The sequence below is a fragment of the Triticum aestivum genome, chromosome 1B (genome assembly GCF_018294505.1).
Source record: "Triticum aestivum cultivar Chinese Spring chromosome 1B, IWGSC CS RefSeq v2.1, whole genome shotgun sequence".
Taxonomy (NCBI): Eukaryota; Viridiplantae; Streptophyta; class Magnoliopsida; order Poales; family Poaceae; genus Triticum; species Triticum aestivum.
In genome coordinates, this window is record NC_057795.1 from 483,093,100 (window position 1) to 483,165,188 (window position 72,089).

The 72,089-nt window shown below is 44.4% G+C and overlaps 2 protein-coding genes and 2 long non-coding RNA genes across 6 annotated transcripts; 1 reads left to right on the plus strand and 3 right to left on the minus strand.

Moving 5' to 3' along the window:
* Positions 1-11,766: 11,766 nt before the first annotated feature.
* LOC123079058 (uncharacterized) lies at positions 11,767-14,710 on the minus strand. Its single transcript, XM_044501732.1, has 5 exons — positions 14,613-14,710; positions 13,362-13,683; positions 13,227-13,287; positions 12,329-12,400; positions 11,767-12,040 (listed from the first exon to the last, which is right to left on the minus strand). The coding sequence occupies exons 1-5, from the start codon at positions 14,708-14,710 to the stop codon at positions 11,958-11,960; spliced, it is 636 nt and encodes a 211-aa protein (XP_044357667.1). The 3' UTR covers positions 11,767-11,957.
* Positions 14,711-26,450: 11,740 nt separating this feature from the next.
* Positions 26,451-27,672, plus strand: LOC123133425 (uncharacterized). Its single transcript, XM_044552917.1, has one exon. It carries the CDS (start codon positions 26,538-26,540, stop codon positions 26,868-26,870), a length of 333 nt encoding a protein of 110 aa, XP_044408852.1. The 5' UTR covers positions 26,451-26,537; the 3' UTR covers positions 26,871-27,672.
* Positions 27,673-36,755: 9,083 nt separating this feature from the next.
* On the minus strand, positions 36,756-37,219 carry LOC123093018 (uncharacterized). The gene is made up of 2 exons (XR_006444976.1): positions 37,059-37,219; positions 36,756-36,952 (listed from the first exon to the last, which is right to left on the minus strand). It is a non-coding gene; the product is annotated as an uncharacterized lncRNA (long non-coding RNA).
* A 13,653-nt stretch (positions 37,220-50,872) lies between these two features.
* On the minus strand, positions 50,873-52,638 carry LOC123093025 (uncharacterized). Of its 3 annotated transcripts, none has more exons than XR_006444981.1 (7): positions 52,450-52,638; positions 52,218-52,315; positions 52,082-52,142; positions 51,946-52,006; positions 51,737-51,788; positions 51,106-51,604; positions 50,873-50,935 (listed from the first exon to the last, which is right to left on the minus strand). It is a non-coding gene; the product is annotated as an uncharacterized lncRNA (long non-coding RNA). The 3 variants fall into 3 exon arrangements; XR_006444992.1 differs by having other exon boundaries at positions 51,729-51,788; XR_006444997.1 differs by having other exon boundaries at positions 52,218-52,327.
* Between the last annotated feature and the right edge of the window lie 19,451 nt (positions 52,639-72,089).

The following is a 72,089-nucleotide window of genomic DNA, read 5'->3' on the forward strand; positions in this document are numbered from 1 at the left end:
ACTGCTCGTCCACGAGTTGTCGCCTCACTACACGTATAAGATGGAGGAAAAAAAGGTGGCAATTGTCAGACAGCAAACTCGTTGCCGCGCTTAGCAAAAACAAATGCAAAAAGGGATCATTCTGTTCCAAAAATATAGACAAAACAAAAAACTAAAATTAAAGTCGAACCTCCTCCTAGCAGATACGGGATCGGTCCTAGACCTCTTGCCAGGAACCCTGCCCAACATCCTCTGGAGCCCTCCCCCTCTTTGATGGCAACACCCCCTCGCCTCTCGCAGCCGTATGTTCTTTGACTTTCTCCGGTGGGGGGACATCTGGTGCATCCTTGCGCTTGTTACCACCTGCACGAACTTCAGCATGTTCATCATCATCGGCGTCCTGTTGCACGTTCTCCATGTCATCGTCGTCATCCTTGCTGAGACCAGCGTCTCCATCTAGTTCATCTTGTGTGTCAGCAAGCTCTTGGGAACTGTTGTAGTCATACCGGCCACGGCAATCAGTTGGCCGATGTGTCCATTCTGGGACAAATGTAGTGAACTGCCTCGCAACCGCGTCGCTGTCAGAGCCACTAAGGGACGTCCACCCCTCAACCAACTTCCCGAGCAGGCCGGTCATTCCGGATGCAAACTGCCCAATTAGATGCTCAACAGGTGCCCTCGCCTGTGCACGAAACAAGAAGCAACAATAACCACCCATATTACAGTCACTTGCGCGACATCAAAAATAATCCAAGGCAACCATAGATATAGATCTTTTGATTACCTCAGTAGGGGCAAGACGGAGCTGAGTGCACGTCCATCCACTTTCCAAAGTTTTGAGGCCCCCCAAACACATTGTAGTCTATAGTGTGCTTGGCCATCAGTTGGAACAAACAAAAAAAATAGCTAGGATGTAAGAGAGAGAATGATGAACACTGACTAGCAGTTCATGTGTTGCAAAATGCAACAAAAAAAGAAGACGCAAATATAAGTTTCAGCACGAATGACAGAGTTGTCATGTGGAGTGAGACATGGATACCATACGCAGACAGCCATGGCTAACAAAGGTAGTCATCTCTTGTGAACCACAGACGGTTGCCGCATGACGATTTTTTCATATGTTATGCTGCAAAAATTTGTAAGCATGCTGTGTAGAGAAAGAAACCAGAACTAACCTGCAGTTTTCCATATTTGGTATCAGTTACCTTGTCTGCAGCAAGCACAACCTTGACAACATCGATAGTCCACGCAGAAACAACAAACTTGTGTGTAGGAGGCGGGCCTCCTATCCCAGTGAAATCCACAATGGACAGATCAAGACAGTCGACGTACATGAGCTGATGTACAACAATTTTAAAAAGAAAGAAATATCAGTTGCCATCATGGTACTTTGCGAAAAAACGGGATAATCTATGTTCCCATGATACAAGTTGAAGTGCATGAAAAATAGAAAAAAAAGAAGTTGCCATCTGTATGTCGTAGTTGCCATCATAGTGTGATGGCAGTTGCCATATTGCCATGATGGCAGTTGCCATATTGCCATTATGGCAGTTGCCATATTGTTATGATCAGGTTGCCATGCATGAATAAAATGTGTTAAAAAGAGTGTTCACAAAAAGGACTGGTAAAAAAATACCATTAAATGCAGTCGACAACCCTTCTGGTACATCTTGCTTGAGAATGCATCGTGCAGGAAGTCGGCAATAAACTTACACCAATTCATGTTCTTCACATCTTTCAATTTCGCCTGCACCACACAAATTTTCAGGACAACGAGTTGCCGCATCAGAAATCAAATGAAAAAAAACATCAAAAAACACTGGCAGTGACTAGCTTTGCACATGACACCGGAGCCAAAAGATTGAATGAAAACAATGTAGTAAAGATAGATCATTCACCAGGATGGGGAAGCATTTGTTGCTTGGGCGAAGAGAAGTGGTCGGTGCGAAAACAGCTGAGATGAGGTACATGATTAGCTTCATCTTAAAAACCTCGCCATGGGTTGTCATGGTCTGCAGCGAATCTGCCAGTACAGACGTGTTCGGCATGGATTCCAACCCAGGAAACAAATGGGGGAACATCGCTTCCTCGATCTTGTTATTGACCTCGTACGGGAATTTGATTTGTCCACGAGGCACACCCAAAGTGCAGAACACGGATTCCTCGTTCAATGGCAGTCTTCCACGTCCTGGAATAACAAATTCCCTGGAGGCGGGGTCGTAAATCTCACCAAGCCAGTCGCATACAGGGTTGACAAGATTCGTGCACCGGACATTCATCAGAGCCTGCATACCCATCTCAGCAACAGCTCCCTTCTGATCGTCGGTAAATCTGTCAGTCAATGTAGTCAGTCGTTCTTGGGAGGCCCTGTTGCGAATACGTTTCTTTTTCTGCAAAAAACAGACCAAAATGATCAGTTGTTGCCTTGCACTGTCATGAAATTTTAGTTCATGACAAACGACTGCAAGCTCGAGGTGGCAACCAATAACATATGCAGGAGGAGGAGGGTGTGTGGACAGTTACCTCATCGCCCTCTTTTCTTCGTCCAGTTGCCCGATTCTACTGTGGTGGATCCATGAAATCATCATCATCGTTTTGATGATCACCGCGAGCCATTCTGCTGAGGTAGCAACAGACCAAATTGTCACGGTGGAAATGAAAATGCAGGAAGTAAGCAGTTGCCACATAACAGAAAATGTCAACTAGTGAATGCAAAATATCACATGAACACGCACGCACCCCCCTATGATTGTCGAAAACATAAATGTGGCAATTAAGCACATTGGTTACATTTGAAAAAAAGTGTACAGATCGTAAATGCACTTAAAAACAAAATGTTGAAGTTGCCATGTTAGCACAAGATAGTACGAAATAAAGTCACAAAATCCTCCACTACACAAAACCTAAGATGTGACAGCTCACACCCTGTCCTAAATACACCAATGAATTGCCATGTGTTCAGTGGCAAAAATGTGCTAGGTTGAAATTGCCATGTTAAAATGCAACACAAAATACAAAAAAGCGATGAAAAACATCTAATGAACAACCTGAAATTGCCACAGTGTGTTCAGATATCAGAAGTCATCATGGCAAAATATGAAAATTGCGTCTACCGTACAATGAATTTGCCACATTATACTGATTGGATACATATTGAAAGTGGGAGCAATTAGCTAGAGTAGCTCCGTGCAGAGCATTATGGACATAGAATATTTGCGAAATACATACGGCTCTCAATATGACAGGCCCGTTGACTAAAGTTCTCTCACAAGCAAAACATTATCATACCTTAGTACTCTTTGGGTGTTAATCACATAGCGATGTGAACTAGATTATTGACTCTAGTTAACCCTTTGGGTGTTGATCACATGATGATGTGAACTATGGGTATTAATCACATGCAGATGTGAATATTGGTGTTAAATCACATAGCGATGTGAACTAGATTATTGACTCTAGTGCAAGTGGGAGACTGAAGGAAATATGCCCTAGAGGCAATAATAAAGTTATTATTTATTTCCTTATTTCATGATAAATGTTTATTATTCATGCTAGAATTGTATTAACCGGAAACATGATACATGTGTGAATACATAGACAAACATATAGTCACTAGTATGCCTCTACTTAACTAGCTCATTAATCAAAGATGGTTATGTTTCCTAACCATAGACATGTGTTGTCATTTGATTAATGGGATCACATTATTAGGAGAATAATGTGATTGACATGACCCATTCCGTTAGCCTAGCACTTGATCGTTTAGTATGTTGCTATTGCTTTCTTCATGACTTATACATGTTCCTGTAACTATGAGAATTATGCAACTCCCGTTTACCGAAGGAACACTTTGGGTACTACCAAACGTCACAACGTAACTGGGTGATTATAAAGGAGTACTACAGGTGTCTCTGAAGGTACATGTTGAGTTGGCGTATTTCGAGATTAGGTTTTGTCACTCCGATTGTCGGAGAGGTATCTCTGGGCCCTCTCGGTAATGCACATCATTATAAGCCTTGCAAGCAATGTGACCAAATGAGTTGGTTACGGGATGATGCATTACGGAACGAGTAAAGAGACTTGCCGGTAACGAGATTGAACTAGGTATTGGATACCGACGATCAAATCTCGGGCAAGTAACATACCGATGACAAAGGGAACAAAGTATGTTGTTATGCGGTTTGACCGATAAAGATCTTCGTAGAATATGTAGGAGCCAATATGGGCATCCAGGTTCCGCTATTGGTTATTGACCAAGAATAGTTCTAGGTCATGTCTACATAGTTCTCGAACCCGTAGGGTCCGCACGCTTAAGGTTTCGATGACAGTTATATTATAAGTTTATGAGTTTTGATGTACCGAAGGAGTTCGGAGTCCCGGATGAGATCGGGGACATGACGAGGAGTTTCGAAATGGTCGAGACGTAAATATCGATATATTGGACGACTATATTCGGAGTTCGGAAAGGTTCCGAGTGATTCGGGTATTTTTCGGAGTACCGGAGAGTTACGGGAATTCGCCAGGGAGTATATGGGCCTTATTGGGCCATACGGGAATAGTGGAGAGAGGCCAAAAGGAAGGAGGCCTGCGCCCCCCCTCTGGTCCGAATTGGACAAGGGGCGCAGCCCCCCTTTCCTTCTTCCTCTCCCCCTCTTTCCCCCTCTCCTACTCCAACAAGGGAGGTGGAATCCTACTAGGACTAGGGAGTCCTAGTAGGACTCCACACTTGGCGCGCCCCCTCCTAGGGCCGGCCACCTCCCCCCTTACTCCTTTATATACGGGGGCAGGGGGGCACCCCAGGACACACAAGTTGATCTACGGATCGTTCCTTAGCCGTGTGCGGTGCCCCCCTCCACCATATTCCACCTCAGTCATATCGTCGCGGAGTTTAGGCGAAGTCCTGCGCCGGTAGAGCATCATCGTCGTCACCACGCCATCGTGCTGACGGAACTCATCCCCGATGCTTTGCTGGATCGGAGCCCGGGGATCGTCATCGAGTTGAACGTGTGCTGAACTCGGAGGTGCCGTACGTTCGGTACTTGGATCGGTCGGATCGTGAAGACGTACGACTACATCAACCGCGTTGTGCTAACGCTTCCGCTTACGGTCTACGAGGGTACATGGACAACACTCTCCCCTCTCGTTGCTATGCCATCACCATGATCTTGCGTGTATGTAGGAAATTTTTGAAATTACTACGTTCCCCAACAGTGGCATCCGAGCCTAGGTTTTATGCGTTGATGTTATATGCACGAGTAGAACACAAGTGAGTTGTGGGCGATACAAGTCATACTGCTTACCAGCATGTCATACTTTGGTTCGGCGGTATTGTGAGATGAAGCGGCCCGGACCGACATTACGCATACGCTTACGCGAGACTGGTTTCACCGTACGAGCACTCGTGCTTAAAGGTGGCTGGCGGGTGTCTGTCTCTCTCACTTTAGCTGAATCGAGTGTGGCTACGCCCGGTCCTTGCGAAGGTTAAAACAGCACTAACTTGACGAACTATCGTTGTGGTTTTGATGCGTAGGTAAGAACGGTTCTTGCTAAGCCCGTAGCAGCCACGTAAAATTTGCAACAACAAAGTAGAGGACGTCTACCTTGTTTTTGCAGGGCATGTTGTGATGTGATATGGTCAAGACGTGATGCTATATTTTATTGTATGAGATGATCATATTTTGTAACCGAAGTTATCGGCAACTGGCAGGAGCCATATGATTGTCGCTTTATTGTATGAAATGCAAACGCCCTGTAATTGCTTTACTTTATACTAAGTGGTAGCGATAGTCGTAGAAGCAATAGATGGCGTAATGACAACGATGCTACGATGGAGATCAAGGTGTCGTGCCGGTGACGATGGTGATCACGACGGTGCTTCGAAGATGGAGATCACAAGCACAAGATGATGATGGCCATATCATATCACTTATATTGATTGCATGTGATGTTTATCCTTTATGCATCTTATCTTGCTTTGATTGACGGTAGCATTTTAAGATGATCTCTCACTAATTATCAAGAAGTGTTCTCCCTGAGTATGCACCGTTGCGAAAGTTCTTCGTGCTGAGACACCACGTGATGATCGGGTGTGATAGGCTCTACGTTCAAATACAACGGGTGCAAAACAGTTGCACACGCGGAATACTCGGGTTAAACTTGACGAGCCTAGCATATACAGATATGGCCTCGGAACACGGAGACCGAAAGGTCGAGCGTGAATCATATAGTAGATATGATCAACATATTGATGTTCACCGTTGAAACTACTCCATCTCACGTGATGATCGGACATGGTGTAGTTGATATGGATCACGTAATCACTTAGAGGATTAGAGGGATGTCTTTCTAAGTGGGAGTTCTTAAGTAATATGATTAATTGAACTTTAATTTATCATGAACTTAGTCCTGGTAGTATTTTGCAAATTATGTTGTAGATCAATAGCTTGCGTTGTTGCTTTCATATGTTTTGATATGTTCCTAGAGAAAATTGTGTTGAAAGATGTTAGTAGCAATGATGCGGATTTGATCCGTGATCTGAGGTTTATCCTCATTGCTGCACAGAAGAATTATGTCCTTAATGCACCGCTAGGTGACAGACCTATTGCTGGAGCAGATGCAGACGTTATGAACGTTTGGCTAGCTCAATATGATGACTACTTGATAGTTTTGTGCACCATGCTTTACAGCTTAAAATCGGGACTTCAAAGACGTTTTGGACGTCATGGACCATATGAGATGTTCCACGAGTTGAAATTAATATTTCCAGCAAATACCCGAGTTGAGAGATATGAAGTCTCCAACAAGTTCTATAGCTAAAAGATGGAGGAGAATCGCTCAACTAGTGAGCATGTGCTCAGATTGTCTGGGTACTTCAATCACTTGAATCAAGTGGGAGTTAATCTTCCAGATAAGATAGTGATTGACAGAATTCTCTAGTCACCATCACCAAGTTAGTAGAACTTTGTGATGAACTATAGTATGCAAGGGATGACGAAAACGATTCCCGAGCGCTTCGTGATGTTGAAATCAACGAAGTTAGAAATCAAGAAAGAGCATCAAGTGTTGATGGTTGACAAGATCACTAGTTTCAAGAAAAAGGGCAAAGGGAAAGAAAGGGGAACTTCAAGTAGAATGACAAGAAAGTTGTCACTCCCATGAAGAAGCCCAAAGCTGAACCAAAGCCTGAAACTGAGTGCTTATACTGCAAAGGAAATGGTCACTAGAAGCGGAAATGCCTTGAATATTTGGTGGATAAGAAGGATGGCAAAGTGAACAAGGGTATATTTGATATACATGTTATTGATGTGTACCTTACTAGTGTTTATAGTAACCCCTGAGTATTTGATACTTGTTTGGTTGCTAAATATTAGTAACTCGAAACAGGAGTTACAGAATAAACAGAAACTAGTTGAGGGTGAAGTGACGATGTGTGTTGGAAGTGGTTCCAAGATTGATATGATCATCATCGCACACTCCCTATACTTTCGGGATTAGTGTTAAACCTAAATAAATGTTATTTGGCGTTTGCGTTGAGCATGAATATGATTTGATCATGTTTATTGCAATACGGTTATTCATTTAAAGTCAGAGAATAATTGTTGTTCTGTTTACATGAATAAAATTTCCAATGGTCATACACCCAATGAAAATAGTTTGTTGGATCTTGATCATAGTGATACACATATTCATAATATTGATGCCAAAAGATGAAAAGTTAATAATGATAGTGCAACTTATTTGTGGCACTACCGTTTGGGTCATATCGGTGTAAAGCGCATGAAGAAACTCTATAAAGATGGATTTTCGGAATCACTTGGTTATGAATCATTTGATGCTTGCGAACTATGCCTTTTAGGCAAGATGACTAAAACTCCGTTCTCCGGAACAATGGAACGAGCTAGTGACTTATTGGAAATAATACATACCGATGTATGCAGTCCAATGAGTGTTGATGCTCGTGGCGGGTATCGTTATTTTCTGACCTTCACGAGATGATTTGAGCAGATATAAGTATATCTTCTTGATGAAACATAAGTCTGAAATAATTGAAAGGTTCAAAGAATTTCAGAGTGAAGTGGAAAAATCATCGTAACAAGAAAATAAACTTTCTACGATCTGATCGCGGAGACGAATATTTCAGTTACGAGTTTGGTCTTCAATTAAAATAACGTGGAATAGTTTCACAGCTCACGCCACCTGGAACACCACAACATTATGGTGTGTCCGAACATCGTAACCGCACTTTATTGGATATGGTGCGATCTATGATGTCTCTTATCAGTTTTACCACTATCGTTTTGGGGTTGTGCATTAGAGACAACTGCATTCACGTTTAAAAGGGCACCATCTAAATCCGTTGAGACGACACCGTATGAACTATGGTTTAGCAGTAAACCTAAGCTGTCGTTTCTTAAAGTTTAGAGTTGCGATGCTTATATGAAAAAAGTTTCAACCTGATAAGCTCAAACCCAAATCGAAGAAGTGCGTCTTCATAGAATACCCAAAGTTAACTATTGGGTACACCTTCTATCACAGATCGGAAGGCAAGATATTCATTGCTAAGAATGGATCCTTTCTAGAGAAGGAGTTTCTCTCGAAAGAAGTGAGTGGGAGGAAAGTAGAACTTGATGAGGTAACTGTACCTGCTCCCTTATTGGAAAGTAGTTCATCACAGAAATCTATTCGTGTGACTACTACACCAATTAGTGAGGAAGTTAATGATGATGATCATGAAACTTCAGATTAAGTTACTATAGAACCTCGTAGGTCTTACAGAGTAAGATCCGCACCAGAGTGGTACGGTAATACTGTTCTGGAAGTTATGTTACTAGACCATGACGAACCTACGAACTATGAAGAAGCGATGGTGAGCCCAGATTCCGCAAAATGGCTTGAGGCCATGAGATCTGAGATAAGATCCATGTATGAAAACAAAGTATGGACTTTGATTGACTTGCCCAATGATCGGCGAGACATTGAGATTAAATGGATCTTCAAGAGGAAGACGGACGCTGATAGTGTTACTATCTACAAAGCTAGAATTGTTGCAAAAGGTTTTCGACAAGTTCAAGGTGTTGGCTACGATGAGAGTTTTTCACTCGTATCTATGCTTAAGTCTATCTGAATCATATTAGCAATTGCCGCATTTTATGAAATCTGGCAAATGGATAAACAAAACTGCATTCCTTAATGGTTTTCTTAAAAGAAGAGTTGTATATGATGCAACCAGAAGGTTTTGTCAATCCTAAAGGTGCTAACAAATTGTGCAAGCTCCAGCGATCCATCTATGGACTGGTGCAATATATGCTTTGATTAGTTGATCAAAGCATATGGTTTTATACAGACTTTTGAAGAAGCTTGTATTTACAAGAAAGTGAGTGGGAGCACAACAGCATTTCTGATAAGTATATGTGAATGACATATTGTTGATTGGAAATAATATAGAATTATTCTGCATAGCATGAAAGGATACTTGAATAAGAGTTTTTCAAAGCAAGACCTCGGTGAAGCTGCTTACACATTGAGCATCAAGATCTATATAGATAGATCAAGACGCTTGATAAGATTTTTCAATGAGTACATACCTTGATAATTTTTTGAAATAGTTCAAAATGGAACAGTCAAAGAAGAAGTTCTTGCCTGTGTTACAACGTGTGAAGTTGAGTAAGACTCAAGACCCGACCATTGCAGAAAATAGAAAGAGAATGAAAAGTCATTCCCTATGCCTCAGTCATAGGTTCTATAAAGTATGCTATGCTGTGAACCAGACCTATTGTATACCTTGCTCCGTGTTTGGCAAAGGAATACAATTTTGATCTAATAAGTAGATCACTGGACATGGGTCAAGAATATCCTTAGTGAGGACTAAGGAGATGTTTCTCGATTATGGAGGTGATAAAAGAGCCCGTCATAAAAGTTACAACGATGCAAGCTTTTACACCAATCCAGATGACTCTAAGTCTCAATCTGGATACATATTGAAAGTGGGAGCAATTAGCTAGAGTAGCTCCGTGCAGAGCATTGTGGACATAGAATATTTGCGAAATACATACGGCTCTGAATATGACAGACCCGTTGACTAAAGTTCTCTCACAAGCAAAATATGATCATACCTTAGTACTCTTTGGGTGTTAATCACATAGCGATGTGAACTAGATTATTGACTCTAGTTAACCCTTTGGGTGTTGATCACATGATGATGTGAACTATGGGTATTAATCACATGCAGATGTGAATATTGGTGTTAAATCACATAGCGATGTGAACTAGATTATTGACTCTAGTGCAAGTGGGAGACTGAAGGAAATATGCCCTAGAGGCAATAATAAAGTTATTATTTATTTCCTTATTTCATGATAAATGTTTATTATTCATGCTAGAATTGTATTAACCGGAAACATGATACATGTGTGAATACATAGACAAACATATAGTCACTAGTATGCCTCTACTTAACTAGCTCATTAATCAAAGATGGTTATGTTTCCTAACCATAGACATGTGTTGTCATTTGATTAATGGGATCACATTATTAGGAGAATAATGTGATTGACATGACCCATTCCGTTAGCCTAGCACTTGATCGTTTAGTATGTTGCTATTGCTTTCTTCATGACTTATACATGTTCCTGTAACTATGAGAATTATGCAACTCCCGTTTACTGGAGGAACACTTTGGGTACTACCAAACGTCACAACGTAACTGGGTGATTATAAAGGAGTACTACAGGTGTCTCCGAAGGTACATGTTGAGTTGGCGTATTTCGAGATTAGGTTTTGTCACTCCGATTGTCGGAGATGTATCTCTGGGCCCTCTCGGTAATGCACATCATTATAAGCCTTGCAAGCAATGTGACCAAATGAGTTGGTTACGGGATGATGCATTACGGAACGAGTAAAGAGACTTGCCGGTAACGAGATTGAACTAGGTATTGGATATCGACGATCAAATCTCGGGCAAGTAACATACCGATGACAAAGGGAACAAAGTATGTTGTTATGTGGTTTGGCCGATAAAGATCTTCATAGAATATGTAGGAGCCAATATGGGCATCCAGGTTCCGCTATTGGTTATTGACCAAGAATAGTTCTAGGTCATGTCTACATAGTTCTCGAACCCGTAGGGTCCGCACGCTTAAGGTTTCGATGACAGTTATATTATAAGTTTATGAGTTTTGATGTACCGAAGGAGTTCGGAGTCCCGGATGAGATCGGGGACATGACAAGGAGTCTCGAAATGGTCGAGACGTAAAGATCGATATATTGGACGACTATATTCTGAGTTCGAAAAGGTTCCGAGTGATTCGGGTATTTTTCGGAGTACCGGAGAGTTACGGGAATTCGCCGGGGAGTATATGGGCCTTATTGGGCCATACGGGAATAGTGGAGAGAGGCCAAAAGGAAGGAAGCCTGCGCCCCCCCTCTGGTCCGAATTGGACAAGGGGCGCAGCCCCCCTTTCCTTCTTCCTCTCCCCCTCTTTCCCCCTCTCCTACTCCAACAAGGGAGGTGGAATCCTACTAGGACTAGAACATGAAGGCGCGCGTTGCCGCGCCTGTCCATCGTGAAGCAAATGATTATAAGTATCAGCAAAAACTTGAATGTATAAACAATTTATAATTTGTATCATTCGAATCACTTGAATCATAGTGGCACGATGTCAATGGTTGGGCATATCTATTTAAGTTATATACAGCAGGCCCACTTACAAAAAAAAATCTCATTTTATATTCTTGTTGGCATGTTCATGAGGAAAGAGATGAAAAAAAAAGAATACAATAAACATCAAATTTTTCCTTAGTTGTGCTTCATTTCATTTATGAATTGAGAGAAAGTTTGCATAATAACACATAATCATGAAAACAACTTCTCAAGGAGCTCGGTCCTCGCATGATGCCTTGATTGTAGCTAATTAATTGTAAATAAAAATACTATAGAAATACTCAGTTCCTGTCTTGGAAGAGACACACTACAAAGAGTATCATTTGAAGAAAAACAGTGCTGCCCTCTTTTCTCCCTGGAAAGCCTGACCCTTGTGCTGAAGCTCCAGGGACCGCTTTTCGCCTGCTGATAGGAGTATAGAATTGACACATAAATAAAACCTGGATACAAGATGGACGCAGACAAACATAGGCAAACGTCTAATCATGCTTGAAAGCATATGCACAAAGTTAACCTATTAGGTATGCAAGAAGAATACCCATCGGCAGTAGCAAGAACCATGGTAGAACTCCATGAAAATTTTCTCAAGGCAAAACAGATTTCTCTCACACTGATGTTTGAAATCCCATCACATCAATTTTGATTTAAGGAATTAAAGGCGCGTCTCAACTGAGGCTTCATAAGCAGCACCCGTTGTCAGAGTGACCCGAATAGGTGTAGTAATTCTTTGTGCACCATTAGTGGTGGGGCTCCAGCAGAAACCTAGATAAAGGAATATTAAGTTGTGTGATCTAGATGTCAACCTGAGTTTTGCCAACATAAAGGGATACTGTAAGAGGGGCGATATGAAATATTTATTACATATAATAGGAAAACAACAACAACAAGTCAACAGGTAAATGAATAGTGCATTAATATCATCTGACATGGAGCATAGTGTGGAAAATTTGGAACTTCGATGCTTACTTCTCAGCATATCTACAGCAAAGGAAAAAAAACCAGAAGTTGGATTTCAGTTTTATTGACAGAGTGCGGAACTATATCAAACAATTACTTCCAATGTTGACTACAGTACAGTTTGAAAAATGGGTCAATTTCATTGCTGTTGACTATTATCGTGAGCTGGTACAAGCATTTCAGCAGTAGCAAATGCCTACCCATATAAACACAACAAAACGAAGGATAACTCTTCATGCCTAAACAAGTAAAATGTACCTACCTAGAAGTTATGCTGGGAAAGACGAATCTGCAAGGTGTGGTCAAACAACAGGTAATTATTCATCTCATCAGCTACAATTTTTGACACCTGATACACCAAAAATATACCCAAAATTGTAAGCGAACAACACAAATACAGCCTGGTCCCAATTTATCTCAAATGCACGAACTTACCAAACACCAAGTAAGATGTTCACATGGAACACACGAATATCACCAGACACCATGTAAAGCTATACACAAATGCAATACAGGACGCCGTGTGCTAGGATGAATCAATATCACATGGAACACACGAATATCACCAGACACAAATGTTCGACGCCGAGGGAATGAATTGATTCGCGAGTATTTTGTGAACTGCTGATACCTGACAGTCGGCGATGGATGCCGACGACGCAGGCGGCCGATGCAGCCGCCATGGACGAACACTGCATGGCACAAATTAAAATTGTAAAGAAGGGGCCTGCAGAGGAACAATACAGGACGGGTGGACGGCACGTACGCGGAGGCAGACGTGCAACAGAAGCTGAGCCCATCGCGGCTCGGGCCCGAGCTGTGTGTGGCAGTGGATCCGCGGTGGCGTCAGCGTCCTGGGGATCCTAATCCGCAACAGGCGACGTATCTGAGGCGCCGGTGGTGGCGGTGTCCTCGTGATCCACGACGGCCGCGTCTGCCTGGATCGGCATCGGCGGATCCAGCTGCGTATCCTCGGGAAACGAGGAGGAACGGATCGGAGGGCGACGGCAGCGAGATCGCACGAGAGGACGGCGGCTCTGTGTCCTCGACGGATCGATAGGAGCGGTTTTTTGCCGGGTGTTTTTTCGCTGCGTGCGTGGGGTGGGGTGGGGAGGGGACGAAAAAACCGGTGAAAAAAATTTGGACGAAAGTGGTGGGACGAAAAAAAACCTGTAAGTTTGGGCGTGTGCGGACTCGATCGCGGGGTTTTCTTTGATTTTTCGCAGCTGAAGGGATGGTGGGAGAAAGTATCAAAGAAGTACCAAAAAAGACCGAGTGAGGTGGGACGAAAATAAAACCCGGAGCGCGACCTACCAACTGAGACATTAGGAGTAGAGACTAGGGAGTCCTAGTAGGACTCCACACTTGGCGCGCCCCCTCCTAGGGCCGGCCACCTCCCCCCTTACTCCTTTATATACGGGGGCAGGGGGACACCCCAGGACACACAAGTTGATCTACGGATTGTTCCTTAGCCGTGTGCGGTGCCCCCCTCCACCATATTCCACCTCGGTCATATCGTCGCGGAGTTTAGGCGAAGCCCTGCGCCGGTAGAGCATCATCATCGTCACCACGCCGTCGTGCTGACGGAACTCATCCCCGAAGCTTTGCTGGATCGGAGCCCGGGGATCGTCATCGAGCTGAACGTGTGCTGAACTCGGAGGTGCCGTACGTTCAGTATTTGGATCGGTCGGATCGTGAAGACGTACGACTACATCAACCGCGTTGTGCTAACGCTTCCGCTTACGGTCTACGAGGGTACGTGGACAACACTCTCCCCTCTCGTTGCTATGCCATCACCATGATCTTGCGTGTACGTAGGAAAATTTTGAAATTACTACGTTCCCCAACACGAGGAGCTCGCCGTCCAGCCATGGCACTGCCGTGGAGCTCCCCTCTGTCGCTCGTCGCCATCCAGTACATGCAAGGAGCAAGTGGACGGCTTCGTCGCCCTGCTGGACGCCACCATGGAGGACCGCCTCCAGGGAGGCCTCCTGCCGGAGTTAGCCGCCCCTGCCACCTGCAGCCACGGCCCATCGCCGCCTGGACCCTGCACGAGCAGCGGCTGCCGAGGTTGGCCCGGCAATGCAGCGCAGCGCCTTTGGCCGGTGGCGCCATGGCTCTAGGCCGTAGAGGACGACGCAACGGGTTGCAGACTACGGGGAGGAGAAGAGGATCTGGGGAGAGGAGGCAGTTGGGGAGGCGGAGGAGCGGCCGACCAACGCCGTTGAGGTGGAAGAAGGGGCGGCTGGCGCTGGTGGAAGGGGAGGCGGCCGACGCTCCGTCGCCTTGCTGGACGCCGCCATCCGCAAGGACGCAGTTGTGTGGATGGAGGCAGTCGTGCGCGCAGGAGAGCAATGTGGCCGTCCCCCATGGCCGCGCCGCTGTCTCCGGTGAACTTCGGGGTCTGTCTTCGGTGGGAGTTGACGTCGAAGAAGGAGAAGGGAGGCAGAGAGGAGTGAAGGAAATGAGGAAGAGACACTGACATGGGGGTCCCACATGTCATCTAACGGTCAAACTGACGGTTCATTTAGATGCGGGCCCGACCTGTTATAAACCGGTTTATTTTCTTAGCAACAGGGGTTTTAGGTTTTTTGAAACAGCCGACGCCAAATGTGGTAGTTATCGGTCACAAACAAATTTTTGATAGATAGTTTTATGCTATTCACTCAAAATCACGAGACCTCCTAGTCTGCGGGACCTCCAAATCTCCAATACAAAATCACTAGTTAAAAGTACTCCTTTCGAAAATCAATTTAATCTTCCATGCGCCACTTGTTGCACCATGAAAGTTTTCCTTTTTTCTAAGATTCGTTTGTTCAAAACGTCTTATCTCTTAAACTGACGTCTACATCCCGAACCGTTTTCACCATTGGATTCCTTGTGTCAAGATTTTGACGATTTTTTTTCACAGAAAAAACCAGATGAAAAAGCCAAACCAGGGGCATGTTTTTTTTTCCTTTTTAAAATCCGTTTTCAAGAGGCACAACCGTGCCTCTCACAGAAGCAAGCCCGTACCTCTCGTGAAAGCAAAAACCATGCCTCTCATGGAAGGGAAAAGAGAAAACGTGTTTTTATTCGTTTTCGAGAGGCACGTCCGTGCCTCTCACGGAAACAAAACAATCACGGATGCAAAAACGTGCCTCTCACTCAAGGAAAATAATTGTCGAGGCTTCGCACATGGCGCCCGCGACAGGGCCGACCCATTTTCTTTTTAAGCTTTTCTGTTTTCTTTTCTTTCCTTTTCCTTTTCCCTTTTTCAACTTTACTTTTCCTTTTCAAAAATGTTTGTATTTTTTAAAATATTTCCTGTTTCCAAATTTTCTTTATAATTTTATAGAAAAATGTTCAGAAATTCAAAATAAAAGAATTTAAAAAATTATTCGCTTCTTTTCAAGAAATGTTCGATAATTCAAAAAACAAATTTCGAAAAATGTTTGCATTTTATTTTATTTTCACAAATTCAGAAAATGTACCCAATTTTAAAAAATTTCCTACAGATTCAGAGAATGATCATGTTTTTCACAAAAAATATAAGATTCCCCGCCCTGATCCAAACCAAATAGCCAAATTTGAATCCGCGTGTAACAGTCCGCCTAGGACGGCCCACGTGGCTCGGGCCAATCCACATGGATTAAGCCTTACTAAACAAGGCCCTGGGGACCCTAGACCCGAACCCAGATGCATCGGGCTCGCGGAGAGCTGGCCGAAGGGGCCAGCACGGCATGCCCCGGCCGATGTTAATCATGCCTGGCACAACACAACCCACACATGCGCGTTTTACTACACGGGTCATGTCGCGCCGACCCACGTGCCTTGCTCCCTGGCCCTGACACAGCACATTTAGTAAATGGGCCGGCCTGTGGCACGTTTGGACCGCATGCTTTTAGCCTGCTGTGCTATTTTCTAGGTTTATTGGGTTGTTTTAGATCATACTAGACCATGATGATGCGCGTTGCTGCGCCAGCTATTTTTATGATAGAATGATGAAATATCATGTATTTTTTTAAATATAAAATATAGAAATTAAACTTGCATGAACTAACCCGTATATTAGACAATGGTAAAAAATGTAATATTGCGATTGTCTCAGGAAATAGAATTAGTCAAGTGATTGCTCTAGCTTTTAAATGAATAGTGTCTATGAAAGATATCTTGAAAACAAAAACATGAATAAGTAACATAGGTTTAGAGAACATACATGATAGTCAATAGCACAATTGGTAAGATAAATTAACCGGACAATCTTTTCTGCTTAATTAATCAATGAGACAAATCTTTTATCATTGTTTAAAAAATAGTGTCACTTCCCCTAAAAAAAGAATTAGCGATGCTTGATTCCCATATTGGTAGACCTTCTCATTGTTGCCACGCGCACGTGAGGGAGTTAGGCAGTGGGGCGTCAATGTTGTGTGGCGCTGCGACGCCAACACGAGCAACAATTTTTTTTAAAACCACGGTCTATTGCAAAATGTTTTGGGGAATACAGATAATAGATGATGGAGATGTTAGCCAGACAAGATGGCCCGCCCACAAAGAAGACACGACTTTCACAAGATTGTGAGCCTCAATATTACTATCAAAGGCAGCAGATAATGCCCCACTCATACGCAGCTACCTAATTTTTTATTTGAGAAACAACTTTTTTAGCAAAATTTAGGAAACAACTACTTACGTTTGTGTTTCATATACACTTTGTCTGCTTAAGCTAGTCCACCGGCCCAAGAAACAATCCAGACCCAATCAACCACAGGTGAAGTAGATAGTTTCGTGGAGCAGCAGCCCAAGAGATATCCATGCAGACGATCGTACGGCTAGCAACGCCAAAGCTTTGTGGAGGCTCCCACCTCGCCCTGCTATACTGTTTAGTAATATAAAACAAATAATAAGTATAACAGGCCGTGCAATGATGGGCCCGAGTTCCTCGCTTCTAGGCTCAGACACTGCCCCTAGCGTGACACTTGCCGGAGTGCGCCACTTGTCGCAATCTATAAGTTTTATTTTTTTAATCTGTTTATTCAAAATATTTTATTTCTTAAATCATGCGTTCAAATCTTGAACCGTTTTCACCGTTGTATTACTCGCGTCGAGCTTTTTAAACTAGATCTTATGTTGATAGGTTTATATACTGATCTATGTATACTGTTGTCCCCTTCCGTATAGTACAAAGTATAGGTATAGTACTAGATGACAATAGTCTACATCGATTCCAGGAGCGGAATGTGACAACAGTCTACATCGATTCCGGGAGCGACAACGTGGAGTCCGAGGATGAAGATGCATCGGAACCGAGCGAATCTGACTACTCCAGTGAAGACTAGAGTACTAGACTCCTTAGCTCAGCTGCCCAAACGGTGTGCGGAGTGCAGTGTGACTGGTTTCTAAGACATTTGGTTAGCTAATCTGATACCTTGGTGCTTTGCTCAGGTGCATCTCTTGTGCGTCTTGTGTTTATGTTAGATGTGTGTACTGAGATCACAAGAAGATTACCGAAAAAGGCTTTCGCCCCGCTTTATAAATAAAGCAAACCGCCACAAGAAGATTTGCAAAGCTATGTGTTGGCTTACAGTTTCTCCATGGCTTCTGTTCCTTGGTCTGTGAGCTTGTAGCATTGTTCAGTCTATCAATACTGAGAGTTTATTTATATCTGTCTTATTCTACAGTCAATTTTTTCAATATTCGGTTTCTTGTTATTCAGTTGTGAGCTTGCATGGCGACGGCCTTATTCTCAGTGTTTTCACATACAGATCGCCGTTCACTTTCTATTTATTGTGTTTTTGTTGGTGGTTCTTTCATTGCCTGGAAGACGAAGAAACATACTGTAGTTTTCCGTTCGAGTGCATAAAAGTGTAGAGATCGAAGGAAGACCGGGAAAAAAATCGATCTAAACAGCACGAGTTGCACCGTGCGGTGGAGATCCTAAAACCTGGGCTCCGTTACCATGTTGGAATAGCAACTTGTATATTAGGAGGCCAAAGCCAACATATATATATATATATATATATATATATATATATATATATATATATATATATATATATATATATATATATATACACACACACACATGAGGATGCCAAAAAGCTACAGAGAATGCCAAGAGGCTAGAATGTAAAAGGCCAAAAAACATCAGAAATATAACTCTAACAGAGTATATGAGCTATGGTCATTCAGTTTCACTCAGTCTAGTAGCAGTTGTTTAGCTCCTTATTTTTCTTCGGTTTCAGTTTTCAGTTTCCAGTCTAGTGCGACAATGATTATGAAGGCAGTCTATCCTTCATTGGAATTGACAAACAAAGCAGTGCACCCAAAGTTAGGCCACTCTTTTCTTTTGCAAGGTTGAATTTTCTTTTTGCAGATGATGATTTTCAATTGCACGGTTGGTTTTGCGTCGCCGGTGAATTTCAAGTGCAACCAGGCTGTAAATCAGTCACCTACTCACCTCGGCCGATTTTGTACACGATGAAAGGAAATTATTCTTTGCTTTCTATCCTAAATATAAGTATTTTTAGAGATTTCAATATAGACTACATACAGAGCAAAATGAGTGAATCTACACTCTAAACTACTATGTCTATATACTGTATGTATTCATTGAAATCTTTAAAAAGACTTATATTTAAAAATGGATGGAGTATAAAGCAGGGCAAGATAATTAGCAGACCTTTTTGACTAGGGCAGGAAAGAGAAGTGCGGGTGCAACAGAAGTCTGACAATATCCGTTTCACGATAGAACGCCGAATCCTCTTCCAAATAATCAATTGGGAATAAATGAAATGGTAAAAAATGATTAGTTGTTGTAATCTTGTTGGGCGTTGCCAACTAGACGCGGTTGTGTTAAAAAAAACTAGATGCAGTTCAAACATCGCACAAACCACGCGCCAAACAACACCACACTCTTCTCAAAATAAACATTGTCTCCGACAGCAACCCGACACGATTATACAAACGAACAAAACACTTCCAGAACATAGTTAAAACACACGGTAAAAACAAAACAAAACAAAACAATCGCAATAATCCACTTGATTCGAAAGAGTTAATCTCACTGGTGCTGTTAGCCTCTCTAGTCTCTATCATGTGTACTGTAGTCCTTCCCTCAAACATTCTTCCCTTCAGGACGGACACGGAAACATGTTGGGATACAATATTAGCATCTGGCCCCACGGGCTGGGTAAGAATAAACTATTAGCATCTGTAACCCTTCACTCTGGAGGGTCCACCACGGGTGAAACGCTAAGCGGCTACTGAAGGGCGATTGCGAGGCGATCCCCTGACGACGCTAGGGTTAGGGTTTTGTCGCTAGGGGTGGTGAGATTACGGTGGTGTCTGGGGCGGCGACTGCGTCTCCCTCGGCACAGACTGGTGTAGTCTTCCTCCTTCAAGGCGCGGAGCTATGGCGGAGAAGGCGACGGTGCAACCTGCGGAGATCCCGGCGTCAAAGGCAAACCCGACGGCGACAGCGACCCCGGGGAAAACTGTGAGTAGGGGTTCTTCTAGATCCCCGATCATGTGCAAGACGCCAGATCCGACCGCAAGTCTCTCCGCTAGGATAGGAGGGATGGTTTTGCTGGACAAGGAAGCGGAGGGTTTCGTCTTCGAGGAACCAGATCAGATCTTGCCCAAGAACATGAAGTGGTCAGCGGTGGGTAAGGCTTTCTCCCCGCAACCGCTGAACAAGACGGTGCTGGAGAAAACGATGCAGAGGGCTTGGGGACTCCATCACGAGGCACGGTTCCGGGACAGGGGCGACAACGTCTTTGTTGTGCACTTTGGGAGCGAAGGAGATTGGATACATGCAATGAATAATGGACCTTGGCAATATGATTTCAATGTCCTGGCCCTGAAGGAATATGAGAACAATGTCCGATCATCAAAGATGGTTTTTGATAGGATAGATGTGTGGGTTAAGATCTCTGATCTCCCACCTGGTAAGAGGACGGATGCTTTCGGGAAGGCATTAGGCAACTGGCTTGGTGAAGTGGTTAAAGTGGACGTGGACAAGGACGGGATAGCTAGAGGGAGCCAACTGCGTGTCAGAGTAAGGATCATGCTGTTTGAGCCGTTGGTGCGAGGTTTTTTGCTCAAAAACTCTCAGGAGGACAAAGTGGGTACTTGGTACGATTTTCACTATGAGAAGATCCCCCACTTCTGCTTTGAATGTGGGCGCTTGGTGCATGAACACAGACAATGTGTCCCTCCTGTTGATAAGGCTGCACAATGGGGAGGCTGGCTTAGAGCATCACCGGGAAGGAGCACTGGCTCCAAGACCGATGTGAAAGGAGGGAAAAACAACAATGCCACCGCAAGCAGCTTTATGAGCTCACAATCTGACGGAAACAACAAGGAGCAGGACAGCCATGCTCGCTCTCGAGACATTCCGGTGAAACGTAATCTAAACGCCGAGTTCGATCGGCCGGGGGACGCCCGCACTGGTGGGCAGAACCGGCGAGAGAGAGAGGGATAGTTATTTCCCCAAACAAGGAGAAGCATAGGGGGGACTAGCCAGAAGAGCGAGATCTGAGACATGAGATTGAGAGGAAGAAGGAGAGGGATCTCAGGGAACAACTCAAGGCTCAACAGTGGCAAAGGGAGTATGAGAGGAAGCAATATGCAGAAAGGAGCCATTGGGAGAGGGGGTTGTCAAGCAGAGGGGGTGAGTACAGGCAGGGGTACCAATCAACTTACCCGCAGGAGAGAAAGAGGGGGTACTACATTTGCAAGCCTCGGCAAGAGTTTGATGATAGAAGAAGGAGGGGAGACAACCCCCGTGACACTCCTGGATCAAGGAAAAGAAGGCCGCGGCAGATGTGGGTACCAAAATCAGATGGTGACAGGAATGAGGGGGACGAGTCTTTCATTCATGATACTAGGTAGAAGACAACCTCGGTGTTTGATCGTATTGAGGAGACCGATAATAAAATGGCGGACCCTGCCACTGGGCAGGGCCGCCGAGAGCAATGATTATCCTTGCCTGGAACTGCCGAGGATTGGGGTTGGACTCGGCAGTCGGCGAGCTTCGAGACCTGGTTAGGTCATACAACCCAGAGGTGGTGTTTTTATCGGAAACTAAGAAGAGAGCGGGAGCGATGGACAAGCTTAAGTGGAGTTTGGGTTTCTCAAAAGGGGTGGCGGTGGACTGTAAAGGAAAGAGTGGAGGTTTGGCGCTTTGGTGGAGAGACCATATTAATGTAGCAGTCAAGCCGTTGTGCCAATATTACATAGATGCTACTATTGCTTATGACGGCGGCTCCTTTAGATTCACTGGAATCTATGGAGAACCATGTGTGGATAAAAGAATGAGGATGTGGGATGCACTACACTATCTACGTACTCAAGATAACTTGCCGTGGTTGTGCGCGGGCGACTATAATGAGGCACGAAGCCACGAGGAGCAGCTAGGAGGTAATACAAGAAATAGAAGGCAGATGGAACAGTTTGAGGAGTGCCTAACCGACTGCGGTTTGGCAGACCTAGGATTCTTGGGGTACCCGTTTACTTGGGACAACAAGAGAGAGGGCCTGGAGAACATACAGGTACGGCTGGACCGGGCAACGTGCAACGGGGACTTTGCTCAACTCTTTCCGGCCACTGAAGTGATACATGTCATGACGGAGGAGTCGGACCACCAGGCGCTAGTAATAAAAGCAATGAAGATGTCAGGCATTAGAGGCGAGAAGGGGCAGCGTCCATTCATGTATGAGGCGGCGTGGGTGCGGCATGATCAGTACCAGACGATGGTTGGCGCTGCATGGGAGGAGGCACATGCAGCCAACCAGGGAGGAGGGTAGCTAGCAAAGACATGCAATAGGCTGCGGGCCACCACGCGAGCCATGCAGGACTGGAGCCGAAGGGTTTTTGGCTCGATCAGGAAGCAAATTGGGCACCTCAAAGCACAACTTGTTGATGCAAAAGAGAGGGCTGCGAGGACGGGTTACAGAACGGAGATCAAGGAGATCGAGGATCAACTACATGAGCTGTATGAGAGAGAGGAGGTGTTCTACAAACAACGATTACGCGTGGACTGGTTGCAGGAGGGCGATCAAAACACGAAGTACTTCCAAAACCGTGCCTCACACCGAAAATGGAAAAACACGGTCAAGGTGCTATGGCATGAGGACGGAACGAAGTGTTCGGATGATGAAGGGATGAGGAGGATGGCTGCCCAGTTCTATGCGCACTTATTTGCTTCAGAGGGATCTAGGGATGGAGAGAACGTGTTGCAACACATTCAGAACTCCGTGACAGAGGCCATGAACGCAAAACTTGATGCTCCGTTTACGGATGTAGAGATTGAGCTTGCTCTTTTCCAGATGGGACCGGCGAAGGCGCTGGGGCCGGACGGACTCCCAGCCATGTTCTACCAACGCCACTGGCCATTGGTAAAGGACGATGTGTGTGCTGCGGTCCGTGATTTCCTTGCCGGATCTGCAGCCCCTGATGGCTTCAATGACATGATTCTTGTGATGATCCCGAAAGTTAAGTCACCTGAATTAATGGCGCAGTTTCGCCCAATTAGTTTGTGTAACATGCTGTATAAGATAGCGGCGAAGACACTGGCCAACCGCTTGAAAGTTGTTCTTCCTTTCATGATCTCTGAGGAGCAGAGTGCATTTGTGCCAGGGAGGTTGATCACATATAATGTGCTGGTTGCCTATGAGTGTGTCCATGCTATTAGGAAGAGGAAAAGGAGAAAACCTATCTGTGCGGTCAAGCTGGACATGATGAAGGCATATGACAGAGTTGAGTGGGATTTCCTTGAGCGGATGTTGGTGAAATTTGGCTTCTCGAGTCACTGGACAGAGATGGTCATGAGATGCGTGAAGTCTGCAAGATTCTCGGTAAAACTTAACGGTGGGCTCTCTGAGAGTTTTGATCCTACCAGAGGGCTTCGACAAGGCGATCCGCTCTCCCCATATGTGGAGGGGTTCTCTGCATTACTAAAGGAGGCCCAGAGGGAGGGAAACATCAAGGGGGTGTCGTTTGGAGGGGGTGGCCCAACGGTCACTCACCTACTGTTTGCAGACGACAGTGTGGTCTTTGTGGAGGGGTCAAGAGCAAACTTCGAGTCGCTACATTCTATATTGCATGCATATGAAGCCGCTTCGGGGCAGAAAGTTAACCTCAATAAGCCAGAGATTTTCTTTGGCAAGGACACCCCGGATGAAGAGAAGAATGAGCTCAAACAGGTGCTGGACATATCGGAGGAAGTTTTGAGCGAGAGATATTTAGGCCTCCCTACGATAGTGGGGAGAGCTAAGGACAGTACTTTTAAGTACGTCAAGGATAGCGCAAAGGGCAAAGTATCGGGATGGAAGGGCCAAGGTTTATCAAAAATGGCAAGGGAGGTCTTAGTCAAATCCGGGCTGCAATCCACACCAACTTTTACCATGAGCTGTTTTCAACTCACGAAGAAAATGTGAGGGAATCTGTCATCAATTGCTTCAAACTTCTGGTGGGGTGAAACAGCTGGTCATAAGAAGGTGCACTGGATTGGGTGGGATAAAATGTGCATGCGTAAACATGAAGGGGGCCTGGGCTTTAGGGATCCGGAAGCTTTCAACCAAGCCATGCTAGCCAAAGCAGCTTGGCGCCTGCTGCAAGTGCCAAGTTCGCTGTGTGCTCGTGTTCTTAAGGCACGGTATTATCCCGATGGCTCAATTCTGAATGCAACGTGCCCTACCGGTGGATCATACACTTTCAGGAGTATATTGCATGGCCGTGACCTGCTTGCTGACGGCCTCATATGGCGCATTGGAGACGGGGCACGTATACTGATCCACCATGATAACTGGCTCCCAAGGAGCGGTAGTCTTAAGCCACTGGGCCAAACCTACATCGCAGGCGCCACTCGAGTAGGGGATCTGCTTGAAGCCGATGGGTCATCATGGGACAAACGGAAAGTACATGAAATGTTCGCCCCGAATGAGGCTCAAGAAATTCTTCAAATACCAGTTGGGGGACCGGGGGTGCAAGACAACCAAGCTTGGAACTACACCAAGAATAGTATTTTCATGGTCCGCTCAGCCTACCACCTACGAATGAACCAGAAGAAGGGAAGATCCGGACGGCCGGAGTCTTCATCCTCGGGAGCGGATCACAAGTCTTGGCTGAGCCTTTGGGATATGATCGCACCGGGCAAAGTTAAAATCCACATGTGGAGGCTGATTAGGAATGGCCTTGCTGTGGGTGCGGAACTACTACGAAGGAAGATCAAGCAGGGTGTCTTCTGTACGGCATGTGGGCGGGAGGAAACAAACTTCATAGATTCTGGGGTTGCTATCATTCTGCCAAGTTTTGGAAGGTAATGCAGTCAGAATTGGGGGCACCGGTGGCGATCCCGCCGGAGTCAGCTTGCTCCCAGAGTGCACTATCGAGATGGTTGATGTCGTGGTTCGCGGAGGCCACGGATGACGAGCGAGCGGTCATGGTTCAGGGTACATATGCGCTATGGCTCGCGAGGAATAATGCGCGAGAAGGGCAGCGGATCGAGGAGGCGGTGTTGATAGCAAAGCGAGTCTTCCATCTAATGGGTGAGTGGCAATCGATACATGTACGGAAGATCAAGCAGAACACGCCGACGGTGAAGGAGAAATGGAAGCCCCCGGAGGAGGGATGGGTGAAGGTGAACGTCGACGGAGCAACCTCGAAAGGATGTGACAGCGGTGGCGCCGGGCTGTTTTTTCGTAACCATGAAGGCGCTTTCATAGGAGGGTTTAGCCATGTCCTTCCACTGGGAAGTGACCCTGCAAGGGCTGAGCTTCTAGCGTGCAAAAGGGCAGCACGAGTGGCCGAGGAGATGAACATCGACAAGCTTCACATCGAGATGGACTGTAAGGAGATCGTAGGCAAAATCCAAGGCACGCAAAAGGACTACTCACCGCTAGGGCCTGTCGTCGAGGAGGTCAAGCGCCTTCTGGCCACAAGGGACAGCTGGAAGATTGCGTGGGTTAGGCGGGATGCTAATAAAGCTGCCCACATATTAGCTAGGGAAGCAGTTTCTACTAGGTTAAGCAAGGGGTGGCTGCATGTGCCCCCAGAGTTTATTCTGCAGACAATCGCGAACGAAATCCCTAGCTGGGATGACTAAATAAAGCTATGCATGAAGTTTAAGAAAAAAGCATCTGTAACCCTTCAACCATGCCACATTCTTTCTTCCCACCACGTGCAGTGCATTTTCGGTTGACGACCAGTTCGTTTTGTAATGGTAGGCAGCTAACCAGCCAATCAATCAAGGGGGGAAGAAGGGGGTCACAGCTTATAGTGCGCCGTAACCTGCCACGGCAAGCAACGGACATGTTCTCGACCAATCCCAAGACGTCATCTGAAAGCAAAAGTCGCCCAGCCAAATTCCTACCCGGACGAAACTTTCAGCAGCTGCTATACCTAAGAAACCACAGCTATTAGAAAACGTACATGATGCCAAATCGCAACATCATCGAACCGTAAAATAACTCAGAAGCAAGGCGTCGCACGCAAAAGACTCGGGCGCCGCTCGCGATGTGTTGATGTGATGTGATGGCAGATAACGCTGTGTATTAGGATAGGATTGAATTTGCAATTAGCGTTGGTTGTGAGATGGCGACACGTGCGTATTTTAGGAGATCATTCATTCAGTATTCTGAGAAAAAAATAGCATGCAATTGACGGTCTTGATTGACGCAAAAATGCTATGTACTATGTGATCTGCGCCGTCTGCCTGAATTGATGATCTTGTCTTTCTTTCCCTCCAAATGGCGTGCAAGGTGCAACCACTACTGCTTACCATTTCAATCCGCGTGGGGCTGGCTGAGGATGGAGGAGCTCGGTCGGTATAAAATGGCCCACCCAACCAATCTCCCGGCCCCGAGAGCCGAGAGGCTGAGAGGTCAAGAGTAGGCTGAACCCGCCCACACACACCCATCGTTCCTCACCAACCCCTCCACTCGTCTACCACCTCACGATCATGGGCAGGTCACGGGTGGAAGGCCTCATCCCCTTCATCTACAAGGCCATCAAGGACCACCGCCGGAGCAGCAGCCGGGCCGCCTACCGGGGCGCGGAGGCGGAGGACGACGTGGACCTCGGCGACACGGACCAGAGGCGGCGCTGGCTGGAGCAGGAGCTGCGGTCACCGCTCAACGCCGCCGCCGCCCCGGCGTCGGCACAGGGGCACGGGCGGAACCGGTCGCTGGAGGAGCTGGCCGGCCAGGTGGGGCTCTCGCCGGGACGGCGGCTGCCGCTGCCCAAGGCCAGGAGCGTCCGCGCCTTCGCCTGCATCGGCGCCGGCGCCGCGTGACCGCCGAACACGTACGTGCGTGCTTACGCGTACGCGTAGCCGTAGTCCGGTAGATGCGTGCTTTCGATTCATGCTTTGTGTGTCAAGTGCAGCAGTAGTACAAGTTTTGGTTGAAGCTGTGCATACTAAGGATGGCAATGGATAGGGTATGGGGCGGGTAGAGCAATACCATACCCATACCCGTGTAGTCAATGGGTACAAAATTCTATCCATACTCGTACCTGTGGGTATGATACTTTACCCGTACCCTTATCCGACGGGTACCCAAACCCATTAGGTACCCAATGGGTAGATCAATTAGTACACAAGTTATTCACAATTTTACATTCATCTATACCACATTTGATAAATAAAAAATTAATCTCAACTAAATAACAAATAGCCGAGTACATGAAAATTATCTCAATTTATATTGACAATTAGTAAAAACTTAAACATAGGTCCATAGACTCACAACAGAACTTTAACATAGGTACACTTGTGATTGTGAATCACGGGTAAGATTCACATGTCGGTATTAAATGGGTAGCGTATGGGTATATCCATGGGTAAAAGGCTATACCCGTGCCCTACCCATGAATTAACGGGTAGGGTATAGGTACTAACCGTGGGTATAAAATTATGCCCATACCCTGCCCATGCGAGTACGGTACCCGCGGGTACCCATACCCATGGGTAAAATTGCCATCCTTAGTGCATACGAGTGATTCAGTTCTATTTCTACATGACAGGAGTTGGAGATTGTAAACCAACAGATACTTCTGGTTTCAATTTTGTTTCACAAGTCCTTGTGTTATTCTTAGAGATATAGCCACCACTTAGCTTGATACTAGCAAATATGCCCGTGCGTTGCAAAGGAAGAAAAACTATTAGATTATGCACGTGCAATAGATATAAAAAAAATCCGAACCAAATGCTAGGATGAGATAAGGACTTTTAGAATGTAATTTCATAAAGTATGTCTGGGTGATGTCATGACGAGATAAGGGACTTTTAAAAAGTCATTTTAAAAATAAAAAATGTGATGGTCTCATCACGACTTGATTTTCTAACGCGTCATAACGAAAAAAAATATCGGTGATAAAACTGCATTGATGGACACTGCATGAGCTAGACCGATGAGTGAGTGCCTCGCCTTGCCCTAGCGTGGCGGTGTTTATAATAATTAGTAATGTGGTACAAAAAAATATAGCTGTGTATGAAGGCAAAATAGAAATTTAGTCATTTTTATATAGCTTACAAAAATTAACCCTTAAAAAGTTGTGTCAATTTTTGAGGGCTCAGCGGTGTACAAGACATGGAAAACCTTTTTTTATCCAAATCGAGGGACTAAATACAATAACGAAGCGCCCCCTACAGATCTCCTGCGACGGTTCATTATGTTTATTATTTATAGATCTATTTTAATTTTTGTGAACATATTCCAAACTTTAATGGACATTTTTTAAATTCCCTAATATGTTTTGAATACTGGATATTTTTAAAAAATCATGAACATTTTTTATTTCCTGAAAATTTATTTAAAACCGTGATAGTTTTTTATAATACGTGAACAATTTTTTTGAAATCATGATCATTTTATGATTTTCTGATTTTTTTAATTCACAAACAATTTGTAATTTTTCAAGACTTTTCTTGAAATATTGTTTTTCTGGAAGTCACGAATAAATTTAAAAAAGAAAAAACTAAAACAGAAATAAGAACGTGAAAGGCAAAAAATGAAATTAAAACAGGGGCATTGCAACCTGCAAATGGGCCGGCCCATTACCGTGTGCGGGAGGAGTAGGCGCGCTTGCGAGAGGAAAAAGAAGAGATAAAATGGGCCGCCGTGTGCGGGAGGAGTAGGCGCACTTGCGAGAGGAAAAAGAAGAGATAAAATGGGCCGGCCCATTACCGTGTGCGGGAGGAAAAAAAAGAGAACCCTGGCCTCTATAGTGGAAGCGTGCGGCGCTGGCCACTGCGCTCAGTATATCTTCGTGTTATAGTGGGGGATCTCCGCTTATATAAACCAGAACCAACAGTGCGATGCGTGAACCGTTTTTTGCCACTTACGGGTGGCATTGGTGGGTAAATTTTGCCGAATTCGAGGGTATTTTTTATGATGTACGGAAAAAACCCAATTCTTAGGTAAAGATATATTGCTGAGAAAGGCTTATCTTTTCTGTTGCTTCATTTTCTTTTTGCCGGAAAACGTTGGTTCCAACCAAGATATATTGCTGGATGCTGTTGCTTTTTGCTATTTTTTTTAAATAATACATTTTTATATAAAATTAAGAAAATAATATATGATTTTAAGAAATTACAAAAATAATACGACGTCGGCCTCCTGTGTGCCGACTGGAGCCAGTCTAGGGCCCAGTCGGCCATCGGTAAGCCGATTAATGGCTGGGCCACCTGGCGCACAGTGATGCAGTCGGCCAAGGGGAGGCCGATAGGCCGGCCAATTGGCTTCTGGTAAACCGATAAGTGGCTCGATGGATGGGCAAACCCTATTTGACGCTCGTTGGCGTCACAACGTTGAGCCTTCGCTGAGGGGAGCGTCTGGTTGGGCCGGCCCACGTACGGGATTCGTGTTTTGTTCGTCCGCTATTCCTTTTTCCTGTGCTGTTTCCTTTGTTTTAGGTTTTTTGCTTTCGATTTTCTCAATGTTTTGTCCGGTTTTCAGTGGTTTTGTTGTGGTTTCTTCTTTTGCATTTTTGTTTTGTTTTTCCTTTCTGGTTCTTTCATGTTCTTTTCTCTTTTTTTTTTGTTCTGGTTTTATCTTTCTCTTTCTTTTCTTTTTTCTTTTCCTTTTTCGTCCATTAATACTTTAAGAAAAAGAATTATCTTGTTTTTTGCATTAATGCTTCAATATGATAAAAAACTGTGTTTCTTCTGTTTATTTTTACATTTTATTTTTTTGTATATTATATAAGAGTTCATCTTGTATCACAACAATGTTCAGCGTGTATTTAACAAACGATTCACTGTACAATAAGAAAATGTTCATTGCGTATTTAAAAATGTTCAACATATATTACAAAATGTTCAATGCGTATTTTCAAATTGTTCTATGTATATCACAGAAATGTTCAGCGTGTAGTTTCAAATTGTTCAGCGTTTATCACAAAAAGGTTCAATGTGTATTTTCAAATTGTTCAGCGTATATCCCAAGAAGGTTCAACGTGTATTTAAAAAATGTTCATTGTATATTACGAAAATGTTCAATGTATAATAAAAAAATGTTCAATGGTTGGAATTTTTTTTCGATCTGTCACTACATTTAGTTCTTTAAGAACTCACGCAGAATAGTAATCATTGTGACGCAGTAGCTGAAGTGGTGAGGATTCCTAACAATCTATCGTATGGTTGTGTGTTCGAATCCCTCACATGTCGTAGTTTTTGGGATTTTTTGTACTGCCTCACCGTGACGTCAGGGAATGGGCCGGCCCGTTCAGATCGCGCTCTGCGCGGAAGCTCGTGTTTTTGACGCCCACGAGCGTCAGCTAGGGGCTCCCCGATGGATGGGGTGCTGCGTGTGTGTGATCGATGGATGGCCATGCAATACTCAAATCAATCAGCCCATGTACTAGTTAAGCCACATACAATATTGGAATCAATCAGCCCATGTATGCAGCCATCCATCGATCACACACGCAACACCCCATCCATCCAGCCACTTATCGGCTTACCTGAAGCCGATAGGCCGGCCTGTCGGCCTCCCCTCGATGGTCCAGCCACTAATCGGCTTACCGGTGGCCGACTGGCCCCTATTTGGCTTGCCGCTGGCCGACTAGCACCAGTCGGCTTACAGGAAGCCGACGCCGTATTATTTGTGTAATTTTTCAAAATCGTATATTATTTTTCAAATTTTATAAAAAATGTATTATTTTAAAAAAATTAGCTTGCTTTTTCTTATGATGAAATCTATGTAATAATAATAATAATTTAAAAGAATGATACGGACCATGACCTAACAAGCGAAAATCAAACCTGATTAATTAGCTTCTTCTTCGGCCAAAACATCAAGCACGTCCGCCTGTGATCCTCCACAAGCCTGGATTGTGAATTTATTCGTGTGATTCTCATGTAGCACGGATATTGCGAGGGTGCACACAGCACACTACATGTGTTAGAAACATGAAGAGATTTTCCAGTTTTTTCTTTCTTTTTTGAGAAATGTTTTATTTTTCTTTATATTTTTTAAAAGATTCCTTTTCTTTATATAGCCTTTTTTTGAGATTTTTTCTTTATACAGCCGTTCCGGTGGTGTATGCCCCCGACAAGCCCATGAGGCTGTAACATCGGCCCACTTTCTTCACTATCAAGAAATGCCTAACTAGGCCAACGGGCGAGGCAAATGTAACGGAAAATGTATGGTAAACGATTTCAGTATTGCATGGCCATCCATTGATCACACACATGGGGCAGTACTGCAAACGACGGTCGGCGAGCTGCAACCGTCATAGGGGATGCTACAACCGGCGACCGATGAGTTGCAACCGACAGAGGGCGATGATACAACAACAAGCTGCAACCGGCATGAGGCCGTGCTACAACCGGCAGCCGGCGAGCTGTAACCGGCATGGGACGGTGCTACAACCGGAGGCCGGCGGAGCTGCAACTGCCAGTTGCCGTCAATGCTGGAACCAGCAGCGGCAAAATCTATAATCAGCAGCACAAAAAGCTGGAACCAACCAGGGCATTTATTGCGACGATGGAGAATGGGTTGTGTTGTGGTCGTGATTTTCCTGGAATCGACAACACAAAAAGTTGCGATTGTGTGGATAGGAAGCTGTAATTGACGAACAACGGCGACACGCGTGACTAGCGACACAACGCTGCAACCTGGAGGCACCAATTTTTTTGCCTCGACCCGGCAATAGGTTGCACTGTGACCCGGCAATGGTTTGCACTGTGATCCGGCAACGAGGGCGACGGCGGTGGGGGAGGGGTGCGAGCTGCTACCGGTGGGGCGTCAGGGGTGCTAGCATGAGGAAGGAGACGGATTTGTGGGGAGATCTAACAATGTGGGGCACTTGAATCGGTAGCCGTGCGGCAACCGGCCGAAAATTATACAGTTGGTTCCACTAAAAAGGATCCAACACTTTGAAATCTAATAAAGAGAGGCCATATGAGAGCATGCGTGATCCAATGATAACAATTTTCTTTCTACCAATCTAAAGCAGAGCAAAAGCTTGAAGATAAACATTTGGCCAGCTAGGCGACATGCTTTTATTTGGAAGGTTGTGCATATTTCTCATGATAAACTTGAGAAAAGAAAGATGTACACTCTAAAAGATATAGATTCGAGCTGTAACTGTCTCTATATAGAAACTCTTAGTGTCCTCTTTTAAAAGGTTTGCAACTGAATGCTACGAGACAATCTGCATCACTTCTCAAACGGCACGTAAAGCGAAAAGTGTGTGACGTGAAATGCATGCAGCAACGGCCTAGGAAAATTTTCTAACAAACATGTTATTAAAAGTCCTATTTTGCCCCTATGTCTCCTTTTAAAGCCTCTGGAGAAAGACACCTCAACGCACAAAAAGTCACCAAATATAGCACAAATTTTTCTTGGAGGTTCTTATCTAGGAGTAGAAACTAGTGAGCGGCTAGAGATGTCACTCTTCTCACCACCACCACCACCACCACCACCATTGTTGGTCACACCATATGGGTCAAGAGGAGGCAGTGATTCGTCCGTTTCAATCGATCCTTACGTACCATTGATCGTGACTTTGATCATCATTGCAGCCCTCATGGTTGCCTCTTTGGCTTTTGCAAATTTATGTGTTAAGCGTTGGGCATTCTTCAACAGTTCATATGGTACACAGTCATTCGTGAAGCAAGAATGTGGCATGTGCACTCGTGAGGGCACCATTGATGTTGCTTATCCTGTGAAGAAGGGTAATGTGGAGAATGCAACTTTAGAGGAGTTGGTGGAGTCAGATCCACCACAAAACGAAGAGGATGACGAGGATGGTTCTTCCGAAGAAGGTTTTTAAGACATCAATCAATCTATGTTTTACTTATCTAGAATTTTCTAGATATTATGTTATGTTCCCTCGATGCTTTGTTCAAAGAGATTTGGATGTGTTTTGAAAGCTTGATCCTAGTGGTCCAAAGGATAATAAATAATATGCATCTCTTAGATTGTTGTTATGTATATACAGATCTCACTATTGTTTAGTTTTCGTTCATGTATTGGTCGGTTCATTATTCGGTGTGAGCTTCGCGCCATTTTTTCACGCTTGCCTTGAGACTTGAACAACCAAACACACACCAGAAATAAGTTTGAACCGTTCATGCACATAAGCCTTACCCAAAAATTATTGCTCACGTCGTCCTTCAAAATTAGAGATGTTTTTAATCGGCATTATGTAAGCAACATATTTTGGCACTTTACACCCATTTGTATGTACTGAAATTTTGGCACCCATTTAGCAAGTCTTAGCTTGCTTCCACAATGCTAAAAGTCTAGCATTTCACTAATTTATGCCACTTTTCCTGAAAAAGTATTTCATTTAATTTGTACATTTCTACTGTATTGTTCATGCATGTGCACATGCATTTTTTGGCAACTGTAGATTCTCTTGTGTGTCTTCAGCAAGTGCCGGTGGGTGAACCTTTATTTGCTGCTTGACACAAGTCGAACATATAACATGCAAAAAAGCACGCAAAGTATATAACCCACATACTCATATATATATAACCCGCATACTCCTGTGAGTTAAGATACAGACGACAAAAAAGCACACAATTTTCGCATAAAGAAACGAGAAAATTTTAGGATTATCCCCATCACTATTACCTCTTGTAAGGCAAGAGCATCTACAACCAGCCTCCTCAAATTCTCCTTAAACGTTCGCGGACGCGCCTAGTCAGTGACTGGATAGAAGAGAGAAGACAAAAAGTGACCCAAACGGACCACTTGTATCATTCCTATATCTCTGGGTTGTCTGCGAACCTTCATATTGAGAAGATTCTAGGGAGAAAATGAGGGATCGCGGAAGCGCCTGGTCAGTCTGCCATGTAGGACGCGGTCCAACCCAACCTTTTCACTTTCTTTATTCATTCTTTTCTTTCTTTCTTTTCATCTTCATCAATCACGTGCAAGTGACCGGATATATAAAGGAAAAAAATGAGGAGTATGGCTGCATGGACTGGCAAATATAAGGGCTCAAAATGGACTCGCCCAGTTTCAGAGACCCGACGTGTCCACGGGCGTTTAGGGGGCCAGATTTGCTAAGTCCGGGTATAGGTTTAACCCCGCAAAAAAAATCCAGGTATAGATGCTCTAACATACGGACGACAAATCTGTAGGGTTAATATGGACTTTTACCTTTATACAAATAAGCAAACAAATTATTATGCCATTACAACATGGTGTGGAACTATGAATATATCATGCATACTGCTAATATTTCCATGTTACGTCTTATTTTCATCACACAAAGTATTTAACCCGCATACTCATGTGAGTAAAAACACAATTTTTGTATTTTAGTTAATTTTGAACTTTTGGAACATTGTATACTTTCAGACACAATTTCAGTTTTTTCATGGGATCATATAGTTTTTTACACGAGTAAGAGTGAAATAAATAGAAGTTTGACATGATAGTATGAATTAAATATGTATTCTTTTTTTTTGAATAGTTTGGATTGCTTACCACATGTGTCATGTGGTAATGTGTATTTTGTAATAATGATACATGATTAGTGCAAAGTTCGTATCTATTGAAAAAAAATATGATGAACACAAAATGGTATCCACTAATAAGGCATGCCTATTATATATGTAAGCCATATTTGGTAAAAAAATGTCATCCAATAATAAGGCATGATTGTTATATATGGAGGCCATGCATGCCTATTATATATGGAAGCAAAATAAACATATTCATGAATTTCCTTTAAACATAGTGAAAATAGAGGTTAAAATCATTTAAACATTCATTTTTGACAAGTAGTTGCTTTAATTGGATTATTATGCATGATCAAATGTATCCTTAATGAATGGAATGTTCAGATTGAATATTTCTTTTGAGATGGACCATCTTAAAACTGCTCTAACAAAACACTCCATTGGTCAACTGCCTTTTTACAAAGAGAAAATATGGTAGCCATATGATGTTGAAATTTCTCGTATGCGCAAAGCAAAAAGATGTACTTCAGTGATGCAATATAGAGAAAATGAGATTTTGCAAAACTGTGTGATCTATCTAGTGTTGATTACGTTCCATTAACCAAGCTCAACTGGATACATACTTCGCGATAAGACACGTTTTTGGAACTACGAAGGTAGAGTTCAATTTTCATTGAACTAAAACATAGGTCCTTATATATCTTCACACAAAACCAGAGTATTTTGCTCTCATATAGATATATTTTCATTTGTTTAAGAAATTTTGATGGAAAACGGTGATGAAGATAATTTAATTTGAGGTTCAAAACAACTCTGGGTACAATTAGTTTTGTACAACACTTCTACATGAGACATTGAATAGATGTTGCATGCTATGGGCCAGTTCTTTTGGCAGCTTAAAAAATAAGCCGCCTTTCTTATTCATTAGGGCTTCTAAAGTAGTTATGGAATAAATAATTTAGAAGTCCCAAAAAATTTAGGGTCGGTTTAGTTTTTTAATTTGGGGAGAGACAACTTATTTTTAAAGCTTCTCAAAAGAACTGACCCTATGACTCACAAACCGAGACATCTCTAATCCTACAAGTGTAGGACGGAATTTTGTCGTGTGCATAGCATTGTTGTTTTCAGGTTATCTTGTCCTCTAGGGATACTAGTGTGGCAGCTTTTAACTGGACAATAAATTACTAAAAACCTCCATAATCAAGCAAGGTCTAATATATACCATCCGGTTGCACTTTTGACATAACTAGATGACCCGGTGCGCCAAATGGCGCAGAGACCCAATTGAAACCATGTTCGTGTTGAGAAAGATTTGCCTTTTTTAGTAACTTTATGTTTGATCAAGGATAGAGACCATGTCAAACCCGAAGTGTTATGAACGTGTATTTGGACAATGTGACATTTGGCTCTATGTTACCCAAGTAAGGTGCAAGGTCCAAATTCAAGCATCAAGGGTAATGATTCTAAACCTTTTGTAACAGAAACCTTTGCATTTGTTAGTCGAGCGCCTAAATAGAGGAATTGCTATGGCAGTGGCCTGACATGGGTCTGCTGGTGTCAAAGCTTTGCCTTAGAAAGCTGCACAAAATACATCATGTGCATGCCCAAAAGTGTGCTGAGTTGACGATCTCCGGACCCCATGGTCAGACCGTTGCTATGGCGCAGCAGAGCTCAGAAGCGTTCTTCAGAAACACACCCATCTAACGGTAAACCTAGCTTGATAAGCAAACAGATCGCAGAAGATGCTGTGAGGAAAAGAGAAACCACAATCGTTATATGATGACACATTATTTAACACGGTTGTATCAAGCATGGAACCCAAGAAGCGCTAGTCATACCGTATGTACATATCTAGTCCAACCGATGGAAGAATTGCTGCTTTGCTTTCTTTGGAGCACCAGCCCCCTTTGCAGCAGCGTTTGTCCTGAGTTTCGTTCATTGGTAAAAAGAAAAGGTATTTTAGTAATTTTGTTCATACCGGAAATGACCCACAGCTATAGAACGTAATTTCCATGGTAGCTTCAGTTCAGTTCTGTACATACATGAGTGTTTCTTCCTATAGTTTACATGAGAATAAAATAATCCATGACAAAAAACCTGAGAACAATAGGGTTTTAGCTCACTGAAATTGTAGATTACACATGCATGTATTATCTCTTATGCACCAACAAAATAGCATATTAATATATATGAGCATGTACAAATTGATTATTCAGGTGTTGAGTAGGAAGCATACACCCAATAAGGATTGATAACTTGATCGAGGAAGAAACTTCATTTCCTTAATAGCATTTGGCAGATCAAGCTATAGAATAAAATAATAAAGTACCACCAGGCTGATCTCTAATTTTCACTCAGCTAACACAAACGCATTTTACACTGTCGGACGAATTGGTGATGCGTTGTACAAGTCGTACTTCGGCTCGAACCTTCTCGGGACAGGTCAGAGGCATCTAAGAAATAAGAGAAAATTAGGAAAAAAATAAGATGGTGATTTGGTTAATTTGAAGGAACTGTAATTTGCAGGGAAGGGCAACAACTTTGCAACTCGGTGCTCACCCTCACTATCAGCCGTCAGGTAGAAACAATTTGTGCGCGCGCCGGGGGTCCTCTTATTCCCAATTCATCTGCTCCCTGTGCCACATCCGCCGCATCCACAAGCTATAGATCTTTGGAGGAGCAGACCACTACTGCTTCTATGCTGAAGGTATTACAACAGGTAAAACAGCATCCTGAACCAGATTTTATAAAGAAAAGTAACCTGCAACAGAAGTAGGTATTTACTCTATGCAAAAAAAATACTATGGTACAATACATGATAATGCCTAGTCGAACTGATGCATCTGTTAGCTACAAATGGTAGTAGGATAGTACTAAAAGGACTAACTATTCAATTCTAGTCTCTAGAGAACAAAATCACATTGCTCCTATTTTCTTAAAATGATAAACCAGTACTAAAGAGCTGATATTCCAAATCTGAGTGCTCACCAATTAAATGAGAATCCTAAGCAGAAAAATGGGAGTGCAGGGAGGTCGCCATTTAAGTGAAATAGGTAAAATCAGCCTTAACAATGATGAAAAGAAATTATGTCTGGAAAGGGTATTTTCAGGAGTTAATTGATCATTATATGGGTGCAGACCAAACAAATATACTATATTCAGCAAAGACAAATTATATAGAGAAACATGGTTAATTGATCATTATATGGGTGCAAATTATATAGTATATAAATCAATCATATTGCCATTGCTAACTCAATAGAGAAATGAAGTAAATATAGTATATTCAGCAAAGACAAACTATATGGGTGCAGTCCAAAAAAAATGTATGCGTTAGTCTACTCATTGATGATTAAACAACTAATATACTCTAAAGGACAATTTTTGTCATCACTTCCAATGAAGAAACACTCCTGATACTCATCTGGCTGGCCGGACTCGGTATCTCAGTGGTTCTTACCATCATTCTTCCTTTCTTTCTTCTCTACCTGTAGTTTTCCTTCACAGCTGCACCCGGGCACAAAATGAGCATAGAGACACAGAATGGAAAATAGTTTTCTGTAATGTGTGACGACCTATTATTAAAACCGCAACCAAGTTAACAATTATACACACACCACACCAATAACATCAAATAAAAAGGTCGGCCTGAGCATATAGTTCAAAATGATTACTGATATTTAGATACAAATGGTTGAAAAAAAATATGCATGGAGAAGGTTACCTTAAATTTACGTCGGCAAAAAATTCAAGCTCTCCTGCTTTGGGCACTCAATGCTTGCTTTATTGCAAAAGAATTCTTTCTTTCTTGCATCAATCTGTGTTGAAGTGAAACACTCGCTAAAGTAGCAGCCTAGTCTAGTCATAAAGATAAGGAACTACTTTAAAATGAATCAGATTGTGCACATTCAATAACAAGAATGACTATCTTCATTAACAGTCATATTCAACATACCCTTAAGTTGACTAAAATAGACTTGTTGTAATTTACAGAAAAGAAAATACATGAGATAAGTCACCTGCCTCATCTATCATTTAGGAGAGGGTTAGTATATGAAGAAAGATGCAACTACATGATAGAAAATTACATCTTTGAAATTCTGTAGAGGTAGACAAATGAAAATAGACCAACAGAACACATACGACCTGATTAACATAATCAGGGAGAACACAAAAGTACACTTAAGAGGCCTCGCTTCAGCAACGGCAAGCAACAAGCACGTATGTCCATCACATGTAAAGGGGAGACGGAAACTACCTTATTTGAGGACTAAATTATCAGACTGGTGTAGCTGCGATACATGCCACAACTAAACAAATCAACATGAATTTTGTCTGTGCAGATCTCATAGGGCAGTAATCAACTGGAGCAAAACCAAGAACAAAAGGAAACAAGGAGAGGGTTCCTACAGATTATGCCATATACAAATATACATCATTGCAGTGCTTGCCTCAAAGCTCCTTCATTGGGAAATCAATGGCTTAACGGAAGCTCGTTGTGACGCCCCCGATTTAATCGTACACTAATCATGCACGCAAATGTGTACGATCAAGATCAGGGACTCACGGGAAGATATCACAACACAACTCTAAAACATAAATAAGTCATACAAGCATCATAATACAAGCCAGGGGCCTCGAGGGCTCGAATACAAGTGCTCGATCATAGACGAGTCAGCGGAAGCAACAATATCTGAGTACAGACATAAGTTAAACAAGTTTGCCTTAAGAAGGCTAGCACAAACTGGGATACAGATCGAAAGAGGCGCAGGCCTCCTGCCTGGGATCCTCCTAAACTACTCCAGGTCGTCATCAGCGGGCAGCACGTAGTAGTAGGCACCTCCAGTGTAGTAGGGGTCGTCGTCGACGGTGGCGTCTGGCTCCTGGACTCCAGCATCTGGTTGCGACAACCAGAAAGAAAGGAAAGGGGAAAAGGGGGGAGAAAGCAACCGTGAGTACTCATCCAAAGTACTCGCAAGCAAGGAACTACACTACATATGCATGGGTATATGTGTAAAGGGCCATATCAGTGGACTGAACTGCAGAATGCCAGAATAAGAGGGGGATAGCTAATCCTGTCGAAGACTACGCTTCTGGCAGCCTCCGTCTTGCATCAAGTATAAGAGAGTAGATTGAAGTCCTCCAAGTAGCATCTCCAAATAGCTTCTCATAGCATAATCCTACCCGGCGATCCCCTCCTCGTATCCCTGAGAGAGAGCGACCACCGGTTGTATCTGGCACTTGGAAGGGTGTGTTTTATTAAGTATCCGGTTCTAGTTGTCATAAGGTCAAGGTACAACTCCAAGTCGTCCTGTTACCGAAGATCACGGCTATTCGAATAGATTAACTTCCCTGCAGGGGTGCACCACATAACCCAACACGCTCGATCCCATTTGGCCGGACACACTTTCCTGGGTCATGCCCGGCCTCGGAAGATCAACACGTCGCAGCCCCACCTAGGCTCAACAGAGAGGCCAGCACGCCGGTCTAAACCTAAGCGCACAGGGGTCTGGGCCCATCGCCCATAGCACACCTGCACGTTGCGTACGCGGCCGAAAGCAGACCTAGCCTAGTGGCGTTCCAGTCCAATTCGGCGCGCGCCGCTCCGTCGCTGACGTCTGAAGTGCTTCGGCTGATACCACGACGTCGGGATACCCATAACTACTCCCACGTAGATGGTTAGTGCGTATAGGCTCGTAGCCAGACTCAGATCAAATACCAAGATCTCGTTAAGCGTGTTAAGTATCCGCGAACGCCGAACAGGGCCAGGCCCACCTGTCTCCTAGGTGGTCTCAACCTGCCCTGTCGCTCCGCCACAAAGTAACAGTCGAGGGCCGTCGGGAACCCAGGCCCACCTCTACCGGGATGGAGCCACCTGTCCTTTCAGCCCCCTCGTTAGAATCACTTGCGGGTACTCAATGAGCTGACCCGACTTTAGTCACCATCTGTATAGTATGTATGTATAGTATAGTATATACCCGTGATCACCTCCCAAGTGATCACAGCCCGATAGTATAGCAAGGCAGACTGACAAGAATGTAGGGCCAATGATGATAAACTAGCATCCTATACTAAGCATTTAGGATTGCAGGTAAGGTATCAACAGATGTAGCGACAATGTCAGGCTATGCATCAGAATAGGATTAACGAAAGCAGTAACATGCTACACTACTCTAATGCAAGCAGTATAGAGGAGAATAGGCGATATCTGGTGATCAAGGGGGGGGGGCTTGCCTGGTTGCTCTGGCAAGAGAGAGGGGTCGTCAACTCCGTAGTCGAACTGGGCAGCAGCAGCGTCGGTCTCGTAGTCTACCGGAGAGAAGAGGGGGAAGAAATAATGAATACAGAGCAAACAAAGCATCACAAAATATAACAAGGCAATACGCGGTGTTCGGTGTGCCCTAACGCGGTAGTAGGTGATACCGGTGAAGGGGGGAAAACATCCGGGAAAGTATTCCCGGTGTTTCGTTTTTTCGGGCAGAGGAGCCGGAGGGGGAAAGTTGCGGGTTCGATAGGTTAGAGGGGTGTGGCGGACGAACGGACCGCGTATCCGGATTCGTCTCGTCGTTCTGAGCAACTTTCATGTTGAAAACATTTTAATCCGAGTTACGGATTAAAAGATATGATTTTCTAAAGATTTTATTAATTTCTGAAATTTAATTATTTATTTAATTAATTCGAAAAAATGTATTAATGACGTCAGCATGATGTCATGCTGACGTCAGCAGTCAACAGGGGTTGACTGAGTCAACCCTGACATGTGGGTCCCGTTCGTCATACTCTATTAACTTAATTAGCCTAATCAAAGTTAATTAACCTTAGTTAATTAGGTTAATTAGTGGTTAGGGTTAATTAAACAGAATTAATTAGATTAATTAAATACTTAAATAATTAATTAATTAACTAATTAGTTAATTAGTTTTAATTCATTTTCATTTTATTTTTATTTTTGTTTTAATAAAAACCGTTCTTTTTAGGGGGTGGGGCCCCCATGTCATTGGCCCAGGGCCAAACGGGTGCGGGTCCAATGGGCAGGCGGGCGACGGGCGCCCGTAGCCTGCCCGGGGCGGGGCGTGGCCGTGGCCACGGCGGGGTTGCCGCAGCGGGGCACCAGGAGCACCGGGGAGGCGTGGCCGTGGGCGCGGCGAGGGCGGTCGGCGCAGGCCACCGGGGCACAGTGGGGCGCCGGCCAACGGTCGCCGGCGCAAGGTCGAGGCAAGGCACGGCCAAGAGGGAACGGGGCCGCAACCGGGGCTAGCGGCGCCCAAGACGGAGGGTCGAGCGGTCCGGTGACCGGGGGGGAAACGAGGGCGAGGTTCGGGTCGCCGGAGACGGAGCTCCGGCGACGGCGCCGTTCGGGAAGAGGAGAGGATAGGGACCCGGGGGTTCGGTGGCCGGGAGGGGGGAACGAGGGCGCCGTTCGGCGAGGGGGGAAGGAGAGGGCACGGGGGGGGGGGGGGGAAGGCGGCGTGGCCGCGGGTGGCCGGAGCCGGGGCGGAGCCGGCGACGGGGCTCCGGGCGCGGCGTCGTTCGGGAGGGGGGAGAGAGGGGAACGACGGAGGGGGAGGGGGCGAGCTCACATCGGGGCGCGCCGGGTCTATGCGAGCGGGCTCGGTGGAGGGCGGTGACGACCGGCGAGGAGGCGGGCGGGGGCGAGCTCGCCGGCGTCGGGGAGGCGGAGGGGGTCGGGATCGACCCGCGGCGGCGGTTGCTCGTGCTTGGGGGCGACGGAGGGGAGGAGGGGACCCCGGACGGTGGAGAGGAGGATGAGGGGGGGGGTCCGGGCGGCGGTGGGGCGGCGGGGGCCGCCGGCGAGGTGGGGGGGGGGGCGACGGGGGTCTCGCCCCGATCTGGATCGGGCGAGGGAGCAGGGGAGCGTGGGTCGGGGCGCGTGGGGGGGGGAAGTGTGGGGCGGCTAGGGTTTGCCGCGGGGGTGAGGGGATAAGCGACCGGCGCTGGGCCGGGCCAGGGGGGGGAATGGGCCAGGGGGGGAGGGGCCAAGTGGGGGGGAGGCGGGGAATGGGCCAGGGGTTTTCCCTTCCCCCCCTTTTTTTGTCTTTCCTTTTTCTTTTATTATTTCTCTTTTCTGTTTTTAGTTTACTTAAAATGCCAAAGCATTTTACCAAAATTAGTGCACCCCACCATAATTAGGTTAGCTATATTAGACAACCCCCGAACATTTTTAGTCTTTGTTTTGAAACCTTTTATCTTTGCTTTTGTTTTGATTTTGAATTCGAACCGGTTTCGAACTAACGCGAGTTTATCCACAGTAACCGAGGTGACGTGGCAACATTAGTGGGGATTACTGTAGCATAATTACCCGGGCGTCACAATTCTCCTCCACTACAAGAAATCTCGTCCCGAGATTTAAGAGGGAAGTAAGGGGAAAGTTCTGGTTACGATATTCTAACGGATCTTCTCGACGAAGTTAGTTCCTTTCGTTGATGTCTTCAATCCTTTATTCCGATGCATCATGATAAACTCGCCACCATTTCTTCGTGAACTCCATCGTACTTACGAATAGGTAAGGGGTAGCTCTACAATGCAAGGATGTTATAAGTGAAAATCATCTGGGGGTATCCCCAGAATGAACTTATGAGTATCTCGCGAGTTGAACAAACGACACACATCGAGAGCAAAGTAAGACAGGGCGATAAGAAGTTTCAAGCGGATAGGCAATCGTTCATTGCCTGAAGCAGGGTGCGAAAGGGTTCAGAGCAACGGGTATAAGTATTGCGTCCGATACCAGAATAGATCTACAGGCAAGTGGCCCGTGAATTACATACAAAGTCAAGCGTGAGGAATAACTTTGGGAACAGGGGGTGTACAGGAGAGTCAGGTTTCGATCCTGTGAAACTGTGGGTTATGGGCCCACCATGTGGTTAAAAGTAGAAGGTTGGTGACATCTTGCACGATCATGTAAGCAAGGCATGTTAGAGGAGAGTCTGAGGGTCATGTCGGCAACAACATAGGTACCAAGGGCGAGGGACGAAGAGAACCATTTTCCTGCTCGTTGAACGAGGCGGACCAATAGGCAAGGTTCTCGTCCATCGGTGGTTACTGGAATGTCATCAACAATAGTAATAGGGTCTTACTTACAGAGTGGTACAACGAGGTGCTTACCTAAGCAGGGGATTATCACTGCTTAGATTATATAGGTCACAAGAAGGGTCAAACAGACCCATGGAAAGGAAAATGTGATCATTAGGTTAAACAGAACAATGGAAAGGAAAAATGTGTTTAAACACATATTTCGGGGGTATATCCTTCCCAAGGATAAGCAGAGCATGATATCCATGACAGGATATAATGTAGAAAACCCTTTAGGTAAGGGGAGAGAAATTTCATGACATTACCCATACAACGGTGTTCGGATAATTGAGCAAGAAACATTTAGCATTGGGCTTCGGATGTTCTTGTTGAAAATCAGAGTATCGCAGACATGCTTCGAGATAGCATTGACATGGCCTTCAGGTGAAGATCAGACTTTGGAATCACGAAGGATCCATCTGGAATAACTTGTAGAATAAGTCTTACAATTTCCTCATGGATGAATGGATAACCTTGCTGAAAAGGAATCTATATTGATAGGTCCTCCAGCCGGGGGGGGGGGTGCTAGGCATGACATCATGTTAGCGGGTCATCAAAGGATCAACATCATAACTCTTGGAAAGGTGTCCCAACCATCATATCTGACCGAGATTCAGATCCGATTGGTGTCAGGATACCTGAGATTCAGGATGTCTGAGAAGAAAAGGCGCAACACAAATCGTTGAAATGGCATTGCAAGCTTCTCGGGAAATGAACTATGGGAGCGGGTTTCTGAAGCAATAGTTCACCATTAAACCAAGGAGAGGACAAGGAGGTGTCTGGTGAACTCAACGGCAATTCACCGAGATTCCCAAAAGATGGATTTCCACCATTAAGTGAACAATGGGATAACATTTGTTAGATCAAATGATATAAGGAAGTATGCTCGAGGAAAACATACACAATTAAACACTGGTTGAAGGGTGCGCCCGAAGTACGGGTTGGGTTGCACGACCAATGTTAGAATGGTGATTCAATTAGCGAAGGACTTAGAATGAACTATCGCCCATTCACTTCAAAGCAATAGGGTTGTTAGAAGTTTTGAATTCACACGTCATAGCTCCATTGTCGGTATTCCGGTTGAAAACAATACGGGGACCAAGGAATGAACGAAGATGGCAAGAAGTATTATGATATCAAGAATTATTAAGAGGTGGTGAAATTCTCACCACATTCTTGACAAAAAGAGATGGTAATACTTCCGAGGTAAGGAAGATCAACTGCTGGGTAGCAGTGATCTCAAGGTTTACACAAAACACGAACAAGTTGTGTTGAACGGAAGGCAATAAGGTGGTCGATGAGAACAGGAATCATCGAGGGGCAAGGATGGTATTACCCATTATGAATTCAATTGAATTCCTGGAAGAGCTCATAAGGTTGATGATGACCACGACACAATTGTCGAGAGATTTCATGCAGATGTAGTCAATCAGCGACGACATCAAGTCAAAGGAATGATGAAGCAAGAGGTTATTGGAACCACAGTTACGACACAAACTCGAACTCAAGCTTGTTGTTTAAGGTGAAAGGTTATGACGAGGAAAATCGACGTAAGGTTAGTTCATCGTCGAAAATTGGTGCTCCGAGAATAAGGACCAGGTAGCACCGTTAGAATCGTCACGACAATGATATAGCCAAACAGGCTAGGAATGGCGTGATCGGGTAACAAACTCGTACTTATAGAAGCTTACTGAAGAGTTGTTGAACCGTAGAGCGGACTCGGTTCAGTTATCGGTGTCTTTGAGTGTTCAATAACTCAGAGCCCGCGAAAAATTGGAATCAGTGGGAAGGTAGCACTTGATGAAGAACTCATAAAAAGTTATGCAGTTCCATGATAATCTCGAGATACCAGGGGGGTAATACTCGACACAAGATCAAAGTAAAGGTTGGACTGGTGTATTGATCCATAGAAGACAATTGTTTTAACTTGTCCGAGAAATGAGATCAAAGAAGAACAATCATGGTCGGAACCACGGTTGCAAAAGGCCAGATCCTAGATATAAGATGAACTTATACCAAGGGAATAATTGATTTTAAAAGAAGCTTCGATGAGAAGATGTACATCGTGTCCATGGGCATGAACGCAAAGTTCAAGGTCGACTCCCACTTCTCCAATGCACAACCTTTCATTCACTTCTCGCGCTCAATGAAGTTGTAGTTTTGAAATTTTATCTGGCAAAATACCAGAAAAGTACGACTCGTGAAAACTTTCGAGTTCACACCTATTAAGGAAGGCATAGGTTCAACCCATTGGGGCATCTTAGAATCATATACCAAATCTTCAGAAGTAATTAACTCAAGCTCAAAGGCAGAGCATGGTTGAGAAAGCAAAGGATACAATTTACCAAAGGCATTATGTATCAGAGGAAAGGCTCACAAGGTTATTGAATATGAAGGGCGTTGTCAGATAAAATCCAACAAAGGATCTGGTGGTCCACAAGGGATCTGACGTGAGCATCGGTACTCAACTAGAGGAAGAAGAATGCAAGGAGATCAAATTATAGAAACAACTGACTAACTCAATTGTCAAATGCCAAGGAATTAAGATTTCCAAATCAAGGGATCAGAAGCAATGCTCTGATTAGGGATGGATAAGTTGAATAGCCTTAGGGTACAATCAAAGACAATTGGATTGGTCGAGAACCAATTCCAGTTAAAAGAATGGAAGCTCAGCCGGAAAGGTAATTTATAAGGATCAATGATGATTGCGTGTATTCGCAACATATTGAGTCAACAGACTCAAAATGATAATGACAAGGAATGTCAATAAGATTTCTATACTTATGGGATTAATCATAATGAAAGCAAACAAGAAATTCCAGAGCAATAGGTTGCTGAGGATTTTCGGAATATCGGTTGGTAATTCGAAGACTTTTGTGTAACACATGAACAACTGAGGGATGGGCAGATACTCGATAAATGCGAGAATTAACCGTAGGGGTATTCAAGTGACAAGAACAGCAAGGCAGTAAGCTCAAGGGATTATCGAAACCACGACGAGTTTCTCAGGGTATCTTGTAATAACAAGACCAATGGGGAATGATCGTAAGAATGGCAAGTGTAAGTAGTTATCCATAAGGATTTACCGGTGGTCGGGAATAGCAAAAGTGATGGGCACAAGGTCTCGAGAGAATATCAAAGAGTATCTCTGAAATCTTCTGGTGCAGTCGGTGACCATCTGGACTGAAGGGGCTCTCCGGGAGAAAGTATTTTCGAGAACCTAAAGTTAGTTTTTAGTAGAAATCGTTTAACCCGAATAGAAGAGGGTTCAGAATCCCAGAGTAAAGGTCGAGGAATAAAAGATCCTAATACCTCCCGATGGCGACGTGGGCCCATGGGCCACACAGCCATGTTAGTAAAAGTTTTTCAACGACTAGACTCGACTTCGGCCAAGGAGTGTGGAAGGGGGATTCCTACAGGCAGTCGGCTCTGATACCAACTTGTGACGCCCCCGATTTAATCGTACACTAATCATGCACGCAAATGTGTACGATCAAGATCAGGGACTCACGGGAAGATATCACAACACAACTCTAAAAATAAATAAGTCATACAAGCATCATAATACAAGCCAGGGGCCTCGAGGGCTCGAATACAAGTGCTCGATCATAGACGAGTCAGCGGAAGCAACAATATCTGAGTACAGACATAAGTTAAACAAGTTTGCCTTAAGAAGGCTAGCACAAACTGGGATACAGATCGAAAGAGGCGCAGGCCTCCTGCCTGGGATCCTCCTAAACTACTCCTGGTCGTCGTCAGCGGGCTGCACGTAGTAGTAGGCACCTCCGGTGTAGTAGGGGTCGTCGTCGACGGTGGCGTCTGGCTCCTGGACTCCAGCATCTGGTTGCGACAACCAGAAAGAAAGGAAAGGGGAAAAAGGGGGGAGAAAGCAACCGTGAGTACTCATCCAAAGTACTCGCAAGCAAGGAACTACACTACATATGCATGGGTATATGTGTAAGGAGGCCATATCAGTGGACTGAACTGCAGAATGCCAGAATAAGAGGGGGATAGCTAATCCTGTCGAAGACTACGCTTCTGGTCAGCCTTCGTCTTGCAACAGGTAGAAGAGGGTAGGTCGAAGTCCTCCAAGTAGCATCTCCAAGTAGCATCTCATAGCATAATCCTACCCGGCGATCCCCTCCTCATATCCCTGAGGTAGAGCGACCACCGGTTGTATCTGGCACTTGGAAGGGTGTGTTTTATTAAGTATCCGGTTCTAGTTGTCATAAGGTCAAGGTACAACTCCAAGTCGTCCTGTTACCGAAGATCACGGCTATTCGAATAGATTAACTTCCCTGCAGGGGTGCACCACATAACCCAACACGCTCGATCCCATTTGGCCGGACACACTTTCCTGGGTCATGCCCGGCCTCGGAAGATCAACACGTCGCAGCCCCACCTAGGCTCAACAGAGAGGCCAGCACGCCGGTCTAAACCTAAGCGCACAGGGGTCTGGGCCCATCGCCCATAGCACACCTGCACGTTGCGTACGCGGCCGAAAGCAGACCTAGCCTAGTGGCGTTCCAGTCCAATTCGGCGCGCGCCGCTCCGTCGCTGACGTCTGAAGTGCTTCGGCTGATACCACGACGTCGGGATACCCATAACTACTCCCACGTAGATGGTTAGTGCGTATAGGCTCGTAGCCAGACTCAGATCAAATACCAAGATCTCGTTAAGCGTGTTAAGTATCCGCGAACGCCGAACAGGGCCAGGCCCACCTGTCTCCTAGGTGGTCTCAACCTGCCCTGTCGCTCCGCCACAAAGTAACAGTCGAGGGCCGTCGGGAACCCAGGCCCACCTCTACCGGGATGGAGCCACCTGTCCTTTCAGCCCCCTCGTCAGAATCACTTGCGGGTACTCAATGAGCTGACCCGACTTTAGTCACCATCTGTATAGTATGTATGTATGTATAGTATATACCCGTGATCACCTCCCAAGTGATCACGGCCCGATAGTATAGCAAGGCAGACTGACAAGAATGTAGGGCCAATGATGATAAACTAGCATCCTATACTAAGCATTTAGGATTGCAGGTAAGGTATCAACAGATGTAGCGACAATGTCAGGCTATGCATCAGAATAGGATTAACGAAAGCAGTAACATGCTACACTACTCTAATGCAAGCAGTATAGAGGAGAATAGGCGATATCTGGTGATCAAGGGGGGGGGGCTTGCCTGGTTGCTCTGGCAAGAGAGAGGGGTCGTCAACTCCGTAGTCGAACTCGGTGGCATCAGCGTCGGTCTCGTAGTCTACCGGAGAGAAGAGGGGGAAGAAATAATGAATACAGAGCAAACAAAGCATCACAAAATATAACAAGGCAATACGCGGTGTTCGGTGTGCCCTAACGCGGTAGTAGGTGATACCGGTGAAGGGGGGAAAACATCCGGGAAAGTATTCCCGGTGTTTCGTGTTTTCGGGCAGAGGAGCCGGAGGGGGAAAGTTGCGGGTTCGATAGGTTAGAGGGGTGTGGCGGACGAACGGACTGCGTATCCGGAATCGTCTCGTCGTTCTGAGCAACTTTCATGTTGAAAACATTTTAATCCGAGTTACGGATTAAAAGATATGATTTTCTAAAGATTTTATTAATTTCTGAAATTTAATTATTTATTTAATTAATTCGAAAAAATGTATTAATGACGTCAGCATGATGTCATGCTGACGTCAGCAGTCAACAGGGGTTGACTGAGTCAACCCTGACATGTGGGTCCCGTTCGTCATACTCTATTAACTTAATTAGCCTAATCAAAGTTAATTAACCTTAGTTAATTAGGTTAATTAGTGGTTAGGGTTAATTAAACAGAATTAATTAGATTAATTAAATACTTAATTAATTAATTAATTAACTAATTAGTTAATTAGTTTTAATTCATTTTCATTTTATTTTTATTTTTGTTTTAATAAAAACCGTTCTTTTTAGGGGGTGGGGCCCCCATGTCATTGGCCCAGGGCCAAACGGGTGCGGGTCCAATGGGCAGGCGGGCGACGGGCGCCCGTAGCCTGCCCGGGGCGGGGCGTGGCCGTGGCCACGGCGGGGTTGCCGCAGCGGGGCACCAGGAGCACCGGGGAGGCGTGGCCGTGGGCGCGGCGAGGGCGGTCGGCGCAGGCCACCGGGGCACAGTGGGGCGCCGGCCAACGGTCGCCGGCGCAAGGTCGAGGCAAGGCACGGCCAAGAGGGAACGGGGCCGCAACCGGGGCTAGCGGCGCCCAAGACGGAGGGTCGAGCGGTCCGGTGACCGGGGGGGAAACGAGGGCGAGGTTCGGGTCGCCGGAGACGGAGCTCCGGCGACGGCGCCGTTCGGGAAGAGGAGAGGATAGGGACCCGGGGGTTCGGTGGCCGGGAGGGGGGAACGAGGGCGCCGTTCGGCGAGGGGGGAAGGAGAGGGCACGGGGGGGGGGGAAGGCGGCGTGGCCGCGGGTGGCCGGAGCCGGGGCGGAGCCGGCGACGGGGCTCCGGGCGCGGCGTCGTTCGGGAGGGGGGAGAGAGGGGAACGACGGAGGGGGAGGGGGCGAGCTCACATCGGGGCGCGCCGGGTCTATGCGAGCGGGCTCGGTGGAGGGCGGTGACGACCGGCGAGGAGGCGGGCGGGGGCGAGCTCGCCGGCGTCGGGGAGGCGGAGGGGGTCGGGATCGACCCGCGGCGGCGGTTGCTCGTGCTTGGGGGCGACGGAGGGGAGGAGGGGACCCCGGACGGTGGAGAGGAGGATGAGGGGGGGGGTCCGGGCGGCGGTGGGGCGGCGGGGGCCGCCGGCGAGGTGGGGGGGGCGACGGGGGTCTCGCCCCGATCTGGATCGGGCGAGGGAGCAGGGGAGCGTGGGTCGGGGCGCGTGGGGGGGGGGAAGTGTGGGGCGGCTAGGGTTTGCCGCGGGGGGTGAGGGGATAAGCGACCGGCGCTGGGCCGGGCCAGGGGGGGGGAATGGGCCAGGGGGGGGAGGGGCCAAGTGGGGAGGGGGAATGGGCCAGGGGGAATGGGCCAGGGGTTTTCCCTTCCCCCCCTTTTTTTGTCTTTCCTTTTTCTTTTATTATTTCTCTTTTCTGTTTTTAGTTTACTTAAAATGCCAAAGCATTTTACCAAAATTAGTGCACCCCACCATAATTAGGTTAGCTATTTTAGACAACCCCCGAACATTTTTAGTCTTTGTTTTGAAACCTTTTATCTTTGCTTTTGTTTTGATTTTGAATTCGAACCGGTTTCGAACTAACGCGAGTTTATCCACAGTAACCGAGGTGACGTGGCAACATTAGTGGGGATTACTGTAGCATAATTACCCGGGCGTCACACTCGTCCACCCCGGCATAAAGCACTCGTCTATAAACCTGATTTCTGCGTTGTCGGTTGACGCACTGCACATCAACAGAAGTTCTAAGTACATGCCACAATGGCTTCACAGAAGTTCTTGCAAAATATAATCAAAAGTAGTGACCACAATCGCATTGTGTAATTGCTCCTTGTCAAAGCACCCAAGAATGCAACCAACAAGGTTCGATAGCAAAATAAATGAGGAGAGACATACCTCAACCTTGTAGTACAGACCCATAGGATAAACTGATCCTAAGCTTGACTCCAATCCTTCAATAACAACTTTTTGGCAATCATCTAAAATATATTTAGGCCGACTCATCAACAAAAAAGCCTCTTGTTCTTCACTGTTGCACTCTGTTTCAGGAACTCATGATCAGTCTTTTTCCCTCCCAACAATAATTTTCTCCTTCTCAAAAGACTCAAGAGTGCAAGGAATAAGGTCTTGCAGGAAAAAAAAACAAGCGAAAAAATGCATCTTGCTATAGGTAATGTTGAAGCCAAATAAACATAATAGAAGCATCCTTTACGATCTATGGGAACCAGTTTCATTGGCACAAGAAAACTCGCCATTCTGAGGCAGCTCCACAGTCTGGTAGATTAGCCCATCACTATAGTTTCCAAAAACTACAGTCACCAACTCTTCAAACAGAGATGTTGCATTAACAACACCATCCTGGATTTTTAAGCCCAACAATTCTTGCTGATGCAACCTGCAAAACCTTGTGTAGTCAGGTAGATTCTGCAGAATCCGATGGAATACACCCGCCAAAATGACAAAATAAAGGAAAGTTCAGCAGAGCACAAAAACTGTAGGAAATTCATTAGGAGCATTACTTTCTTACTTGCAAATGGAAGCAACACACCTTCAATAACTGTGGGAGGCATGGATTTCATCTGTTTTTAATGGCAAGAAAAAAATTTAGCAAACTTAATCTACCAAGATGATGCCCCATTAATTTGTCCATATGCACCCATATATAAAACAAACTGGGCAGGAATAAACAATAGGCTATATGAGTACATGTAGCAAGTGGAAAAGAACGACAACTACCTAGCATATGGAGACAATGCCCCGGTACAAAGAAACACCCTTGGGCAGAACTAATTGTTTCCTATAAAGAAGCGTCATCAGGTAGATAAAACCAAAGATGCACGGATGCACAGACAAATGAATCACGGATGCATACCTTTCATATTATGACACCTCTCAAAGCATATTCCTCTGAACTTTCCCTGCCAGCAAAAGCACTACAGGCCGGGCACGAGTCAGTTTCGCCGCATAAACATGTCAACCAACTGATTGTCCAGAGGTAGAAGACAAACCTGCCTAGGAAACTTGGACCACCAAAACGCCTCCCCATATAACCAACGACGAGCAGCAACCTCCAAAACAAAAAGTCGAGCCTGCAGATCAGCCCGCACTGAAAGAACCGCTGTTTGTCAACATCAAGAACAACAGGGGAAAAAGGAGATTGAGGAAAGAAAGGGGAAACAGACGGTCTGTGAAGAGAATGAACAACTACAATCAGAATGGATCAATGGATCCGACACGTACCTCAACCAGCCTAATCTGGCAGCAGCCATGGGCCGGGGATGGACCTTCACATCCTTAGCACATCCTCGGGGATCGCAGTAGAGCTCGAGAGCCAGCCGCGTGATCTGTCGAGTGGATCTTGAGGGTGGGTGTCACGGTCAAGCAGGAGGGCCTAGAGCTGAGACACCATGGCAGGGGCCTCCTCCTCCGCCACCATCTCCCCCTCCTCCGCCACCAGAGGGAGCCGCCGCCGCCATCTCCCCCCTCCTCCGCCACCAGAGGGAGCCGCCGCCGCCATCTCCCCCCTCCTCCTCCGCCACCAGAGGCCGCCGCCGCCGCCATCTCCCCCCTCCTCCGCCACCAGAGGGAGCCGCCGCCGCCATCTCCCCCCTCCTCCTCCGCCACCAGAGGCCGCCGCCGCCGCCATCTACCCCTCCTCCTCCGCCACCAGAGGGCGCTGCCGCCACCGTTGTCGAGGGAGTGGAGGGGATGAGGAGCTTGGGAAGGCGGCTGTAGGGGAGGGGGAAAAGATTTAGGGTTGGAGACGAGGGCACGGGGATGGAGGAGAAACCGGACGGGCGCGGGCCTCACGACGTGGAGCGGTGGTATTTTCCCTCGCATGGTGCAGTGCGCTCGCCTGACCCTCGCTGTTTTTTCCCATGCGCGGTCGCGGTGCGGTGGTTTTTCTCTTCGCGTGGTGCGGTGCGCTCGAGCCATCGGTTGTGACTACGAGTCTAGGAGGCTTTATATGTTAGATGAGACCTGCAAATCATGGCCAAGGGGAAGTATCAGGTGCTCCAAACACTCATATGCTCCCACGCTCCAATGTTCGAAAGCTCAAGATGTTCCAAAAAAATCAAATCTTTTTGTGGATGTTCACAAGACATATGTGTACATCCCTATAAAGTTCAAATTCAAATTTAAAATACACATAGATAAAAAATACAAATCCAACATGAATAGTGTCACAAAAGGACAAAAGCAAAAAACAACACTATTCACATCCAGATTTGTTTTTTGTTTTGTTTTTCAATGTATTGAGAACCTTCACTTTTTTTTAATTTTTTGACACATCTAACTTTGATTTTTTTTAAACATGGGAGCATACGAAAGGTGGGAACAGTAGATATTCTCCCTCATGACCGGCATGGCATATCTTTTGTGGACAACACACTCAAATGGTCTCTCTTTCTCTCTCTCTCTCTCTCTCACACACACACACACACACACACACACACACACACACATTTCCACTAGCACCCTAATCCCCCTTTTGTCTATGTTGGTGTCGTTTCCCCACTCATGCCCCTTCCACAGTGTTATGTATCCCTATATGAGTCCTAGGGGATCTTCTAAAACATTAATTCCTACTGTACTAGAGAAGCACTCGGAGTAGATAAGAAATGATTCCGATGGAATCCGAAGAAAATACTCAGTGAAGGAGCTTTTCTTTTGGGACAAGACAGTATGAGAGCAAAGCTCGGAGAGAATTAAGTATTGACGTCCAAGGAACAATGTATATACATGTGAATTTAAGTCCACGACAGAGGGGGAGTGATATCGCTAGATCTACATACAAGACATGCATCATCTCACGCGAGCTACTTTATATCACATTTAGATTAGCACGACCCTTTGAATAACCCCAATGGGGGCTTGGACCTATGTATATTGTGTTCTATGTTTCTCTAATCTCATTGAAATTAACCAATAGGGCCCTTGTGTGCCCTACACATCCTTTTAGATATGTCTACCCTAGTATATATGATCAACGTAAATCATTTGTCAACAATGATGTGATCAACACATCTAGACTATCTCGAAGAATAATCCTTGTCGTGGTTTTGTCATGGCAGATGTCCTCGTGAAAGGACTTAAACGTGAGTCCATCACAACGGTGACTAACTTGTCGGGGTTGAGCGGGACGAGAGACACGGAATTACCCAGGTTCGGCCCCTCATGGTGGAGGTAAAATTCTACGTCCTGCTTTATGTTATATTGCTTGAGTATCGATTACAAGGGAGCGGATTCGCTTGACCTAGCTATCGATTGATTGTAACCTGTCTATTCTACACCGGGGACTCGCCTTTATATACAGGTCAAGGCCTCCGGCTTACAAGAGTCCGGGTCGGGTCATGTTTCATGACCGATCCTAACTCTAAGTCGCCTTTCCTTTCACTGCAAATCACCATCGGGCGGCTTACACTTCTCGGCCACGCATCATCTTCTGTCCTTGGGCTCAATCTGGCCCACTTGTAAGTCGCCTCTTCAGCCCTACGCATTGGTCACCTGGGCTTGTCTCAGGCCGGTCGTATTGAGTTGCCAGCGGTCTAACCCAACCCCTTTAGGGCGGGTTAATTATATCCCCAACATTAGGCACCAGATTGATTTGAACTTGTTCATGTCAATCTTCAATCTCTCTGTCTAGTGAGTCTTCTTTTTATTCCTTTTTAATCTCAGTCTTGAACATCTTCATAACCCGCCATGATAAAAGATGACGCCACCTTCGCAATTTCGGGAAAACCTCCATGACATCATAACGAATCTTCGTATAAATGTATCATTCCAAAAATCGAGGCGCCCCTTTGTTGTAGAGTTTATTGTGCCTCCTCGATTTTCACACTGGCCATTTAGTGTTCCCTTTTTTCCTTATAAATAGGCATGAAGGGCCCCTCTTTTTACTTTTTACCTAGCCCTATCCGCTTCTTCTTCTTCCTCGCGAGTCTCTTCGCAACCGGAGCTTCACCGCGCCTGACGAGCTGCGCTAGCTTTCCTCAGTCAAGGTCGCTACACTGCTCCATTGCCGCCTGGGCTCAGCGGCACACCTCCTCTCTCCTCCATCATCATCAGGTACTACTTCCTTTCTTTCTCAGATCTACATTAGTTCATCTGAGTTCGTGGAGTTCATCGGTGTTCATCCCTTTCTTAGTTCATTATACCTTGGAATAGATCTTATTTTTGGTCCAAAGCATCATAGAAATATTGCGGTAGCAGTTTTGACACCATCTCGTATCTTAGACAACTTGTACTCTATCTAGAAATAATGGGCAGCCTGCTAGCTCTTCCATCGCCACCCCTTAGGTTTAGCAATTATTTTTGTTTTCTGAACTGCCCGTAGATCCATAAATATAGTTGTTTGATTGTGAAGCTTGTTTATCCCACACTTAGCAGAATTATCAGCAATCCCCAATTTTTTAGATAACTCACCTTGCATCTTGGGTGGCTTATCAATATAGCTGTAACTCGCCAATATCTCAGAAGTTGCTTCTTTTAATTGACTCGCCATCACTTAGGATGGCTTATCTTCATGCTTATCAAATAACCCGTCATGTTCTGATCTTGCAGTTTCCATCGTTCTTTAGGCGGCTCACCATGACAAAAACCACCCTCTGCAATTGGGGTCCTTCCCTAGTTACCGACATAATCCTTAAAGATTTTGTGGATCAAGGTCTCTTGGTGACTCAGGAAGAAATTGGTTGGCGTGTCAGCCAAGGAGAGAATGTCTTCAATCCTGGTGAAGGAGAAGTGATAGTCTTCACTGATCATATCCTCAGAGCCTTCACACTGCCCAGGTCAAAATTCTTTCAAGACATCTTGCACTATTTCGGCCTTCACCCTCAAGATATAGGCCCCAATTCAGTAACAAACAGTTGCCACTTTCAAATCTTTTGTGAAGCTTATCTGCAAGTAGAGCCTACTGTTGCTCTCTTCAAGGAATTCTTCTATATAAATCGCCAAACTGAGTGCGCAAGTGGTCCAACTCAAGAATTAGACGGAGTCTCAATCCAGAGACACAAAGACGGCTGCTTTCCCGCAGCCACTTTACTAAGCCACCCCAAAGGATGGGTAAAAACTTGGTTCTACTGCAAGAATATTGCCCCAGCAATGAAAACCCTCTATCGGGTTATCGGGCTGATCGCCTCCCTATCAATTTTGACCCGCCAAGAAAAACCCTTCTAGATGAACATACTCAAGCACTCCCATACTATTCGAGAGTGTCAGATTTGTTAGCCAATGGATTAACTAGAGTTGACTTAGCCCGCTGCTCGGTCTCATGGAAAATTCTTCCTTTAAGCCGCCGGCCCCGCTTAATGTATGAATACTCTGGCGAGCCAGATGATCCTCAATGAAATAGCTCTGATAACTTTACTGTTGAGGGAATTTTTCAAGCTGTAAACTCTTTACTTGGGGAGTCTCAAGAGAGTTGTAACAAGATAGGACGGTTACCATTCTTCAAACTCAACCCGGCCCCAACTGTAAGTATTATTTTTATATTCAGCATATCCTTGATTTTATTCTGTATCTTCACTTATCAATCCTTTGTTACCTTATAGCCCGACTCTTCCTTTTGGAAAAGAAAGATAAAAACTGCTATGGCCAAGACCAGGACCGGCCCAAAGTCTAACAAGAACAAGCCAGTTGTCGTAGCTGGGCCGGCTACCATGGGTGGGTCAACTGACACCGACAATCAATCAGAGGTAGAATTTGATTCTCTTGGCCGACTCTATGTTGAATTAGTCGATGCTTCTTACTCTTAGGATGAGGTTGCAACAAGCCGGGCTGATAACCCTGAGGTAATTTCTATCTCTTCTTGCTCAGATTCATTGTCACCAAAGAAAATCAGGCGGGTCGTCTGGAAAATCACCTTTTCTCATCCAGACGCTCATTTAGACCCAAACTTTGTTTTGAAAAAGGCCCAATATGAAGTGAGGCACCAAACTCGGAGCAACGATACTGAAGATCTAGCGACTGGGTTAACTCATAACCCTTCTTGCAAGCGACCTACTGAGGTGCCACATAGCCCTACTTCTTCTTTGTCCAAAGCTGGTCTTGTCAGGAAAACATTTAATCCGTTTGATCCCAATTACCAGGAGTCGCCACCATCTTCGGGCGGCTCATCCGTATCACAGCTGCCTACTTTTGTCATCAACCCTGGGTAAGTATATGTACTTAACTTGCTGGTGGCTTAATTTATTAGCGGCTTAAACTTGACGGCACATGCACCTTAACATTCCATTTTAATCATAGGGCCAAAGCCAAGAGTAAGAAAAGAAAGTTTGATGATTCTTCAAAAGCCCCTGAAATTCCTGAGTCGGAGGAGTAGGTGCTGGTATCTCTGAGGCCCACACCAGAAATCCTGAAGGACCTCATAACCAGCAGGAGGACCCGCCACCAGAAAATGAAGCAACAACCGCTGAAAATATGAATACTGATGTTAACCCGACATACAATCATGACCCGCCAAGTCCTATTCCTTCTGCGTCAGAAGAAATCCCTTTTGAAGAAAACACTGATGACATTGCCATCCTTGGGGCGAGTTGAAGAATGCCAGTCGCCAGATCCGTCCACCATGCTAGCTAAACACATGTATAAAGAAGAAGCGTCCTTGCTGGAGAAAGGCAAGTCTAAACTTGTGCTGCCCAATTATGAGGAATTTAGTGCCGAAGAGCTTCATGCTGGCTACTGAAGTCACCTAGCTACAAGCCGGGATATGAAGGCCAGCTTGGTTAGCATGATGAAGCGGAAATATGAGGTACACTCTTTTATCCCCTATAATACATACTTATGTAGCCCCCAAGTCTTAAGCATATGAGTAACGTGAGTATGGCTGAGACTTGAATATGAATCTGTATAATTCAAAATGTATGCCCCAAGGGATGACTTATCTTTATAAGATGAGCCGGGTCTTTGAAGTATAACTTTTTGAAAAGAATCGCCTGTAGCACCCAAGGGTCGGCTTATCTTTATAAGATGATCCGGGTCTCGTGTAATATAGATTAAAAAATCAACTGACATTAGCCCCCAAGTGCGAAGGACATTACTTGTAATGTGTTTGGGACTTGAATAAATTTGTCAAAATATCCTTGTTGAATGCTAACTGGGCGAGGCCAATAGACATATATGATACGTCCATTTTGTGTCATGTTTTTATATCAATATTTATTGCATTATGGACTATTATTTCACATTATGGTACAATACTTATGCCTTTTCTCTCTTATTTTACAAGGTTTACATGAAGAGGGAGAATGCCGGCAGGTGGAATTCTGGAACGGAAAGGAGAAATCTGAGATACCTATTCTTCACAATCCAAAAGTTCTAAAAATTTATGGAGAATTATTTTGGGATATACAAAAATTATTGCACAAAGAAAATACCAGAGGGGACCCATCAGGTGCCCACAAGCCTGGGGGGTGCGCCCCCAGGGCTTATGGCCCCCCTGGCAGGTCTTTGGTGCCCATCTTTGGCTATATGGAGGGTTTTCACCTCAGAGGCGCCACCATCTCGAGGCAGAACCTGGGCAGGAGCAATCTAGAGCTCTGGCAGAGCGATTCTACCGGGGAACTTCCCTCCCGGAGGGGGAAATAGAAGCCATCGTCATCACCAACGATCCTCTCATCGAGAGGGGGTTAATCTCCATCAACATGTTCACCAGTACCATCTCCTCTTGAACCCTAGTTCATATCTTTTATACGATCTTTGTCTCAAAGCCTCAGATTGGTACCTGTAGGTTGCTAGTAGTGTTGATTACTCCTTGTAGTTGATGCTAGTTGGTTTATTCGGTGGAAGATCATATGTTCAGATCCTTGATGCTATTAAATACTCCTATGATTATGAACATGAATATGCTTTGTGAGTAGTTATGTTTGTTCCTAAGGACATGGGAGAAGTCTTGTTACAAGTAATCATGTGAATTTTGTATTCGTTCAATATTTTGATGAGATGTATTTTGTGTTTCCTCTAGTGGTGTTATGTGAACGTAGACTACATGACACTTCGCCATGATTTGGGCCTAGGGGAAGGCATTGGGAAGTAATAAGTAGATGATGGGTTGCTAGAGTGACAGATTGCTAGAGTGACAAAAGTTTAAACCCTAGTTTATGTGTTGCTTCCTAAGGGGCTGATTTGGATCCACATGTTTCATGCTATGGTTAGATTTATCTTAATTCTTCTTTCGTAGTTGCGGATGCTTGCGGGAGGGGTTAATCATAAGTGGGAGACTTGTCCAAGTAAGGACAACACCCAAGCACTGGTCCACCCACATATCAAATTATCAAAGTAACAAACGCGAATCATATGAGCATGATGAAAACTAACTTGACGGTAATTCCCATGTCTCCTTGGGAGCGCTTAGCTTTATATAAGAGTTCGCCCAGGCTTGTCTATAAAAAGGATTGGGCCACCTTGCTGCCCCTTTGTTACACTTGTTACTTGTTATCCGTTACGAATTATCTTATCACAAAACTTCTATTGCCGATAATTTCAGTGCCTGCAGAAAATACCTTGCTGAAAACTGCTTGTCATTTTTTTCCGCTCCTCGTTGGGTTCAACACTCTTACTTATCAAAAGGAGTACGATAGATCCCCTATACGTGTGGGTCATCAAGACTCTTGTCTGGCACCGTTGCCGGGGAGTGAAGCGTCTTTGGTGAGTGGAATTTGGTAAGAAAAAAATTATATTGTGTGCTGAAATATATTGTCACTTGTCACTATGGAAAATAATCCTTTGAGGGGCTTGTTCGGGGTATCTTCACCCCGACCAGAAGAACAAAGAGTTGCTCCTCAACCTAATGAACCTACTGAAAATATTTATTATGAAATTCCTTTGGCTATGATAGAGAAACTGCTAGCTAATCCTTATGCAGGAGATGGAACACTACATCTTGATATGCATCTAATGTTTGTGGATTATTTAACTTGCAGGTTTTCCCGGAGATGAAGTCAAGATGAAGGTCTTCCATTTATCTTTGAATGGAAAGGCATTGACATGGTATAGGCTACAAGATGATATTGTATCTTGGAATTACAACCGATTGAAATTGGAATTTCATCAGAATTTTTATCCTATGCATCTGGTTCATCATGATCGGAATTATATATATAATTTTTGGCCTCGTGAAGGAGAAAGTATCGCTCAAGCTTGGTGGAGGCTTAAGTCAATTTTATGTTCATGCCCCAATCATGAGCTCTCGAGAGAAATTATTATTTAGAATTTTTATGTTCGGCTTTCTCGTAATGATCAATCCATGCTCGATACTTCTTGTACTAGTTCTTTTATGAAGAAGACTACTGAATTCAAATGTGATATTTTTCGAGATGCAACTCTAAAGATGGGGAGCTCGACGAAGGTAAGAGTTAGGTATAAAGCTTGAATTTGATTGTGTTAAATCTTTTATGGATACCAATGCTTTTCATGAATTTAGCACTAAGTATGGATTTGACTCTGAGATAGTAGCTTCTTTCTGCGAATCATTTACTACTCATGTTGATTTCCCTAAGGAGAAGTGGTTTAAATATCATCCTCCCATTGAAGTGAAAATAGCAGAACCCATTAAGGCTGAAGAAGAAATCGTTGCTTATAATGCTGATCCTGTTATTCCTACTTCTTATATTGAGAGAGCACCTTTTCATGTTAGGATAAAGGAACATGCTAAAGCTTTAGCCGTAGTCCGTAAGAGTTATACTAGAACACCTACACCCCCTGTACAAATAAAAGTTTAACCTAGTATTGCTATGGTTAAAGATCTCTTGGTCGATAATATTCATGGGCATGTTATTTATTATTGTGATGAAGCTGCTAGAATTGCTAAACCTCATGATAAAGATAAACATAGACCTGTTGTTGGCATGCCCGTTGTCTCTGTTAAAATAGGAGATCATTGTTATCATGGCTTATGTGATTTGGGTGCTAGTGTGAGTGCAATTCCTTTACCTTATATCAAGAAATTATAAATGATATTGCACCAGCTAAAATAGAAGATATTGATGTTACTATTAAGCTTGCTAATAGAGATACTATTTCACCAATTGGGATTGTTAGAGATGTTGAAGTCTTGTGTGGAAAATAAAATACCCTTCTGATTTTCTTGTTCTTGGTTCCCCACAAGATGATTTTTGTCCCATTATATTTGGTAGACCTTTCCTGAACACTGTTAACGCTAAAATAGACTATGAGAAGGAAACCATTAGTGTAAGTTTCAGGGATGTGTCTGAGTTTAATTTCTCCAAATTCCGTAGACAACCTCGTGATAAAGAATTGCCTAATAAAGATGAAATTATTGGTCTTGCTTCTATTGCTGTGCCTCCTACTGATCCTTTAAAACAATATTGGCTAGACCATGAAAATGATATGTTCATGAAGGAAAGAAATGAAATGGATGAAATATTCTTTAAAAATGCCTATCTTGAAACACAATTTGCATGTTGATACTCTTGGAGATCCTCTACCACCCAAGAGTGATCCTGTGTTCGATCTTAAGCAATTACTTGATACTTTGAAATATGCTTAACTTGATGAAAAGAAGATATATCCTGTTATTATTAGTGTTAACCTTTCAGAGCATGAAGAAAAGAAATTATTGAAAACTCTAAAGAAGCACCATGCCGCTATTGGATATACTCAGGATGATCTTAAGGGCATTAATCCCACTCCATGTCAGCACCAAATTAATATGGAACCTGATGCTAAACCAGTTGTTGATCATCAACGACGGTTGCATCCGAAGATGAAGGAAGTGGTAAGAAATGAAATACTAAAGCTTCTGGAAGCAGGTATAATTTATCCTATTGCTAATAGTAGATGGGTAAGTCCTGTTCATTGTGTCCCTAAGAAGGGAGGTATTACTGTTGTTCCTAATGATAAAAATGAATTGAATCCACAAAGATTGTTACAGGCTATAGAATGGTAATTAATTTTAGAAAATTAAATAAAGCAATTAGGAAAGATCATTATCCTTTACCTTTTATTAATCAAGTGCTATAAAGACTATCAAAACATACACACTTTTGCTTTCTAGATGGTTACTCTGGTTTCTCTCAAATACCTGTGTCATAAGAGGATCAAGAAAAAACTACTTTTACTTGCCCTTTTGGTACCTTTTCTTATAAACATATGCCTTTTGGTTTATGCAATGCACCTGCTACCTTTCAAAGATGTATGACTGCTATATTCTCCAACTTTTGTGAAAAGATTGTTGATGTTTTCATGGATGATTTTTTCGTATATGGGACTTCTTTCGATGATTGCTTAAGGAACCTTGATCGAGTTTTGCAGAGATGTGAAGAAACTAACCTTGTCTTGAATTGGGAGAAGTGACACTTTATGGTCAATGAAGATATTGTCTTGGGCATAAAATCTCCGAAAGAGGTACTGAAGTTGATAAAGCTAAAGTTGATGCTATTGAAAAAATGTCGTGTCCTAAAGATATCAAAGGTATAAGAAGTTTCCTTGGTCATGCTGATTTCTATAGGAGATTTATTAAAGACTTCTCTAGAATTTCTAGGCCTCTTACTAATCTCTTGCAAAAAGATGTTCCATTTGTCTTTGATGATGATTGTGTAGACGCATTTGAAATTCTTAATAAAGCCTTAATTTCCGCACCTATTGTTCAACCTCTTGACTAGAACCTACCCTTTGAAATTATTTGTGAGTGCTAGTGATTATACCGTTGGTGCTGTTCTAGGACAAAGAGTTGATAAAAAATTAAATTTTATCCATTATGCTAGTAAAACTCTAGACAGTGCTCAAAGGAATTATGCAACCAGTGGAAAAGATTTTTTAGCAGTTGTGTGTGCTTGTGATAAGTTCAGATCTTATACTGTTGATTTCAAAGTTACTGTTCACACTGATCATGCTGCTATTAAATGGGAAAATTTTAAATTTGCCACTCTAGATTTTGCCAATTTTCCTTACGCCACTCTAAATTTTTGACATTTCACTTTTGCCACTCTTAGCTTTTGACAGTTATCCCAATTGCCAATCAATGGCAAAAGCAAAATAACTTTATTTCACTTTTGCCACTCTTAGCATTTGAAAATGTATCACAATTGCCACTCTAAATTTTTTTGCCATGAAATGGCAATTGTGATAATTGTCAAAAGCTAATAGTGGCAAAAGAGAAATATCAGAATCTAGAATGGCATATGGAAAATTGGCAAAAGCTAGAGTGGCAAAATCAAAAATTCCCCCTATTAAATACCTTATGGAAAAAAAGATGCTAAACCTAGACTTATTAGGTGGGTTCTCTTTTTACAAGAATTTGATTTACATATTATTGATAGGAAGGGAGCTGAGAACACTGTAGCAGAAAACTTGTCTAGGTTAGAAAATGGTCTTGATGACCCACTACCTATTGATTGTTCCATGATGTTATATTGTCATTCTTGGATGTTTTATAGTCATTTTATAACAGCTTTATATCATTTTTTGGGACTAACCTATTGACATAGTGCCCTTGCCAGTTGCTGTTTTTGCTTGTTTTTTACTTCACAGAAAATCAATACCAAAGGGAGTCCAAACGCATCGAAACTTTTTGGAGAATTTTTCTGGACCAGAAGGAACATGATGGGCCAAAAAAGTACCAGAGGGGGGCTCTGAGGGGAGCACAACCCACTTGGGCGCGCTTGGTGGGTTGTGCCCACCTCAGCCACCTCCCGCATCACCTCTTCACTCTATAAATACCCTGTAAATCAAAAAACCCTAGGGGAGTCAAAATACAATTGCAGCCACCGCAAGTTCAAGAACCACCAGATCGAATCTAGACACCATCACGGGAGGGGTTGATCATCCTCATTGGTGCCTCTCCGATGATGCGTGAGTAGTTCATTGTAGACCAACGGGTCCGCAGGCAGTAGCTAGATGGCTTCCTCTCTCTCTTTTGATTCTCAATACAATGGTCTCTTGGAGATCTATTTGATGTAACTCTTTTTGGGGTGTGTTTGTTGGGATCCAATGAACTTTGAGTTTATGATCAGATCTATTTTATCCATGAAAGTTATTTGAGTCTTTTTTTCTCCTGTATGCATGATCATTTATAGCCTCATATTTCTTCTTCAAATCTTTGGTTTAGTTAGGCCAACTAGATCGATTTTTGTTGCCATGGGAAGAGGTGCTTTATGACGGGTTCGGTCGTGCGGTGTTCTTTCCCAGTGACAGAAGGGGCAGTAAGACATGTATTGATCGTTGCTATTAAGAATAATAAGATGGGGTCTATTCCAACATGGATAGATCTTGTCTACATCATGTCATCGTTCTTATTGCATTACTTTGTTTCTCCATGAACTTAATACACTAGATACATACTGGATAGCGGTCGATGTGTGGAGTAATAGTAGTAGATGCAGGTAGGAGTCGGTCTACCAATCTTGGACGCGATGCCTATATGTTGATCATTGCCTGGATATCGTCATGATTATATGAAGTTCTATCAATTGCCCAGCAGTAAATTGTTTACCCATAGTATGCTATTTTCTTGAGAGAAGCCACTAGTGAAATCTACGGCCCCCGAGTCTATTCTTCATCATATTTGCTTTCCGATCTATTATTTGCCACTTTTATTTTCAGATCTATTATTCCAAAAACAAAAAAATACCTTGCTGCACTTTTTATTTTCATCTTTTATTTCACGTTTTATCGAGATCTATTTATCCAATCTATCACAATTTTTATCCCGTCAACGTGACAATTTCTGGCACCGTTACTCGAAAGGAATTGACAACCCCTTTAACACGTAGGGTTGCAAGTATTTGTTCTTTGTGTGCAGGTACCATTTACATAGTGTTTCTTGGTTCTCCTACTGGATTGATGCCTTGGTTTCATAACTAATGGAAACATCTACCGTAGCTGTGTTGCATCATCCCTTCCTCTTTGGGGAAATACTGACGTTGTTCAAGTGACATCAAAATAAATTTCCGATGCTGTTGCCAGGGAGACATCATCAACATCTATCAGGTTCCTAATCACAAATCTCATATCCTTGCAATTTACATTATTTGTCATTTGCCTCTCATTTTCATTTCCCCCACTTCACAACCATTTGCCGTTTTATTTGCCCTCTTTCCTGTTGCCATTTTTCTTGCCAGATCTATTTTTGTGTGCAATTTTGTTTGCCACTTTTGTCGTTATGGATAGTTCTTCCTCTATTACGTGCACCCCAGAGAACGAAGTTCTTAATTTCAAACAAAGGGGAGGGGAGAATCTAAAAGATGCTTATTATAGGATTTGCAATGCTCATAATATATTTGTTCGTAAACAATCTACCGTTGTTCTTCTTTGTTGTTTTTATGTGGGCATCACTACTTGGTATAGATTCGTTCTTGATACAATTACCGTTGGGAATTTCTTGATGTGTCCTTCTCTAGATGCTTTTAATGCTATGGGAAATCTAGTGGGTTCACCACCTCTTATGATTAATGAAACAACTTTAACTCTTGAGCATGTTATGGAAAGGCTAGATGCTACTGAAAGGAAAATCCTCACTAAAGAAAACATTGAAAAAATAGATAAAAGGATGCACAATCTTGCTAATAGAATTGGGTCAAAAGCGGGAGATGCTCTTAAATCACTAAAAGAAAAAGAACCCGCATTCAATGAGAGAATAGAGGAGAGCCCCGCTAGAATTGATAAGTTGGAAGAATTTTTAGTAATCTAAGCACGGCTTTTGCTTCCGCTAAAACTATTGAAAAAACTCCCGTAAAAATTGGCAAGATTACTCAAGGTACTAAAAACAAGGGTGCAACTTCTAATAATAACAAAGAAGATCTTAAGATGATTAGTATTCACCCTGATTTTGTTGAAGTGATAAAAGATCCTACTTGCAAGAGTGAATTTTTCAAATTTGTTCCTAAGGCTATTGTCATTTAAAATTTGTATGCTAAATCTTTGAAGAGTTCTAAGTGTTTTATTGAGGAGTTGGAAACCAAATATGACAACACTTGAATCTATGCATTATGCCTAGCTAGGGGCTTAAAGCGATAACGCTTGTTGGGAGGCGACCCAATGATTTGTTTTGCCTTTTTCTTTCTGTTCTTGAGTGTTTACACAATTATGCCTCTGTTATGATTGTGTTTTTATGTTTAATTAGTGTTTGTGCCAAGTAAAGCCTTTGGGATTATGTTTGGTGATAGTTGATTTGATCTTGTTGGAAAACAAAAACTTTTGCATCCAGTAAAACAATTTTCAAAAATCACAAAAGTGACGAAAGGTTCTGAATTTTTACACAAGATTGATATCCAAATTTCCTACATCGTCCTACTTTTTGGAATTTTTGGAGTTACACAAGTATATGAAGTTTTCAGATTGCTACAGGCTGTTCTGTTTTTGACAGATTCTGTTTTTTGTGTTGTGTGCTTATTTTGATGAATCTATGGTTTGTATTGGAGGGTATAAGCCATAGTAAAGTTGGAATACAGTAGATATATGCAAAAATAAAATATGAATGGGTTTGCAACATTACTTAGAGTAGTAATTTGTTTTCTTATACTAATGGATCTCACGAAGGTTTTGTTAAGTTTTCTGTGATTGAAGTTTTCAAGTTTTGGGTGAGATCATGATGGATGAAGGAATAAGGAGTAAGAAGAGCTTGGGGACAAGAAACTAAGCTTGGGGATGCCCCGAGTGGCATCCCCTCTTTCTTCTAATTGGTATGTTACTTGGAACTATATTTTTATTCGTCACATATCATGAGTTTTGCTTGGAGCGTCTTGTACTATATGAGTCCTTGCTTGCTTTGTAGTTTGTGTCATCTATCATTTCTGAACACACCTTTTTGAGAGAGCCAAAATTTTCCTATGATTTATTAGAATCGCTCTCTATGCTTCACTTAAATTTTTGAGCTATGGAATTGCTCTAGTGCTTCACTTATATCTTTTTGAGCATGGTGTACTTTAAGATTTTTGAATAAATGCTCTCATGCTTCACTTAGATTTATTTGAGAATTAGTAAATTTTTGAAGAAATTCTCTCATGCTTCACTTATATTATTTGGAGACAAGAAAATTTTATGCTCATGTTCTTCACTTAGATTTGTTTGAGCTTAGCAAAAGCAACATATGAAACTAGTCCCAAAGTGATAGATATTCAACAGGGATATAATAAAAACTTTCATGTAGATCATTGCACAAAATAAACTTGATTCTTTGTAATAGTTTTGTGATATGATGATAGTGATATGTGAGTTATGTTGATGAGTAATTATGTTTAGTAAGAATATTGGTATTAAGGTTTGTGATTCCCTATGCAAGCACGAAAGTCAATAGTTATGCACTGAAATTACATCCTACTTGTGGTGCATTATTCGGTGTTAGTTATTCTTAATGCTCGCTTAAGTGATTTTTTGTTTCTTGGTTGGATGCTTCTCAATCTATTTGCTGCCTTCACTTGTACTAAGTAGAAATACTACTTGTGCATCCGAAATCCTTAAACCCAGTTTTGCCATATGAGTCCACCATACCTACCTATATGCGGTATTTCCATGCCGTTCTAAGCAAATTTGTATGTGCCATCTCTAATTTTCAAAATAAATTTCATTTTTGTGTGCTCGTACCGCTCATGAAGCGGCAGGGGGTAGCTAATATTTTCCATGATAGATGTGTTATTCTCAAGATGAGTGTTTATTCACTTGTCATTGCACGAGAGTGCAGCGGTAAGAGGGATGCCTAGTCCCGAAGTGATTTTTTTATTTATGTTGTCAAATAGTAATTTCCTTGGAAAGTGTTGGTATGGACGGCACCCGTGGATATGGCTAGTTGTGGCATGTGAAAGTATGATGGAAAAAGGAATAAACTTTATTTTCTGTTTGGGAACCGCCTATGATATATCTAGCATGGAAAGTGTTGGGAATTACTCGGCCATTTTCGTTGACGGGAAAAGTATGCCTCTCAAAAAAAATTATCTCTCAATTCTAAGCTTTGAGCTCTGGCACCTCTACAAATCCCTACTTCCCTCTGCGAAGGGCCTTTCTATTTACTTTATGCAATTTTTATTTTTATTTGAGTCTCCATCTTCTCTTATAAAAGCACCAACGAAGGGGCACTATGATCGTACTTGAGCATTGGGTGTAGCTAATATGCAAGTGTGTTTCATGAATGGATCAATGGTTGATCATGATGGGCTAGGGATAACTTGCTTTAGTATTGATATTTTGAAAGACATGGTTACTTGTTGATATGCTTGAGTATTGAAATCCTCATGTCAAAACTAGACTATTGCTTTGAATCATATAAAAGTCCAAATGTCCATGCTACAAAGAAAAGAATATGTGATGAACATGTTAGGCATCATTCCACATTTTTTTTGTTTTTATCATTTACCTACTCAAGGACGAGTAGGAATTAAGCTTGGGGATGCTGATACGTCTCCAACGTATCTACAATTTTTGATTGTTCCATGCTGTTATATTATCGTTCTTGGATGTTTTACAATCATTTTATAGCAACTTTATATACTTTTTTTGGACTAACCTATTGACATAGTGCCCAGTGCCAGTTGCTGTTTTTTACTTCGCAGCGAAACTTTTTGGAGAATTTTTCTAGACCATAAGGAACACGATGGGCCAATGTGACGCCTGGGTATTTAGGCTACAGTAAAACTCTCCTAATGATGCCAAGTCATCTCTGATTACTGTTGCTAAACTTGCGTTACTTCAAACCAATTGAAAAACCAATTAAAATTTTTTGTCAAACAACAATTGTTTTTAAAATGTTAAACTAAAATGTTCGGACTGTGCAGTTAAATGCCAGGGTAATTATAGTGCAGTAAACACATTTTTGGAAAATGTCTAAATAATTTAAACTAGTTTAAAACAGAAAAGAAAATAAATAAAAATAAAACAAAAAAACTAAAACCTAAAACTAACAAAAAAAAGGAAGAAGAGAAACCCCCCTGGGCTTCGGCCCAGCTGAGCACATGCCCCACTGGGCCACCACCAGGCCCCGACCGCCGTCCCCCCACTCTCTCCTTATCCCCCCACCGGTGAGACCCCGAAACCCTAACCACCCCGTCACCCACTCGCCCCCCACTCGCCCCCCTCCCGATCCAGATCGGATCGGGACCGAACCACCCCGACCCCCTGCCATCGCCGCCACACGCCTCGCCGGCGTCGCCTGTCCCCGCCGCCACCAGACGCCACCGCGTCGGCCCCCCCTGTGCCCCTCGCCGCCGCCCGGATCGAACCCCATCGTCGCCCCGAGCACCGTCGTCGGCTGGCTCCCCGACACCGTCGCCCTGGACCCCGCCGTTCCTCGGACTCCCTCGCCGGATCTCGACTTCGCCGCCACCCGAAGACCTCGCCGGACTGCTTCCTCGCCGGATCCCCTCCCCTGCGTCGCTCGTCTCCGCCTCCTCCTCGACCCCCGCTGCCCATGCCCTACAGACCCGCGGTGAGGCCCCGACCTCCTCTCTCCCTCGTCCTGCGTACTCTCCGTGCGCCGTCCGCCCCGTCTCGGCTCCTGCGCCTCGCGGTGGCCATCGCCCACGTGCGCCCTGGCCGCGCGCCCGCGTCGACCAAGCCCGGCCTTGACCTCCACCGCACGCGCCGGCCGCGTCCCGCGCCATCGTGCGCGCGCTCGCACTGGCCGCGCCCCGCGCTCCCCACTCCTGCTCGCGGTGGTGCCTCGCACCGGGCCGCACCGCACCAGCCTCTGCTGCCACGCGCCGGTGCCCCGCGAGGCCACGACATCGCCTAGTGGCCCTCCCGGCTCCGCCTCCTGACGCCGCCACCGGCCGTCGCCCACGGCGGCCGCCCGCACATCGGCGCCCCTGCATTCGGGCGGCGCCCAGCGCCCAGCGCCCGTTAGCACCCATGGCCGCTAAGGCCATTGGCCCTATGACAAGTTGGCCCCACCCCAGAACGAAAAATAAAAAAAAGGATTTAAAAAAGAAGTAAATAAATAAATAATTAAAATAATTAAAATATTAATTAATTAATTAAAGAATTAGTTAACTTAATTAATCCTGATTAGTTAACCTAATTAATTGTAGTTAATAAACCTAATCATTTTAGTTAGACTAACTAAACCTGATTAGCTAGTCTTAGACAATGACAACCGGGTCCCACCATCAGATTGACCCAGTCAACCCCTGTTGACTGCTGACGTCAGCATGACATCATGCTGATGTCATAATTCCATTTTCGAATTAAATTAAATAATTAATTAAATTCTAGAAATTAATAAAATCTTTAGAAAATCATATCTTTTAATCCGTAACTCGGATTAAATTATTTTCAACATGAAAGTTGCTCAGAACGACGAGACGAACCCGGATGCGCAGCCCGTTCGTCCGCCACACACTCCTAACATATCAAACTCGCAACTTTCCCCCTCCGGCTCCTCTGCCCGAAAACACGGAACATCGGGGATACTTTCCCGGATGTTTCCCCCTTCACCGGTATCGCCTATCCCTACGTTAGGTCACCCCTAGCACAACGTATTGCCGCGTCTTGCTTTGTGTTACATTTGATTGCTCTGTTATTTATTGTGTTCCCCCTCCGTTACTCCTTTCCGGTAGACTCCGAGACCGCTGCTGATGCCCCTGTGGTCGACTACGTCACCGACGACCCCTCCTTGTCTGAGCAACCAGGCAAGCCCCCCCTTGATCACCAGATATCGCCTATTCTTCTCTATACTGCTTGCATTAGAGTAGTGTAGCATGTTACTGCTTTCAGTTAATCCTATACTGCTGCATAGCCTGTCCTTGCTACTACTGTTGTTACCTTTACCTGCTATCCTACTGCTTAGTATAGGATGCTAGTGTTCCATCAGTGGCCCTACACTCTTGGTCGTCTGCCATGCTATACTACTGGGCTGTGATCACTTCAGGAGGTGATCACGGGCAAATAATATATACTTTACACTATTACATTACATGTGATACTGTTCGGAGATGGGGGCTGAAAGGACAGGTGGCTCCATCCCGGTAGAGGTGGGCCTGGGTTCCCGACAGCCCCCGACTGTTACTTTGTGGCGGAGCGACAGGGCAGGTTGAGACCGCCTAGGAGAGAGGTGGGCCTGGCCCTATTCGGTGTCCGCGGATACTTAACACGTTTAACGAGATCTGGGTATTTGATCTGAGTCTGGCCATTTGGTCTATACGCACTAACCATCTACGCGGGAGTAGTTATGGGTATCCCGGCGTCGTGGTATCAGCCGAAGCACTTTGTGACGCTAGCGACTAAGCAGCGCGCGCCGAATTGGAACGTAAGCCTGCTCTTGTATTAAGGGGGCTAGTTCTGCTTTCGGCCGCCCTCGCAAGGTGCAGGTGTGCAATGGGCGATGGGCCCAGACCCCTGCGCGCATAGGATTTAGACCGGCGTGCTGACCTCTCAGTTGTGCCTAGGTGGGGCTACGACGTGTTGATCTTCCAAGGCCGGGCATGACCCAGGAAAGTGTGTTCGGCCAAATAGGATCGAGCGTGTTGGGTTATGTGGTGCACCCCTGCAGGGAAGTTAATCTATTCGAATAGCCGTGATCTTCGGTAACAGGACGGCTTGGAATTGTACTTTGACCTTATGACAACTAGAACCGGATACTTAATAAAACACACCCTTCCAAGTTCCACAGACAACCCGGTGATCGCTTTTCCACAGGGCGGCGAGGGGAGGATCGCCGGGTAGGATTATGCTATGCTATGCTACTTGGAGATGCTACTTGGAGGACTTCAGTCTACTCTCTTCTACATGCTGCAAGACGGAGGCTGCCAGAAGCGTAGTCTTCGACAGGATTAGCTATCCCCTCTTATTCTGGCATTCTGCAGTTCAATCCACCGATATGGCCCTTTACACATATACCCATGCATATGTAGTGTAGCTCCTTGCTTGCGAGTACTTTGGATGAGTACTCACGGTTGCTTTTCTCCCTCTTTTCCCCCTTTCCCTTCTACCTGGTT

Excerpts from the sequence above, each read along its gene's own strand:
- LOC123133425 (XM_044552917.1), top strand. The coding sequence starts at position 26,538 with ATGGGCAGGTCACGGGTGGAAGGCCTCATCCCCTTCATCTACAAGGCC.
- LOC123079058 (XM_044501732.1), bottom strand. The coding sequence starts at position 14,710 with ATGGCGCCACCGGCCAAAGGCGCTGCGCTGCATTGCCGGGCCAACCTC. Across the intron at positions 12,401-13,226 it reads CATCCATCGCCGACTGTCAG|GTTTCTGCTGGAGCCCCACC; the intron begins GTATCAGCAGTT and ends TCCTTTATCTAG. Across the intron at positions 12,041-12,328 it reads TCGGGTCACTCTGACAACGG|GCGAAAAGCGGTCCCTGGAG; the intron begins GTGCTGCTTATG and ends TCCTATCAGCAG.